This window comes from Sturnira hondurensis, unplaced genomic scaffold (genome assembly GCF_014824575.4).
Source record: "Sturnira hondurensis isolate 20B ecotype Veracruz unplaced genomic scaffold, ASM1482457v3 Scaffold0006655, whole genome shotgun sequence".
Lineage (NCBI taxonomy): Eukaryota > Metazoa > Chordata > Mammalia > Chiroptera > Phyllostomidae > Sturnira > Sturnira hondurensis.
Window position 1 is genome coordinate 1 of NW_028079286.1, and position 72089 is coordinate 72089.

The 72089-nt window shown below is 41.9% G+C and overlaps 1 protein-coding gene and 1 pseudogene across 2 annotated transcripts; one reads left to right on the forward strand and one right to left on the reverse strand.

Moving 5' to 3' along the window:
* Positions 1 to 2199: 2199 nt before the first annotated feature.
* EAPP (E2F associated phosphoprotein) lies at positions 2200 to 28669 on the forward strand. 2 transcript variants are annotated; one of them, XM_037050249.1, is made up of 6 exons: positions 2204 to 2385; positions 8703 to 8884; positions 10580 to 10675; positions 11976 to 12093; positions 17867 to 17977; positions 28104 to 28669. In XM_037050249.1, exons 1-6 carry the CDS (start codon positions 2312 to 2314, stop codon positions 28378 to 28380), a joined length of 858 nt encoding a protein of 285 aa, XP_036906144.1. In that variant the 5' UTR covers positions 2204 to 2311; the 3' UTR covers positions 28381 to 28669. The 2 variants fall into 2 exon arrangements, with proteins under 2 accessions (XP_036906145.1, XP_036906144.1); XM_037050250.1 differs by lacking the exons at positions 11976 to 12093; positions 28104 to 28669 and having other exon boundaries at positions 2200 to 2385; positions 17867 to 17934.
* Positions 28670 to 60547: 31878 nt separating this feature from the next.
* Positions 60548 to 65086, reverse strand: LOC118989928 (poly(rC)-binding protein 2-like; annotated as a pseudogene).
* Between the last annotated feature and the right edge of the window lie 7003 nt (positions 65087 to 72089).

Below are 72089 nucleotides of genomic sequence, written 5' to 3' on the forward strand. Positions count from 1 at the left end.
CACTCTGTTCTGGTTGAATGTTTATTTCTTCCTTCTCCTCCAAGTCATTGATATGAGTCCCTGTGTCCTTCCCTTCACTGTTGGTCCCTTGTATATTTTTCAGCAAGATGTTCAGCTTAGTTCTCAGTGGTTTCCGACCCAAACTTAGATCCCAGACATTTGGAGTAGAGCAATCCTTGTCTAAATTGGAGATTTGTGATCAAAAGAGATCATTGTTTTTGTTTCAAAGTTCTTAATGTTGGGGGTAGTTGTTGTGCAGCAATACAGGAATGGAACAGCGAGACAGAAGTAAGCGATGAAGCACGGATTAAGGGATAGAGGAGATGGGATGGAGACAAGGGGTTGGAGTTGAAGAGTTCAACTTTTGACCATGTCAGGGAAAGCGTCTCAATGTCTCCCTATCTGACAGATAGTCCTGCTTTTCTTTGCTTGCCCACCATCAGGACGTAGAGCCCTCCGACAGCCACCCCAAATGGCAGCTTCAGACTTTGAATTTGCGTGTCCTGTTACAAGTCCTGAACCACAGCTACTCCTTGGAATCTCTCTTCATTTTAATTTTAGGAAAGTAAGTAATGTTCTATTCCACTCCACTTTTGTGGAATAGAATGAACATGTATGTAAGGGCATATCCCTGAGCATGGCCATGATTCCCTGAAAAGGAAAAACGGGTTCCCCAACACGGGTTTCCTTCACTTCATTGTGACTCATGGGAGAGTATTGTACTTCTCAAAAGAGCTGGGTGGAACAATAGTTGAAAACCAGAGAAAGACATGACATGTGAGTGGCACATTACCTCCCACGAGAGTTCAAAGAGAAAGATTCCATGTAGAGGGAGAAGCTGAAAAGGCATCATAGAAAAGGTACGATGTGAATTCCCGTAACTACAGTATCTCATGGCTGAAGGGTGTCCTAAAGGGTTATTCTGTCTAGGTAACAACCATTACTTGCAGATAGATTTTGAGTTAAAAGTGGGAGAAAGTGCTCCAGGGAACAACATAAGCAAATACTAGTGGTGGACAGCATAATACATATTTTTGAATCAGCAAATTATGCTGGATATGTGAAGTGAAATCAGTTTGGCATGATGGGTTGAACCATATTGTAGAGGGGTAAGAACACTGCAGGGTAATGCGAACAGATGAGCAGGTAAACATGAAATATTAGGACATTTCAGGAAGAAAACCATCCAGAGCAAAGCTGTGTTGGAGGAGGGTCACTGTGCCAGTAGAGAGAAACATGGATTAGAGAAGGAGCAAAACCAAAACAAGGCTGTCAATAGGAGCCTGTGTCAATGGTCAAAGTGAGGGGTAGGAAGATGAGATGTGGATGAGAGAGGCATTGCTAAGAGATCTACAGGACTTGGGAAGAGAGGGCTCAGAGAGGCACAAAGGAGTCAACGAAGAGTCCAAGACTTTCAGCCTATTGCAGTTGTAAGGATGGAGGAAGTGACAGAAATCAAGAATAAAAAGTAGCTATTGGCTGAAGTATAGGAATGAGGTGGAAGATGCTCACTGGATCTGTTATATTGACTTTGAACTGCCAGGGGTGCGGCAGCCGAAGCTATCTAGCCCAGGCTACTGGGCTAGAGGACAAGGGCCAAATAAGATAGGGTATTTGAGTGGGGTCATGAAGAGGGGAGAGTTGTCCGCAAGGAGGAATTTGAGAATAGGCTGGTACAGAGACAGGGGAGAGATGGTGTCACAAACATGAGGCTGTCATCTGCCTCAGCTCAAGTATCGAGTGGAATTGGTTAAGGGCTGAGCAAAGGTTGAGACTCAGAAGAAAGAGGTCAAAACAGGTAATTCGGAAATAATTGGTCGAGCAACTTTCTGGCAAAAAGTCAGGGCCGCTGTTAAGACTGAGGAGTGAACACTGTGAAGGCGAGGCAGCCTCGCGGTGAAAAGAAGCTACAACGGCTTGAGGCGAGGAGGTTGGAGCGAAGGTCGGGTGCCCGTGTTTGAGAACCCACAGGCTGCATGTCCCTCACCATCTAGATTTCTGCTTTTTACGTCTCAAAATGAGACACTGCACGTGGATTGTTCAGCTCACAGGTCCCACTTAAGGAGGTTTCGATTATTATTCCGAGTGTGAAAGTAGCCGTTTTCAGCGAAGCGGAAGTATGGGCGGCGCGTGATTAAATACAACCCGACTCCCCGCCCCCCCCCGCAGGGACAATCTGCGCAGGCGCGCAGGGGCGGGGCGCAGAAGTGCGAGCGGAAGAGGAGGTCTTAACGCTTTAGGGGAGGGACCAGCGGTGGAAATAGATACTGTGGGGGACTCCTGTGGACGGCGTCTGAGGTTCCAGGCCACCATGAACCGGCTCCAGGATGACTATGACCCCTACACAGTTGAAGAGCCTAGCGATGAGGAGCCGGCTTTGAGCAGGTGGGCCCCTGCGCGCCCCCGCCCCCGAGGCTTCCGGCCGCGGCCTGGCCTCAGGCTTCTCCCTTCGCTGAGCTTACCCGGTCTGGCGGACCCTAGGCCCAGCGGTTGTGGCCTCCGTCGCGCCCCGCTGTCGCCTATGGGACGCCAAGGGGAGTCTCGGTGAGGTCTTGCAGCGACGGGGGAGGCGGGGCCCACACCGGCGCGGGGAAGGGGGCTGTTCTGGAATCGCACGCGAGTCTTCCAAAGCCGTGTGACCGAATCCTGCCTCTGCAGCTTACTAAGAGTGTGACCCAAGGCAAGTCGCTTATCCTCGGTTTCTCATCTCTCAAGAGGAGACACAGTAACTAACTGTATCATAAATGTGTTGTAAGACTCACGGGACTTGGTGTGAAGTGACGATCTAGAAGACTAATTTGCCATAAACAGAAATAAGGGGATATTTAACAGACATTTAAAAAAATCTTTTCTTTCTTTTTTTTATTTAATTGTTGTTCAAGTACAGTTTTCTGTCTTTTACTCCCATCCCAGCCCACCCACCCAGCCCTCCCCACCTCCCTCCTATTTTCCCCCTCCCTAGTTTTTGTCCATGTGTCCTTTATACTTTTTCCTGTAAATCCTTCCCCTTTCCCCCTGAAATTCCCTCCCCTCTCCCCTCTGGTCAGCCTTTAAACAGACTTTTTTTGAGCATCTTTTCATGCTTGCTCTGGCCACAGAAGTCAGTCATAAAGTTTTTGCCTTCTTGAGGCTTACAGAATAGTTGGGGAAATAAGATACACACCTAGGAAGGTGTATATCTTGGAAATAAGTATGCATCTCTGAAGCATGGTAGAAAACGGTGATCTGAGATACGCACAGGTGAAGTTCCGTGGGAATTTCCAAAAGGAAGGGCTTAATCTTACCTGAGAGAAACTTGCAGTTATGTTGACAAGAGGTTTGTAGTCTCACATTTAGCCATTTTTAAAGCCATCAGATCCTACTTGTAAACGTTAAAAACATTCTGTCCGATTGAGCTTTCTGTGAAACTGTTCTACCTTCAATCACAGTATTTCCTTGCATTATCCTGGGGAGAGTTCTACGCATAGGAGATCAGGTTGCAGAGAGTTCTGTTGTGGGGAGTGAAGATGGCTTCCAAGAGTCCCTGTGAGAGTGTCAGTTAATGAGTCGGGTTTGTGAAAGGTATATGCAGGTTTAGATTAGTAATTTGGTTTGATTAGAATATAGGAGTGTATCTGGGCCTGATTTATATTCTGCCATTACTATCACCATATTCATCTGTGTTATTTAATCTTTTTCTTTAAGTCAGTTTGCATTTTTATAGTTAAGTATCTTTTTTTAAAGGCTTTGTTTATTTACTTATTTTTAGAGCAAGGAGAAGGTAGGGGGAAAAAGGAGAGAAACATCAATATGTAAGAGCCTCATCCATCCATTGCCTGTTGCATGTGCCTCAACTGGGGACCAGGCTTGCAACCCAGGCATGGGAATCAAACTGGTGACGCTTGGCTTTGCTGGCTGATGCCCAACCAGCTCAGTGGTACTAGTCAGAGTTGTAGTTAAATTTCTTAAAGAAAGCTTTATAATCCTTTGAAGGATTATAAAGTTGTCAGTGGTAACGTAATAAAGAATAAATACTGTAAAAACAAAACAATGCTTTAGAACAGTTTGCCTGGCCAAGGCTCTGAATCCAATGCTTGTTTTAAGAAGGGGGATTGATGTTAGAGAGGTAAGGGATGTCGGTTAGGATTTGATTTTACCTCACTTAATATGCTAATACTTTATAGCCTGTTACTGTTTTATGGAAGGTGGTAGAAGATCTGAGACTCCCAGATTACAGAAAACTCACAGCACAGAAGGTAGCAGGAGCATTATTGATCCCTCTTCTCAGCTTCTGTAGTTGGTTATACAGAGAGAGACCCAGATGGATGCTACACATTCAGTGGGTTAACATGGTGTCAGAGCACCACTTGAGCTTGGAGAATCCACCTCTGTTGCAGCAGGCAGTAGATAAGCCTGGTCTTTGTTCTGGAGAGGGACATTACCTCATCCATCAAGGTTTTTTGCTGCAAACACAATCCTGAGACATGGCCTAGGTAAAGAGTGTTGAGAACCTTGCATCCTTGGCGAACTCAACAAGAATATGTGGGCCCTGTGATATATTTTCCTACCCAGCAATGCTAAGTGCTGAAATTCTTTAGAAATAATCACAAGGACTGAAGAAAATTTGAGAAATGAATAACTCTTTTGCTTTGTGATTTAATTTTTTTTAAATTTATTTAACTTTTGTTCAAGTACAGTTTTCTTTCTTGTATTCCCAGCCCTGCACCCCCCCAGTGCTCCCCACCCCCCTCCCATCTCCGCCCCCCGTCTTAGTTATTGTCCTTGTGTCCTTCATACTTATTCATGTGAGTCCATCCCCTTTTACTCTGTGCTTCCCTCCCCTCTACCCTCTGGACCCTGTCAGCACGTTCTGTATTTCAGTGTCTGTGATTTAATTTTTTAAAATTATTTTTAAAAATTTTGACATTGATTCACATGCAGTTGTAAGAAATAGTAATTCACATGCAGTTGTAAGAAACCACACCCTGGCTGGTGTGGCTCAGTGGATTGAGTGCTAGCCTGTGAACTGAAAGATTGCTGGTTCAGTTTCCAATCAGGGCACATGCCTGGGTTGCTGGCCAGGTTCCTAACTGGGGACGAGTAAGAGACAACTGATCGGTGTATCTCTCACCTGTCAGTGTTTCTCCCCCTCTCCCTCTCTTCCTCTTCTTCCCTCTCTCTAAAAATATATAAATAAAATCTTTAAATAAAAGAAAATAGATTGTGTCCCTTTTACTCAGTTTCCTCCAGTGTTAACATATTGAAAAACTAGTATGATATCACAACTGGGATATTGACATTAATACAGTCAAGTTACAGAACATTTCATCAGCACAAGGATCTATCATATTCCCCACTTCCTGCCCGCATGCTCTACTTAACCTCTGATAACCACTAGTCTGTTCTCCATTTCTATAATTTTGTCATATTCAAAAATAGGTAGCTGGAATCCTGTGCTTTATAACCTTTTGGGATTGGCTTTTTAAAATTTTTTAAATTTATTTTTAGTTTGCAGAACGATACCCAGTTCCCTGAGCCATACCAGTCAGGGCTTATTTATTTATTTTTAGTGAGGAAGGGAGGGAGAAAAAGAGGGAGAGAAACATCACTTTGTGGTTCCCTCTCATGTGCCTCCTACTGGGGACCTGGCTTGCAACCCAGGCATGTGCCCTAACTAGGGATTGAACCCACGATCCTTTAGTTCATAGGCCAGCAGTCAGTTCATTGAGCCACACCAGCTAGGGAAAGGGATTGGCTTTTTTCGCTCAGCATAGGTCTCTGGAGATACATCCCCATTGTCATAGGTATCAGTAGTTCATTTCTTTCTTTATTGCTGAGTGTATTTTGCATTTAACCACTCATTGAAGGACATCTGGTTGTTTCCATTTTTTTAAAAGATTTTATTTGCTTATCTTTAGAGGGGAAAGGAAGGAGAGAGGGAGAGAAATATCAATATATGGTTGCCTCTCGTGCTTCCCCTTCTGGGAACTGGTTTGCAACCCAGGCATGTGCCCTGACTGGGAATTGAACCACAATCCTTTGATTTGCAGGCCCACGCTCAATCCACTGAGCTATGCCAGCCAGGGCTTGGTTGTTTCCATTTTTGACTATTGTGAATGCTGTAAACATTCATGCATAGTTGTGTACGTACAGATTTTTATTTCTCTGGGATAAATGCCCAGGAGTTCAGTTGCTGGGTTGTATGGTAATTGCATGTTAGTTAGTTTGGTTTTTTTTAGATTATTTATTTATTTATTTATTTATTTATCTTTAGAGGGGGAGAGAAGGAGAGAAATGTCAATGTATGGTTGCCTCTCGTGGGTCCCCTGGGAACTGGCCTGTGACCCAGGCATGTGCCCTGACTGGGAATCAAACCGCGATCCTTTGGTTCGCAGCCCTGCGCTCAATCCACTGAGCTACACCAGTCAGAGCTGCCTGTTAGATTTATTTTAAGGAACTGCCAAGCTGTTTTCCATAGTACCAATTTACATTTCCAGTATCAATAGCTTCACTGTTATTTAATGGGCTGTCATCTATTTTGCTAGTCCTTAAAATAATCTCCTATATCCCACACTTCAGAAACACTGGAATGTAGAATAGATCAGAGTTTCTCAACCTCTGTAGCATTGGCATCTTACATCAGATATTTCTCTGTTGAGGGAGGCTGTCCTGTGCATTGTAGGCTGTAGATGCCAGTAGCTCCTTCTTCAGACTTCAGTTATGGCAGTCATAAATGTCTCTAGGTATGCTAAATGATTCCTGGGGGGCAAAATTGCCCTATGTTGAAGACCACTGAGGTAGTTCAAGGTTGAAAGGATAGCTGAAACCAGACTGTAGAAAGCTCTTTTGAATGTTGTGCTCAGAGGTTTGACCATGGACAGTTTGTTTCAGAACTGGGTAGTGGTGAGATGAGAGTTTTTTAGGAATAATGTTCCAGCAGCAGGGTTAAGGGTGGAATGAAAAAGAAAGTTTGGAGGCCTGGAGATTCTTAGAATATGGTGTAAATTTAAAAGGACCTGAGTAAATATAGTGATGATGAAGAAAGAGGAAGTGTGCTGGTCAGGATGTCGTATGGGAAATTTCTTGGGAGTAGAAGCCTCTGTCATTAGCAAAATTGATTGTTGTGAATTGGGTTTTTCTGATTTCTCTTCTGCTGGAGGTTATAGAAGACAAAAATAGGGAAACTAAAACCAGGAGTAGTCTGTAACCAGTCATCAGACCATGAGTAATTGAGCATTACTTATGTACTATTGATTGTATTAGAAATGTCTTAGGCATTTCAGATATTCCTGCTGATATTTGGTGTAATTTTGTCATACTGCTATTGATGAGGAAACCCAGGCACAGCAGGCCAAGTAAATTGGCAGAAATTGCTCTGGAGAATTGGGAATATAATTTAGCTTTCTCTCTCTTTATAGTTCTCTGTAGCACTGTGCCTTTTAAATCGCAATGTTTAATTACTACCTGTTAACATTTTATGTGGATATGTTAGCGATATATTAGTTATATATTGATGGGGAGTGCTCTGCCAGCAGAGCTCTTCCAGGTTGTTGTGGATGAGAATGAAAATTCCCAACGTGTGATCTGCTTGGGGAGTAAAGGTGACCAGTCCCTCAAAGGAGAAAGGTCCTGAACATCATTTTCCCTGTGTTTTTATTGAGTTCAGCTCACACAGAGATACTAGTATGCACATACAGCTCATCAACCAGTGCTCAAAATGCTACTGACATCATTTATAGATAATAGTTGAAGAAACACAGGGATTGTCTCAGGTCAGGATTGGCTTTAGCTCAAGTGTCTGTTTCATAGCAACAAGGCAGAGTAAACCTCAAAGGAAACAATGTATATTCTTTGGCAGATTTGCCCATGGAGCCATCTGTTTCAGTATAAGGTCGCAGCTGCCTCTGGCACTGTTCCCAGGTTGAATCAGGTGGGGAAAGCAAAGCAACCAAGAGACTAGGAGACTTTTAAAAAAAGACTGAGGACCCAGATTATGGCAAAGCCAAGGGGTGAGAGTCTTTCTGCCCCTTCACTGAAGACCCCTAAGTCCTTCCCTGATGGCCCATTGCGACTGCCTGTCTTAGGTCACCCCCCTTGGAGTCTTACTGGTCATTGGCTAACCTGTGCTCCTGCCAGGAGGAAATGTTCTGTCTCCTTAGTGGCTCATGTTCCCAAGGCCCTTTTACTCAGCTCTAGCTGTGGGACCCTTATTGTCCATTAATGAGGCTACAGTCCCTGAAACCAGGTAGGATGGCTCCCAACAATATATTTTTAGGTTTTATTTAAGTGTCCAGAGTTTTAAAAAACTCCTAGTTCTGTGGAGTAAACTTTTCATTGCTGATGGAATTATGAATTGGTGCAATACTTCTGGAAAGAAGGGTAGTAATTCAAGAAGTCAGAGGTTTGTATCTAATTTTAGACATTTAGTCTGAGGAAGTAAACAAAAAAAGTTACATGTACAGAGATGTTCATTGTAGTGTTTAATATCAAAGCTAGAAACAAATGTACAGCATTTACAAGAAGAAATGTTTATACAGATATTAAAAAGTATATTTGGAAATATGCAGAAATGGTTCATCTAAGTGAGAATAGCTCTCTAATACACCAGATAAATTTAATACCGCCTTATAAAACTTAAAACTGTTGGGCAGTGAGATGAAAGGGGCTGTAAGTTATTTTAATTATTTAATGTTCATATTCTTTATGCTTCAAATATATATTAGTTCTGAAGATGAAGTGGATGTGCTTTTACATGGAACTCCTGACCAAAAACGAAAACTCATCAGAGAATGTCTTACTGGAGAAAGTGAATCGTCTAGCGAAGATGAATTTGAAAAAGAAATGGAAGCTGAATTAAATTCCACTATGAAAACAATGGAGGACAAATTATCCTCCCTGGATACAGGTAAACTAAGCTCCATGTGGGCAAGAACCATATTTGTGCTCTTTGGGTCCCCAGCACCTTCAGTGGGTATTCAACAAATACTTACCGAGTGAATGAATAAATGTATTGGGCAACCTGAGCATAGTTTCCTTTGATGACTAGTGAAGAAATTTCCTCTGCCGTTGGAGATTATTTAGTACTGATTTCCTTTTGTAATTTTTTACCCCAGGATTAACAATAACAACAAAAAGAGACAGTCTTATAGAAGTATTTTTAGGGTTATATAGCACTGATATGGCAGGTTGAATGATGTGTCTGCATAAATTCCTGCCTTGTTTTAGTAAGTAATGAAACATACTTCATTTTGATACTTGGTCTTTATGTAAAATATACCTGACTTGGAAACTGGTTCATGATAGTAGGACTCCTTAGCATTGGTTTCTTTGTTGATATGCTGTGTATGAATTGTTAAGAATCAAACCATATATGATAATAATAATATAAGCAAAAGTGGATTTTTTAAAAAAGGTTTTATTTATTTTTTATTTTTTAGAGAGAGCGAGAGGGAGGGAGAGAGAGGGAGATAAACATCAATGTTGTACCATTGCCGGTGTGGCTCAGTGGGTTGTGTGCTGGCCGGTGGACCAAGGGGTTGCCAGTTCATTTCCAGGTCAGGGTACATGCCTGGGTTGTGGTCCAGGTCCCCAGCTGGGGGTGTGCGAGAGGCAATCACGCTTTGATGTTTCTCTCCCTCTCTTTCTCCCTCCCTTTCTCTAAAAATAAATAAATATTTAAACAAACAAACAAATCATCAATGTTATGAGAGAAACATTGATCAGTTGCCTTTCCCATGCCTCTGAGTGGGGTCCTGGACTCACCTTGACATGTACCCTGACTGGGAATCTAACTGGTGATCTTTTAGTTTGGAGTCTGTGCTCAACCCACTGAGCCACACCAGCCAGGGTGCAAAAGTGGGTTTTAATTAAGGGGAAAAATTAGGGATGCAGGCATATGACATAAGTATAGGTAATGTCATGGCATTGGGCACAAATGAGTTCTTGAGTCATTCTGCCTCTCTGTGGAGCTCTTACCCGCTTTCCCCTAAAGTCCTTTTAAAACAAGATGTTTATTCCACATTCTCCACAGTATATGGCATGTCTCAAAGAGAGATGTATAATGGCAACCTGAAAATATGGCTATTTTATTTAATTAGATTTGTGGGAAGGGAGAGAAAAATAATGTTGTATTTTGGAATATTGTTTTTTTAAATCCTCACTTGAGTACATTTTTTCATTGCTTTTTTTAGAGAGAGAGGAAGGGAAAGAGAGAAACATTGATGCAAGAGAGAAGCATCAGTCATTGCCTCTTATATGTGCCTGTACCAGAGATCATACGCTCCCTTACTGGGGATTGAGCTCACAACCTAGGCATGTGCTCTGACTGGGAATTGAACCCGCAACTTTTTGGGTTCAATGCTCCAGACAATTGACCCATATTAGCCAGGGCATGACTTGGGACATTTAAACAAGTAGGGGCAGTTCTCTGTTATTGCACAGGGTACCAATCCAGTAAGTTATTGATATGAAAGTATTTTCCCATCTGAATATGATTGGGAATCAATCAAAATTATTTTGAGGTGATGGAAGAATATATCGAGATTTTTCCTTATCAGTGATATATGGTTTAGTGTATAAAATTCCCTTGTGGTTTGAACAGGGTCTTCCTCAGGAAATGGGAAAGCTGGAGTAGCTCTGAGAAAGTATTATGATGATATATATTTTGATTCTGATTCTGAGGATGAAGACAAACCAGGTAAGTAAAATGTTTACCAGGCTTAGCAGTTATGTTTTATGAAAAAAAGTTTACCTAAGAGTTACTTGGTGTTAGGTTTTTCCTCTGTGTTTGATTTTTTAGAAAAGAAATTGTAGTCTGTTGATGTGAAAACAAAAGCAGGATCAATGAATAAGAACAGGTGTTTGTGCAAATATTGAGTTATAATGTTGTATACCTGAAATATGTATCACCTTGTATACCAGTTTTACTACAAGAGAAGTAGAAGAACGGATGGGAATGCAAACATGTGAGGACATGGGGCCCAACAGTGGCACTGCATAGGCACAACTGGAGACAGGGAGAGTGTGTCCTAATTCACTACCTCCCTCCTCTGGGCACTTGGCCCGCCTCTTCCTTCAGGTTCCTTTGTGCAGCAACATTTGCTTTCACACCTACAGATAGTTTCTATAGTTTTACCCCTTGCATAATTTTCCCTTACTTCTTGCTTTTTTAAAAAAAGAAGCCCCTCTATTCTTCAGCATTGATTTAATACAAAATTTGAGCAAAGTTGAACATGTTGACAAAACCTAACACTAATTTAATTATATCAGTAATTACACTGGAATATACAAATAACAAGTTTATATGGTAAAGAAATAATTTTATATTTTATTTATTATTAAATATTGACCTGTTCAAGTATATGGGGATGATCATAGGTTTTTTTTCTTTTAAAAAAATTGTATTTATTTATTTTTAGAGGGAGGGGAAGGGAGGAAGAAAGAGAGGGAGTAAAACATCAATGTGCCAAAGAAACATCAGTTGGTTGCCTCTCACACTCCCCCAAGTGGGGACCTGGCCTAGGCATGTGCCCTGTCCTGGAATTGATCCTGTGACCTTTCAGTTTGCTGGATAACACAACCCACTGAGCCAAGCTAGTCAGGGCGGTGACCATAGTTATTTTTTTTTCATTCATTTTGAAATATTTTCTTTGGATTTCAGTAGCATTTCATATATGGGAACTTAGGGAGACTTTAGATATCAAAAATAGTTTCTGTTCTTAGCTTGCTTTCAGTAGCCTTTTTTGGACTCTGAACTTTCATTATTTAAACTCTTTCGATACCAGTTTTTGGTGAAAAAGCTTTGCCACTTTGGTCATCTTCATTTTAATGCATTTTTTAATTGGACAAGAACTATACTTGGAGAAATAGTTAAAATTTTTTAAAGGAATATAGAAAAAGTATGTAGCTTAGGAAATTGGATTCTTCATTCTGTATTTTAAAAAAGTGTGAACTTTAGACACGATACTTAGCCATATCCTTAACATTTTCAAAATTAGCACAGGTGACTAAGAAAAAAAAGAAGAAACAACACAGGATTCCAACAAATGATGAATTACTATACGATCCTGAAAAAGATAACAGAGATCAGGCCTGGGTTGATGCACGGAGAAGAGGGTAAGAATTTAAATTTAATATTGAGAATCTTTAGAGAAAATGATTAAAATATAATTTTCACCACATTAACATTTCGAATGCATGTGTATATGTTTGTACAGACATAAACAAATTTGAGGAAAAACTGCTGAGTACTTTATTTTGAAAATAAAGCAAATTTCATTCAGACCGTTGATCCTTTAAAACCTTTTGAGTTCCAACTGTTGTAGTCTCTTCATTCAAGAACCAAAGCTGAATTAAAAAAAATAGACATGATTAAAACTAGTTGGAGATTAAGAGTTCATGTGGAGAAGAGTGGATGTTGTGTTTTACATCTGCATTGTTCTTTTTAACTGAGTACAAATGGGATTTTTAAAAATTGAGGTGAAATTCACATATAAAACTAACCATTTAAATGTGAACAATTGGGACTTCCGGCCAAGATGGAGGCATAGGTGGAAACACTGTGCCCCCTCCCACAACTAAATTTAAAGACAGTGAAGTTTTAGAAACAAAAACAGCCAAAACAGTGAAAATTGAACTGTACGGAAGTCCGACAACAACGAACCACTCAGCCAGACTGGTAACGGATGGAGTCATCAGCGGAGTGGGGTTGGGCTGGAAAGATTGTTGGGTCCCACCGACCCAGGAGCAGAGGTAGAGGTGGTCGATGGATCCCAGGCCTGGGGTGGCAACGGGCGGACCCATTGAGGGCACAGGGCGGCTGGCTGATGGCGGTCACACATTTGCGCACAGATAAACCAAGCTAAGGAGCGAACACTGTCAGACCGCTCAGGCTAGGGCCCCAGCGATGGGAATAGAGCTTGAAAGCACCAACTGGAAAGACTTTCTCAGGGTTGAGGGGCCAGGAGAGGCTCCCAGGCTCACAGAGAATTTGTTGGAGAGACCCACAGGGTCCTGGAGAGTACATGGAACCACACACCAGCATCAGAGGGGTCCAGTTTGCCCGTGGGAAGCTGCAGAGGAGACAGAAATCTGAGAGAGAGCAGAGCGGAGCAAAGTACCATTTTTTTCCCCCTCTCTGACCCTGCCCCCCCCCCCCCACAGCGTCACAACCCAGCGATTGGGTCGCCTGGCCCTGGTGAACACCTAAGGCTCTGCCCCTCATACATAACAGGTGCCAACAGACCAAACATGACTCAAGAACAGCTCAAAGCCCCAGAGCCTATAATTCTAAGTGACCAAGAAATAGCCAGCCTTTCAGATGCATAGTTCAAAACACTGGTGATCAGGATGCTCGCAGAATCGGTTGATTTTAGCCACAAATTACAGGAACATGTGAAGGCTAAACTGATTGAAATGAAGGGAAATGCACAGGAAACCCATAGTGATGGAAAGGAAACTGGGACTCAAATCAAGGGAATGGACCAGAAGGAAGAAAGAACCAACCAAACAGAAAAGAAGGAAGAAACAAGATTTCAAAAAAATGAGGAGAGGCTTAGGAACCTCCAGGACATCTTTAAACGTTCCAACATCCGAGTTATAGGGGTACCAGAAAGGGCAGAAGAACAGCCATGTGTGGAAAACTTATTTGAACAAATAATAAAGGAGAATTTCCCCAGTCTGGCGAAGGAAACAGACTTCCAGGAAATCCAGGCAGCTCAGAGAGTCCCAAAGAAGTTGGACCCAAGAAGGAACACACCAAGACACATCACAATTACATTAGCCAAGACTAAAATGAAGGAGAGAACCCTAAAATCAGCAAGAGATAAGGGGACAGTCACCTACAAAGGAGTTCCCATCAGACTGTCAGCGGATTTCTCAAAAAAGACCTTACAGGCAAGAAGGGGCTAGAAAGAAGTATTCTAAGTCATGAAATCCAAAGACCTACAGCCGAGATTGCTCTATCCAGCAAAGCTTTCATTTAGAATGGAAGGGCAGATAAAGTGCTTCTCAGGTAAGATCAAATTCAAGGAGTTCATCATCACTTAGCCCTTATTCTATGAAATGTTAAAGGGACTTATCTAAGAAAAAGAAGATGAAAAATATGAACAGTGAAAGGACAGCAAACTCAACAGTTATTAACAACCACACCTAAAACAAAAGCAAACTAAGAGGACAGCTAGATCAGGAGCAGAACCTTAGAAATGGAGATCACACGGAAGGTTAGCAACAGGGGAGTGGGAGGAAGAGAAGGGGGGAAAAGGTACAGAGAATAAGTAGCATAGATGGTAGGTAGAAAACACACAGGGGGAGGGCAGGAATACTATGGGAAATACAGAATCTAAAGAACTTGTAACACACGGACATGAACGAAAGGGGGGGAATGGTGTGGGAGGGGTGTGCAGGGTGGAGGGGAGTGAAGGGGGGGAATGGGGCAACTGTAATGGCATAATCAATAAAATATATTAAAAAAATATATCCTTTAGCCCTGGCTGATGTGGCTCAGTAGATTGAGTGCTGGACCGGTTCGATTTCCAGTCAGGGCACATGCCTGGGTTGTGGGTGATGTCCCCAGTTGGGGCAGGGTCAGAGTAACAGATTGATGTTTCTGTCACACATTGATGTTTCTATCCCTCTCTTTCTCCCCCTTTTCCCCTCTCTCTAAAGTAAATAAAAGAAAATAAAANATGGTGTGGGAGGGGTGTGCAGGGTGGAGGGGAGTGAAGGGGGGGAATGGTGTGGGAGGGGTGTGCAGGGTGGAGGGGAGTGAAGGGGGGGAGTGGGGCAACTGTAATGGCATAATCAATAAAATATATTAAAAAATATATCCTTTAGCCCTGGCTGATGTGGCTCAGTAGATTGAGTGCTGGCCCGGTTGGATTTCCAGTCAGGGCACATGCCTGGGTTGTGGGTGATGTCCCCAGTTGGGGGAGGGTCAGAGTAACAGATTGATGTTTCTGTCACACATTGATGTTTCTATCCCTCTCTTTCTCCCCCTTTTCCCCTCTCTCTAAAGTAAATAAAAGAAAATAAAACAGACTTTAATACTTTAGTGCCTTTATAAGTAAATTTATGCTTTATTCTTTCAATCAGCAAATATTTATTGAGTACTTACTGTTAGCCAGACAGTGTTCTTGACTCTCAAAATACAACAGGGAACAAAACAGATAGAAATCCTTAGGCACTTAGACTTACTTGTTTCTTTTTAAGTGTAGCTTTATTGTGTTTTTTAAAATGAATAGACTATACTTTTTAGAATAGTTTTAGATTTACAGAAAAATTGAACTAATAATACAGAGAATTTATTTTTTTTAAAATTTTATTTATTTATTTTTAGAGGGGAAGGGAAGGAGAGAGGGAGAGAAATATCAATGTATGGTTGCCTCTCATATGTCCCCTGCTGGGAACTAGCCTGCAACCCAGGCATGTGCCCTGACTGGGAATTGAACCAGCGACCCTTTGGTTCGCAGGTCCACGCTCAATCCGCTGAGCTATACCAGCCAGGGCGAGAATTTCTTTTTTTAAGAGGTTTTATTTATTTATTTTTAGAGAGGGGGAAGTGAGGGAGAAAGAGAGGGAGAGAAACATCAGTGTGTGGTTGCATCATACGCACCCCCTACTGTGGACCTGGTCCATAACCCAGGCATGTGCCCTGACTAGGAATTGAGCCTGTGATCTTTTGCTTTGCAGGATGACATCCAAACAACTGAACCACACTGGTCAGGGCTGACTTCTGTTGGTTTTGATGACCTTAACAGTTTTGAGGAGCAATGGTCAAGTATAGTCATGTGCCACTTAATGACAGAGATACGTCTGTCATTAACAGTGCGTTGTTAGGTGATTTTGTCTTGTGTGAACATCATGAAGTGCACTTACACAAACCTAGATGGTATACAGCCTTCTGTACACTTAGGCTATATAGTCTAGCCTATTGCTTCTAGGTTACAAACCTGTAACCTAGAGAATACTGTAGACAGTTATAACACAATGTAAATATTTGTGTAGCTAAACATATGTAAACATAGAAAAGGTACAGTAAAAATATGGTATAAAAGATAAAATGGTACACTTGTATAGGCACTTACTACACATGAAAGGAGCTTGCAAGACTGGATGTTGCTCTGAGAGAGTCAGTGAGAGACTGGAGAGTGCATGTGAAGGCCTAGGACATTCCTGTGAACTGTATAAACACCGCACACTTAGGCCACACTAAATGTGCAAAACAACATGACATTAAATCAAGCACAAGAGAAAATGTTGCTATCAAGAGACTTGGTAAACATGAAACATGAACAAACAAGACAAACAAACAAAAACTCATAGGCATAGACAGGATGGTGATTACCAGAGGGATGGGTAAAGATGGTCAAATACATATATATTTTTAAAGACTTGATTTATTTTTAGAGGGGAAGGGAGAGAAACATCAATGTGCAGGAGAAGCAGTGATTGGTTGCCTGTTGCATGCCCCCAGCCAGGGACCAAACCCACAACCCAGGCACATACTCTGACTGGGAATAGAACTGGTGACCTTCTGTGACCTTTTGCTTTGCAGGATGACGCCCAACTCACTGAGCCAAACCAGTCAGGGCAGGGATCAAATGTATTGTGACAGAAGAAGATTTGACTTTGGGTGGTAGGCACACAATGTGATATACAGATGATGTATCATGGAATTGTAGATTTGAAACCTATACAATTTTATTAACCAATGTCACCCCAATAAATTTAATTAAAAAGAAAAGAGACTTAGTAAACAAAATGCATAAAGCTGCTGCCAGCATAACACAGTATACTGTTTAACAGCATTTTATTTTTATAAGTAGAAAGAATAACTTTAAAATACTGATACAAGTATATATAGTAAGTACATAACCCAGTAACATAGCTACTTATTATTATTATGAAGTATTATGTACTGTACATAGTTGCTTATATGAGTATATGTTTATATGACTGTCAACACAGTGGGTTTGTTTATAGCAGCATAACTACAAACTTGTAATACATTGTGCTGTGATGTAACCATGGCTACAGTGTCACTAGGTGATAGGAATTTGTCAGCTCCATTATAATCTATGGAACACATTGTATACATGTTCTGTCATTGACTGAAACATTGTTATGTGGTACATGACTGTGTATCACTAATTGAAATTTGTCTGACATTTCTGTCATAATTAGACAGGGATTATCAGTTTTGGCAGGAAGACCAAAGAGAGGCAAAGACATTTTTATCACATTGTATCAAGGGCACATACTATCAACATGATTTATGACTGTAAATGTTGGTTGACTTTGGTCACCTTGGTGAAATAGTATTTGTCAGGTTTCTCCTCTATAAAGTTACCCTTTCCCCTTCTTTTCATACTGTACTTTTTGGAAGGAAGTCACTATGTGCAGACTTAAGGAGTCTGTATATAGGGAGAATATATTCTCCCTCATAACTCCCAGATTTAAGGAGTGGAGAGTTATGAGGGAGAATATACTCATAAATTATTTCTAATTCTTTTGTACAGGATTTGTCTATTCTCCCCCATTTATTTGCTTAGTCACTTGTATCAGCGTGGACTCAGGAGTATTTATATTTTGGGTTATGGTACAGTCTTACTTTATTTTGTTCTAATTGTTTTAGCTTTAGCCATTGAGGACACATTTGTTTGTGCCTGTTTGACATACCTACTTCATTGTTTTTTTTTGTTTGTTTTTTTTTTCTCAGCACATCTTTACTTTCTGGCACCACAAATTGCTCCAGGTTCATCTTATATGCCCCATTTCTAGAATCAACCATTTTCTTAAGGATTACTGATTACTTTTATTGGAGAGTAGCATGAGAAATCAAGATTTGGCTTTAATGTGTCTCCCCCCACACTTTCTTTTTCTGTTCTAGCTACCATGGTTTTGGAAGACAGAGGGCACATCAGCAACAGCCTGTTCCAAATAGTGATGCTGTCTTGAATTGTCCTGCCTGCATGACCACATTGTGTCTAGATTGCCAAAGGTAACATAAAGGGTAACAATATACACATACACACAAAACAACAAAAAATAACCAATTTGGTGGGCTTTTTTCCCCCCAAATCCTCACCTAAGGACATTTTTTCCTTGCTTTGAGAGAGAGAGAGAGAGGAAACGGAAACACTGATGTGAGAAACATCGGTTGCCTTCTTGTACATACCCTGAATGGGGATACATGCCCTGACCTGGGACCAAACTCGCAACCTGGCTATCTGTGTCAGCCAGGAGTCAAACTCATGACCCTTTGGTCTACGAAATGATGCTCCAACCAACTGGTCAGGGCTTGGTGGGCCTATTCATTCATTCATTCATTTATTTAATAAACAGATTTCTCTCGCGTTTTAAAAAATTTATTGATTTTTTTTTTTTAGAGAGAAACATTGATTTGTTGTTCCACTTATTGATGCATTCATTGATTGATTCTTGTATGTGCCCTGACCAGAGATCGAACCCACAACCTTGGAGTATCAGAATGGCACTGTAACCAACCCAGCCAGGGCCTTGGTGGGCCTTTTTAAAAGTCAGCAGTAGATTTTTGGGGTACTTAGGAATTCTGATAAGGTTTTGTTCTCATATATTCTTGGTGCTACATGGCTGATCTTTATATAAATAATTTTTTTATATGTAGATTCTGTCATAAGTAGTTTAAAGTAAAGCACTTGCAAGTATTGACAAGGATTCAGTGAAACTCTGTATGTTGTGGAAAGATATCCCTCAAATATACTTTTTTTTTATTGTGGTAAAATACATGTAACAGAAAATTTTCTATTTTAACCATTATAAAAATTTGCTATTGAAAAATACTTCATCTGACTTCAATTTATTGTCAACTAAACCATTAAAATTTTTAAAAAATATATTTTATTTATTTATCTTTAGAGGGGAAGGGAAGGAGAGAGGGAGAGAAATATTAATGTATGGTTGCCTCTCGTGCGTCCCCAGCTGGGAACTGGCCTGCAACCCAGGCATGTGCCCTGACTGGGAATCGAACTGTGATCCTTTGGTTCACAGGCCCGTGCACAATCCACTGAGCTATGCTAGCCAGGGCTTAAAATTTTTTTTTAATTAAAATTTTTTTCTCAGCTTTTTCGACTTCTGAGATATGATTAACATTGTGTAAGTTTGATGTGTATAATGTGTTTGATATGTGGATATATTGCAAAATTATTACAGTAGGTTAGTTAACATATCCATTACCTCATATAATTACTTTTTGGGGGGGTGTTTTTTTTTCATTTTTAAATTTATTCAAGTACAGTTTTCTGTCTTTTATACTTTTCTTTTTTAAATAAGAACTTAAGATCTACCTCTTAGCTATTTAATACTTTCAAGTACGCAGTACAGTATTGTTAACTACAGTCATCATGCTGTATGTTACGTTTCTAGAACTTGCTCATCTTATACCTGGAAGTTTGTACCCTTTGATATTTTTACCCATCCACCCTTTCCCACCAATCTCTCGGTTTCTATGAGTTCAGTTTTTTTAGATTAGTGAAATCATACAGTATTTGTCTTTCTGTTTCTGATTTATTTCACTTTGCATATTGCCCTCAAGGTTCATCTATGTTGTCACAAATGGCAGGATTTTCTTTTGTTTTTAATGGCTGAATAATATTCCATTGTGTGTATTTACCAGATCATTTTATCCATTCATCTCCATTCATCTATTGATGGATATTTAGATTGTTTCCATGTCTTGGCTATTGCAAATAAATGTTGCAGTAGGTTTTTGGGGGGAAGACCACAGAAGTGTCATTTTTATCATATGATATCAAGAGCACAATTTATCAGCCTGATATATGACTTAATTTTGATCACGATCACCTGCCTGGCTGTGGTGGGGATGCAGATATCTCTTTGAGATAGTGATTTTATTTCTTTATTTTTTTAAAGACTTTATTTATTTACTTTTAGAGAGGGGGAAGGAGGAAGAGAGAGAGGGAGTGAAACATTGATCGGTTGCCTCTCATTCACTTCCCAACTGGGGACCAAACCTGCAACCCAGGCATGTGCCTTGATTGTTTCTTTGCTATATAGAAGCTTTTCAAAAAGTTTGATATAGTCTCATTTATTTATTTTTGCTTTTGTTTCTTATGCTTTTGGTATTATATTCAGAAAACATTTCCAAGACCAGTGTCAAGGAGCTTTTCTCCTGGTCTAGGAGTTTTACAATTTCAAGTTTTACATTTAAGTCTTTAATCCATTTAAAATTAATTTTTGTAAGTCGTGTATGATAGGGGTTCAGTTTCATTCATTTGCATGTGAACCTCCAGTTTTCCCAGGGCTGTTTATTGAAGAGACTATCTTTTCCACATAAAATATTCTTGGCTCCTTTGTCAAATATTAGTTACGTGTTGTGGGTTTATTTCTAGGCTCTTGCTCAATTATGTTCTTCTGTTGTATGAGTCTGTTTTTATTCCATTCCCATACTCTCTAGCTTTGTATTATAGTTTGAAATCAAGGAACTGTGATGCCTCCAGCTTTGTTCTTCTCAATATGTTTTGACTATTTGGGATGTTTTGGATTTCTAGGTAAATTTTAGGATTTTTTTCCATTACTGTGAAAAATGCCATTGGAATTTTGATAGAGATTGCATTGACCCTATAGATGGTGTTGGGTGGTATGGACATTTTAGCAGTATTCTTTTTTTTTTTTTTTAAGATTTTATTTATTTATTTATCTTTAGAGAGGAAGGAGAGAGGGAGAGAAACATCAATGTATGGTTGCCTTTTGTGCATCCCCTGCTGGTAGTTAGCCTGCAAGGAACAGGCCTGTAACCCAGGCATGTGCCCTGACTGGGAATCGAACCGCGATCGTCTGGTTTGCAGGCCCACGCTCAATCCACTGAGCTACGCCAGCCGGGGCCTTAGCAGTATTCTTCTGATTTATGAACACAGGGTGTAGTTCCATCTTCTGGTGGTTTTTTCCCCCCAATTTTTTTCCTCAATGTATTACAGTTTTCAGTGTACAGGTCTTTCACCTGTTCGGTTAAATTTATTCCTAAGTATTTTATTGTTGATGCTACTGTGAACAGAATTATTTTCTTAATTTCTTTTTCAGATAATTAGTATACTGAAACACAACAGATTTTTGTGTATTGTTTTATGTGTCCTGCAACTTTACTGAATTTATATTTATTTATTTATTTATTTTTAAAGAGAGTAAGTGAGTTAAGGAACAACTGTGTATACTCTTTTTTTTTAAAAGATTTTATTTATTTATCTTTAGAGAGGGAGGGAAGGAGAGAAGGAGAGAAACATCAATGTATGGTTGCCTCTTGTGAGTCCCCTGCTGGGAACTGGCCTGCAACCCAGGCACTGCCCTCACTGGGAATTGAACTGCGATCCTCTGGTTCGCAGGCCTGCGCTCAGTCCACTGAGCTACACCAGCCAGGGCTGAATTAATTTATTGTAACGTTTTTGGTGGAGTCTTCAGAGTTTTAGTATTTATTTAATTATTTATTTATAATATATTTTCTTGATTATGTCATTACAGTTGTCCCATTCCCCCCCTTCACTCCCCTCCACCCTGCACACCCCTCCCACACCATTCCCCCCTTTCATTCATGTCCATGTGTTACAAGGTCTTTAGATTCTATATTTCCCCTACTATTCCTGCCCTCCCCCTGTCTGTTTTTTACCTACTGTCTATGCTATGTCCTGTACCTTCTCCTCCCACTCCCCTGTTGCTAACCCTCCATGTGATCTCCATTTCAGGTTCTGCTCCTGATTTAGCTGTCCTCTTAGTTTGCTTTTGTTTTAGGTGTGGTTGTTAATAACTGTGAGTTTGCTGTCCTTTCACTGTTCATATTTTTCATCTTCTTTTTCTTAGATAAGTCCCTTTAACATTTCAAAGAATAAGAGCTTGGTGATGATGAACTCCTTGAATTTGATCTTACCTGAGAAGCACTTTATCTGCCCTTCCATTCTAAATGAAAGCTTTGCTGGATAGAGCAATCTTGGCTGCAGGTCTTTGGATTTCATGAGTTGGAATACTTCTGTCCAGCCCTTTCTTGCCTGTAAAGTCTCTTTTGAGAAATCCGCTGACAGTCTGATGGGAACTCCTTTGTAGGTGACTGTCCCCTTATCTCTTGCTGCTTTTAGGGTTCTCTCCTTCATTTTAGTCTTGGCTAATGTAATTGTGATGTGTCTTGGTGTGTTCCTTCTTGGGTCCAACTTCTTTGGGACTCTCTGAGCTGCCTGGATTTCCTGGAAGTCTGTTTCCTTCGCCAGACTGGGGAAATTCTCCTTTATTATTTGTTCAAATAAGTTTTCCACACATGGCTGTTCTTCTGCCCTTTCTGGTACCCCTATAACTCGGATGTTGGAACGTTTAAAGATGTCCTGGAGGTTCCTAAGCCTCTCCTCATTTTTTTGAAATCTTGTTTCTTCCTTCTTTTCTGTTTGGTTGGTTCTTTCTTCCTTCTGGTCCACTCCCTTGATTTGAGTCCCAGTTTCCTTTCCATCACTATGGGTTTCCTGTGCATTTCCCTTCATTTCAATTAGTTTAGCCTTCATATGTTCCTCTAATTTGTGACTAAAATCAACCAATTCTGTGAGCATCCTGATCACCAGTGTTTTGAACTATGCATCTGAAAGGCTGGCTATTTCTTGGTCACTTAGAATTATAGGCTCTGGGGCTTTGAGCTGTTCTTGAGTCATAATGTTTGGTCTGTTGGCACCTGTTATGTATGAGGGGCAGAGCCTTAGGTGTTCACCAGGGCCAGGCGACCCAATCGCTGGGTTGTGATGCTGTGTGTGGGGGCAGGGTCAGAGAGGGAAAAAAGATGGCACTTTGCTCCGCTCTGCTCTCTCTCAGATTTCTGTCTCCTCTGCAGCTTCCCACAAGCAAATTGGACCCTTCTCGTGCTGGTTCCCAGGTATGTGGGCTTGTGTACTCTCCAGGACCCTGTGGGTCTCTCTCTGTGAGCCTGGGAGCCTCTCCCTGCCCCTCAACCCTGAGAAAATCTTTCCATTTGGTGCTTTCAGGCTCTAATTCCCGTTGCTGGGGCCCTAGCCTGAGGGGTCTGACTCAGTGTTCGCTCCTTGCTTGGTTTATCTATGCTCGGCATCCGCCATCAGCCAGCTGCCCTGTGCCCTCAATGGGTCCGCCCGTTGCCACAGCAGGCCTGGGATCCAGCAACCGCCTCCATCCCTGGGTGGGTCAGACAGAACGGTCTTTCCTGCTGACCCCGCTCCACCGCTGACTCCGCCCCTCTCACCAGTCTGGCTGGCTGAGTGGTTCGTTGTTGTCGGACTTCCGTACAGTTCAATTTTCACTGTTTTGGCTGTGCCTTTGTTTCTAAAACTTCACTCTCTTTAAATTTAGTTGTGGGAGGGGGCATAGTGTTTCCACCTATGCTTCCATCTTGGCCGGACGTCTCCAGAGTTTATACATGATTATGTCATCTGCAAAAATAATTTTACTTTTTCCTTTTCAATTTGGATGACTTTTATTTCTTTTCTTGCCTGATTGCTCTGGCTTGGATCTCCAGTACCATATTGGTTAGGAGTGGTAACAGTGGACGCTCTTATCTTGTTGTCTATCATTTTAGGTGTACAATTTGGTGACATTCATGACATTCACAGTATTGTGCATTCATCACCACTGTCTTTTTCCAGAACTTTTTTTCCAGAATGTTTCCAAACAGAACCTCTGTATCCATTAGGCAATAAACCCTCCTTCTTTACCCCCACTGCCCCAGCTTCTGGTAATCTGTTATGCATTTTGGGGGGTTGTTCCTTGCCAGTATACAGAAATGCAGCAGATTTGTGTGTGTTCATTTTGTATCCCATAACTCTGCTGAATTAGTTTATTACTTCTAATAATTTTTCTATGTAAACATTAGAGTTATATGTTGGGTTGGGTAAAAAGTCTGTATGTTTTTTTCGTAAAATAAAAGATACATTTTTCATTTTTAACAGTTAATTCTTATTTATTTATTTACTTATTTATATATAGACAGAGAGGAAGTGGGGGAGAAAGAGGGAGAGAAACATCAGTGTGTGGTTGCCCCTTACACGCCCTGCACTGGGGAACCTGGCCTGCAACCCAAGTATATGCCCTGACTGGGAATCAAACCATTCACCCTTTGGTTGGCAGGCAGGTGCTCAATCCACTGAACCACACCAGCCAGGGCAGTTAATTTTATTGATTTGGATATTTTTAGTATGTCAGCTATCTCCCATATGGTATAACGTTGATTGTTCTTGATTAATGTCTTGATTTGATTGCTGTCAACTTCAACTGGTCTACCCAACCATGGAGCATTATGCAGAGAGAAGTCTCCAGTATGAAACTTTGTAAACCACTTTTTGTTTTGTTTTGTTTAGGTTTTATTTACTTATCTTTAGAAGGGAAGGGAAGGAGAGAAGGAGAGAAATACCAATGTATGGTTGCCTCTCATGCATCCCCTGCCGGGAACTGGCCCCTGCTGGGAACTGGCCCCTGCTGGGAACTGGCCCGCAACCCAGGCATGTGCCCTGACTGGGAATCGAACCACGATTGTGTGGTTCGCAGGCTCCTGTTCAATTCACTGAGCTACACCAGCCAGGGCACACTTTTGACACACTTGATTAGCTACAGAACCTTCTCCACACACTACATAAATCTTTTTTTGTGCGTTTCAGTTCATTTTTACCTTTCTTGAAATAATAAAGCATAATCTGAAAATGTTGCTTATTTTCTCTATTAAAATGGCTACCCAGAAATTCACCAATTTTTGTACTTTTAAAAAATGCACACTGATAAGATAGCTGTCACAATACAGTCTAACAAAATTGTTTCAAATGAAGTTAAAGACAACCAAGTTACTAGAGCCATCTTACAGAAAAAAACCAAATGAACTTTCTGGCCAACCCAATGTACATATAAGATCACATCATCTGTCAACAAAGATAACATGAAAAGATGCTCAATATCGCTAGCTATCAGAGAGACGCAAATTAAAACCACAATGAGATACCATTTTACACCGGCAGAATGGCTATCATAAACAAAGCAACAAACAACAAATGTTGGAGAGGTTGTGGGGGAAAACGGGACCCTAGTTCACTGTTAGTGGGATTGCAGAATGGTACAACCAGTATGGAAAACAGTATGGAATTTTCTAAGAAAACTGAAAATGAATATGCCTTTTGACCCAGCAATTCCACTGCTAGGATTATATCCTAAGAACCCTGAAACACCAATCCAAAAGAACCTATGCATCCCAATGTTCACAGCAGCACAATTTACAATAGCCAAGAGTTGGAAGCAACCTAGGTGCCCATCAGTAAATGAATGGATCAAAAAGCTATGGTACATTTACACAGTGGAATTATATGCAGCAGAGAGAAAGAAGTAGCTCCTACCCTTTGCAACAGCATAGATGGAACTGGAAAGCATTATGCTGAGTGAAATAAGCCAGGCGGTGAAAGACAAATACCATATGATCTCACCTTTAACAGGAACCTAAACCACAAAACAAACAAGCAAGCAAAATATAACCAAAGATACTGAAATAGGGAACAGGCAGACAGGGACCAGAAGGGAGAGGAGAGAGAATTTCAGGGGACAAGGGGAAGGATTCACAGGAACAAGTATAAGGGACACATGGACAACAACTAGGGGGGCTAGAAATGGGAGGGAGGTGGGGAGCACTGAGGGGGTGGGCTGGGATGGGAGTAAAAGACAGAAAACTGTACTTGAACAATAATTAAATAAAAAATATTGTTTAAAACAACAACCAAAGATAATTTTTCTTCCTTCTTTCCCTCCCCCGTCTTTTTCCCGTCCTTCCCTCATTCCTCCTCCTTCCCTTTCCTTCCTTCCTTCCTTCCTTCCTTCCTTCCTTCCTTCCTTCTCACCATGCTTATTGATTTGAGAGAGGGGAAGGGAAGGTGAGAGAGAGGTAGAGAAACATGATGTGAGAAACAAACATCACTGGTTGCCTCTATCAAGGGCCTGGCTGGGGGGTGGAATCCTGGTTGTGTGCCCTGACCCTGACAGGGAATTAAAAACCTGTGGCCTTTTGGTTTATGGGAAGATGGTCCAGCCAACTGAGCCACACCAGCTAGGGCTAATTTTACTTCCTTTCTGATTTGGATGGCTTTTGTTGCTTTTTCTTACCTTATTGTTTTGATTAGAACTTTCAATAGTTTGTTGAATAGAAGTGGCGAAAGTAGACATTTTTGTCTTTTTGCTAATCTTAGAGGAAAAGTTTTCAGTCTTTGATCAGTAAGTGTGGTGCTGGCTCTGGGCTTTTCATGTATGACATTTATTGTATTGAGGAATTTTTCTTTTTTTTTTTTTTAAGATTTTATTTATCTTAGAGGGAAAGGGAAGGAGAAAGAGAGAGAGAGAAATATCAATGTATGGTTGCTTCTCGTGTGTCCCCTGCCAGGAACCGGGAACTGGCCTGCAACCCAGGCATGTGCCTTGACTGGGAATCGAACCGCGATCGTGTGGTTCGCAGGCCCGCGCTCAATCCACTGAGCTACACCAGCCAGGGCTGAGGAATTTTTCTTATATTCCTAGTTTATTGGGTGTTTTTATCATGAAGGCATGTTGAATTTCGTCAAATGCTTTTTCTTCATCAGTGGAGATGATTATGTTTTATTTTTCTTCATTCTTTTAATCCAAATACAGTTATCCCTTCGTATCAGAGCAGGATTGGTTCCAGGATAGTCCCCCACCTCCCGCCCCACAGCAGATACTGAAATCCATGGATGCTCATGTCCCTTATACTACAAAATGGCAGAGAACACTGCATATATTTGGCCCTTGGCATTATGGATTTCCGAGGGCAGATTGAAAAATACCATTTTCTCTATGTGATTGATTGAATCTGTGGATCCAAAACTGGTAGATATGGAGAGTTGACTCTATCCTCTCTACCTTTTTCTTTTCCTTTTTCTTTTTTGGTGGCCTTATGAATGCATAGCTTAGTCCATGTTTTGAATCAACTTAGCTGGTACTAAATGATGTAGTGGTGGATATGTTAGTAGTTTGATGGAATTTATTCTTATTGGCTAGCTAGAGGTTTCTGATCTGCAACAATTAATTTATCTACTTCCAATATGAACACTTAAACTTTTTGTATCTAAATTGACACCTAGAATATGTTTATGAAATGAAGAAAAAGTAAAATGTAATTAAGTTGTTTCTTTCAAATTAAACCATGTTACAGGGTTCCTATACTCAAAAGAAATTGCTTCAGATCTAACAGTAGAAATTTTCCTTGGTAAAAATTGTGTTCTATATTAATACAGAATTCCAATACTGTGGAATATAAACAACATTTTATAGTCTTGCTTGGAGAAGTACCAGTTTGCACAGTCTTAAGTTATTGGTGGTGGTGGTGATGGTGGAGATCAACATTTGGGACTACTGAAGGCATAACTGGAGTTCACTGTTTTTAGTCAGAAAGACATTTCTGTTACATGAAGTTAAAAGGAAAATAAAACAACTCACTAACGAGAAAAAGAAGTAGGAAAATATTGAACATATGAGGAGAAAAAGGAAGCACTAACTATTTTTAAAAAATATTTTATTTATTTTTAGAGGGGAAGGGAGGGAAAAAGAGAGGGAAACACTGATGCAAGAGAGAAACACTGATTTGCTTTTTGCATTTGCCCTGACCAGGGACTGAACCTGCAACCCAGGTTTGTATCCTGACTGGGAATCAAACCAGTGACCTTTTGCTTTGTGGGACAACAACCATCTGAGCCACACTAGTCAGGGCAAAGTTCTTCCTATTCTTAAAATAACTCTTGCCCTGGCTGGTGTAGCTCAGTGGATTGAGCACTGGCTGGTGAACCAAAGGGTTGCCAGTTTGATTCCAGTTACATGTTTGGATTACAGGCCAGGTCCCCAGTAGGGGGTGCGTGAGAGTCAGCCATGCATTGATGTTTCTCTCCCTCTTTTTCTCCTTCCCTTACCCTCTCTCTAAAAATACATAAATAAGATCTTAAAAAAACACCTCTTGACATTTCTGTAAATTTTCCATTTTGTTTTCATATCTTTACTTTGGTTGGTATTTCAGTAAGTTTTTGGTGTTCTCAAATTTTATCTAAGTGGATAATTATTAAAATAGAACATAAACACACATTCTCCATTTTATTTTTTAGGCATGAATCATACAAAACTCAGTATAGAGCAATGTTTGTGATGAATTGTGCTGTCAACAAAGAGGAGGTTCTAAGATACAAAACCCCAGAGAATAAGAAGAAAAAGCGAGGCCGTAAGAAGATGAGGTCTAACCACGAGGATGCTACAGAGCAGGCAGAGACAGAAGTGGAAGAAATCTATCACCCGGTTATGTGCACCGAGTGTTCCACTGAAGTGGCAGTCTACGACAAGGATGAAGTCTTTCACTTTTTCAACGTTTTAGCAAGCCATTCCTAAATAGCTAAGTTGGCATTTAATTGCCCAATACTGTATATAAGGCAAATTTGGAGTGTTATTTTCCTCTTGCCTGTTCATATCAAGTGACATTCTGAGTGGTTGGAGAAGCAGTGTTTTATTTTTGTGAGAGAATGGTTACCAGTCTTCATCCCTCCCCCTTTTTTCAAAAAAAATTAGTCTCAGCTCTATTGGGACTAATTATTCATTCCCTTTTTGATGGACATTGGAAACTTGGGGCTTTTTATTTGTTAAAGCTCTTTAGAATTAAAATGTTCTGGAGTTATAAGTAGCCTCTGTTTCAGATTTTTGTTTTTATTTTTTATTTTAGATATACTTTTGGTTTGAATAAGCTAGAAACTGTTTCCTGACTTCTGTCTATTGGTTTTGCTATTGGAAATATCTTTATTTCTCTTCTACACCCCATAGGATAGAGTGACAGCATTTAGCAACTGTTACAATGACATGGAGTTTGTATTGTTGGGTGCCTTGAGTAATTAATGTAGGTCTTTCCTTAAAAGGATTGTGCTTACTAATATTCTAAATTTAATGGCCCTGGCTGGAGCCAGGGCCTGACGCTAGAGCATCATCTGGATACATTTAGGTTGTCGATTCAATCCACAGAGCACGTACTAGAATCAACCAATGAACACATAAATAAGTGGAACAACAAATGGATTCTCTTTCCCCTTCCTCTGTACTATAGAATCAATAAAAGAAATTAAACTTAATGAATTAACATAGTGAAATAGAAGTTTGTAATGAGGAGGAGCAATCTCGCCCTCCAGCCTTAGACTTTAAAGTCTTCTTGCTGCCCCTTGTGTCGACTGTAAATTTTTCTTTTATTGATTCCAGAGGAGAAGGGAGGGAGAAAAAGAGGGAGAAAAACATCAGTCAGCTGCTTCCCACACACACCCCAATCAAGGACTGAACCCACAAGCCACGCATGTGCCCTGACTGGGAATTGAACTGGTGACCCTTTGGTTCACAGGCTGGTACTCAGTCCACTGAGCCACACCAGCTGGGGTGTGATGTACTTTTCATTTAGATTGGTATTAGTTATCCAGGGGCTTGCATAGCAAAAGATCACAGATTGGGTAGCTAAAACAACAGAAATTTGCCCTGGTTGGTGTGGTTCACTGGATTGAGTGCAGGCCTGCAAACCAGGGTTGCTGATTTGATTCCCAGTCAGGGCACATGCCTGGGTTGCAGGCCAGGTCCCCAGTAGGGACATGTGAGAGGCAACCGCACATTGATGTTTCTCTTCCTTTCTTTTTTATTTTACTTTATTTTATTTTTTAAAAAATATTTTATTGATTATACCATTACAGTTGTTCTATTCTCCCCTTTATTCCCCTCCACCCTGCACCCCCCCATTTTCCCCCTTTAGTTTATGACCACATGTCTCAAGTTCTTTAGATTCTATATTTCCCCTACTATTCTTGCCCTCCCCCTGTCTATTTTCTACCTACTGTCTATGCTATTTTCTGTACCTTCTCCCCCCTTCTCCTCCCACTCCCCTGTTGCTAACCCTCCATGTGTTCTTCATTTCTATGGTTCCACTCCTGATCTAGCTGTCCTCTTGGTTTGCTTTTGTTTTAGGTGTGGTTGTTAATAACTGTGAGTTTGCTGTCCTTTCACTGTTCATATTTTTCATCTTCTTTTTCTTAGATAAGTCCCTTTAACATTTCATAGAATAAGGGCTTGGTGATGATGAACTCCTTGAATTTGATCTTACCTGAGAAGCACTTTATCTGTCCTTCCATTCTAAATGAAAACTTTGCTGGATAGAGCAATCTCGGCTGTAGGTGTTTGGATTTCATGACTTAGAATACTTCTTTCTAGCCCCTTCTTGCCTGTAAGGTCTCCTTTGAGAAATCCGCTGACAGTCTGATGGGAACTCCTTTGTAGGTGACTGTCCCCTTATCTCTTGCTGCTTTTAGGATTCTCTCCTTCATTTTAATCTTGGGCAATGTAATTATGATGTGCCTTGGTGTGTTCCTTCTTGGGTCCAACTTCTTTGGGACTCTCTGAGCTGCCTGGATTTCCTGGAAGTCTATTTCCTTCGCCAGACTGGGGAAGTTCTCCTTTATTATTTGTTCAAATAAGTTTTCCACACATGGCTGTTCTTCTGCCCTTTCTGGTACCCCTATAATTCGGATGTTGGAACATTTAAAGACGTCCTGGAGGTTCCTAAGCCTCTCCTCATTTTTTTGAAATCTTGTTTCTTCCTTCTTTTCTGCTTGGTTGGTTCTTTCTTCCTTCTGGTCCATTCCCTTGATTTGAGTCCCAGTTTCCTTTCCATCACTGTGGGTTTCCTGTACATTTCCCTTCATTTCAATCAGTTTAGCCTTCACATGTTCCTGTAATTTGTGGCTAAAATCAACCGATTCTGCGAGCATCGTGATCACCAGTGTTTTGAACTATGCATCTGAAAGGCTGGCTATTTCTCGGTCGCTTAGAGTTATTGGTTCTGGGGCTTTGAGTTCTTGAGCCATATTTTGGACTGTTCGTGCCTGTTACGTAAGAGGAGCGGAGCCCTAGGTGTTTACGAGGGTGGGGCAACCCAGTCGCTGGGTTGTGATGCTGTATGTGGGGGCGGGGTCAAAGGAAAGCAATGGCGGTTCAGTCTGCCGCCTCCCGCTGCTGGGGCTGCGCGTCCGTCTCACTGCTTGCGTAAGTGCGACCTCGGTCAACCCGCCGATTTGCGCCCTCACTGGGTCTGCTGCTGGGGCCTGCGCGGTCCATCTTGCTGCTCACTGCTCTGCTGGTTTATCTGTGCGTGAATGTGTGGCCGTGGCCAGCCTGCCCGGCACCCTCACTGGGTCTGCACTGCCCGCCCCCCCTCCCCCCTCTGCTGTGACTCTGGCTGCCTGTGTGCCTGGGGTTGGGGGATCTTTCCTGCCCGACCCTGCTCCACCCCTCTTACCAGTCCCGGTTGAATGGTTCGGTTCGTTGTTGTTGGACTTGCGAATAGTTCAATTTTCTGTTCTCTGGCTGCATCTTTGTTTACCAAATATTTGTTGTATTCAGACTTGGTTGTGAGAGAAGGCACAGTGTTTCCACCTACGCCTCCATCTTGGTGGAAGTCCCCGACTCCCTTTCTAAAAATAAGTAAATAAATAATATCTAAAAAGTAATGTCACTAATTTTTAGTATGGAAGGTTTTACTTAATAAATTTTGGTTTATGGGGCTTAGGGAAGCACAGGAAAATTTTGCTTCAGAATGAAGCAACTCTAGGCAAAGTACTTTTCATTTAGATTGGTGTATTAGTAATCCAAGGCTGCCGTAATATTATAGACTGGGTAGTTTAAACAATAGAAATTTGCCCTGGCTGGTGTGGCTCAGTGGATTAAGTGCCAGCCTGCAAACTAAAGCGTTGCCAGTTCGATTCCCAGGCAGGGCACATGCCTGGGTTGTGGTCCACATCCCCAGTAGTGGGGCATGTGAAGCAACCACACATTGATATTTCTCTCTCTATCTTCCTCCCTTCCCCTGTCTAAAAATAAATGAACTCTTAAAAAAAAACCCAAACAATAGAAATTTATTTTCTGACAGGTCTGGCCTTGGCTTGCAGAAGGTTGTATCCTTGCTGTGTTTTTACATGATCTTTTCTCTGTGTGCGTACATGTCTGTGCCCTAATCTCTTAATAAGGACACTAGTCACAGTGAATTAGGGCCTGTCTACATGACTTCATTTTACCCTGTTTACTTCCTTAAACATCCTGTCTCCAAGTACAGTCACACTCTGAGTCACTGGGGGGTGGGATGGTGAGGTTACGACTCCAACATGAATTTCGGTAGCATACAATTGAGCCCATAACAATTGTCATCCTGTATTTTATGGAAAAAGCAAAGTTGATGGTAAGACACATTTTAATTAAGGTGAATATTATTTTCCAGTGTCTTCCACTGTCTTCCAATGGGAATATCTTATTCCCTGCAGCCTCCCCCCCACCCCCGCCTCCAACTGATGAAGCCTATCAGTAGTGGGAGCAAGAGCTTAAGCTAGAAACACTTTATGTATTTTTATCTTCACCTGAGGGCACTTTTTTTTTCATTGCTTTAGAGAGAGGAAGGGAGAAGGGGAGAGAGAAAGAGGGAGGGAGAGGAGAGGTAGACATTGATTGGTTGTCTTGTACATGTCTCTACTGGGATTGAACCTGCAACCTGGGTATGCTACCTGACTGGGAATCAAACCCTGCGACATTTCCGTTCAGGGAATTACTCTCCAGCCAACTGAACCACACCAGCCAGGATGGGAGGGGAAACACTTTTACAGAATCTCAGTATCCTCCAGGTTTTCTCCCCAAATCTTTTCTTTTTGTTGTCTTTCTCCAGTCCTTCCTCAAACCATGACCATACCTTTCACATGTGGAGTTGCTCCATTCTGTGTGTGCAGGTTCTCTGACGTGGCTCCCTTTCATCTGAGAGCTCAGTGACCTCCTTCAACCACCTGGTCCTTCCCCCTCTTTTAATTTCTTTTTCTCCTTTTGATTTTCAGTGTTACTAGGTGCCAAGGCCTAGAGGTATGAGTAAGAGCCACGATGTTCTTTTCATGAAAATTACTGTCTGGAGGGGAGAAGATATACCTTGAAACAAGTGCATTGATTTCAGATAATAAGTGATTGCTGTGTCTTGATGTGAAAGAAGAGAATGACTGAGTGTGTGTATGTGTGTGTTTTAAATAGAGGTTGCAGAAGGCCTAAGGAAGTGACATTTGAACTGAAACCTGCCCATTGAGAAGTTATTTTCCTGCCGATGGGTGTTTGGTTATTTTTCTTACTATGTTTATTTTGCTGCTATACACATTGATGCTCTGATCATTCTTATACATGTTTCTTGATGTATGTTCACAGGAATTCTTAGGGTATAAATTCTTCCCTTCCCCTCTCCTCTCTCTAAAAATAAATAAAATATTTAAAATAAAAAAAATAAATGCAACTGCTGTTTTTACTTCTGCCTTTTTTCTCTTTGTTTTAAAAAATAAAAGATTTTATTTATTTGCTTTTAGAGAAAGGGGAAGGGAGGGAAAGACAGGGAGAGAAATATCGATGTGTGAGAAAAACATCAATCGGTTGCTTCTTTCACGTGCCTCAACTAGGGACCATCCCGCAACTCAGACATGTGCTCTGACTGGGAATCAAAGTAGCAGCCTTTTGTTTTGTGGGACAATGCCCGAACAATTGACCCACACTGGTCAGGGCTTAACTTTGTATTTCAAAATAATTATAGTCACAGGAAATTGCAAAAATAATACACAGAGTTCCATGTACTCTTCACCCAGTTTTCCATGGTCCTACCTTATATAGAACTATAATATCAAAAACAGAAAATTGACATTGATAGAATGTATGTATATAGTTCTATGCCATTTTATCAAATGTGTAGATTTATGTAACTAACACTGAAATGAAGATACAGAACTATTCCTTTACCACAAAAGTCTTTTTCATGCTACTCCTTGCTAGTCGTATCTACCCAACATTCCACCACCATTTCTAAATGCTGGTACTTGGTCATCTGTTCTCCATATCTGCCACTTCATCATTTTGTGGATTTTATCTAGATAGACTCATATTGAGTTGGCCAAAAAATTCATTCCTTTTTTTTCTGTAATATGGCTCTAGTAGCGCTTGGTTGGATAGACCAATTGAAGTTGATAGTGATCAAATCAAGACATTAATTGAGAACAATCAACATTGTACAGTCAACACAGGAGATAGCTGACATATTCAAAATATCCAAATCAATAAAGTTATTGGTGATAATGAAAAATGTGTCTTTTATTTTACAGAAAAAATTAAATTGAATTTTTGGCCAACCCAATACAATATGTAGCCTTTTGAGACTGGCTTTTTTTACTCAGCATAATGTCCATAAGATTAATCCAAATTGTTGCATGTTTCAATAATTCATTTGTTTTTTTATTACTGTGTAGTATTCCATTTTCTATGTGTATTACACTTTGTTTAACCATTCAGTTACTGAAGGTGCAATTACTTTTCAATGGAAAGCAATTTTAATTGTAATTCTGAACTGCTTAGTTTTGTGTTATCCATGTTTTTTTATCATCCATGTTTTTATAAAGCACAATAAGCTAGGTATTATTAGTTTTTAATGGTAAATAAAACTTGAAATATATATGCTATATACAAGTATATATATTTATAATTAGCAGGAGATTAAAGTTAACACCTTTACATGCATATTTATAACTCTACTTATGATCAGTTTAGATCTAAGCTTCCTCAAAAATTGGTATTACCTGACATAATAATAGGGCTAACTAAGTACTTGAGAACTACTTCCTATATCATTGATTTAATACAATGATTTTTCAACCTTTTTCATCTGATGGCACATATAGGCTAATTCTGAAAATTCTGTGGCACACCAAAAAATATATTTTTTTGCCTATCTGACAAAAAATATAATTTTGATTCATTTACACAGGACAGCTATTGTGTTGGCTGTTGTCATCTTTTCATATGACAGTCTAAGGAAAAAGAGGTCGGTGCACCTTACTAGTCAGGTATTGCATGTTGTAAACATTCTGTGGCCCACTGGTTGAAAATCGCTGCTCTATACTCTTAACATTTTTGAGGACTCCCGACAGCTAGTTGTCTATGTGGGGTATCTGTTGAAAATATAGAAATTGAAACTTATAATTTAAAAGGTATTAATTCACTTAATAAACCTGTTATATGTTACATATTTAATATAAAAACATTTTCCAAAACAAAATTAGTGGCATTTTCCTCCATTTTTGACATTCTAATAACTGCCTGACTTAATAGAAAATGGCTGGATTCTCATATCTGTTTCTGCAACCAATCTGTTTTTTGGTTGAAGTATATAAAGAAAATTTCACATGGATATCAGGTTGTAAAAAAGTATATTAATAGCTTTTCAGATAATTGTTGATATTCTTCTTTGATATAAATAAAAACTTGACCAGTATCAGTCACTTTAAGATTAGATGCAATGTATAATCTAAAACAGTATCAATGAATGTTTCATATTCTTGCCCTTTGAATGGATCTTTTCCCTTTGCATATTTTCTGCATAACAAATTCCCCCCAAACTCAGGAGACTAAATACATTTTATCTTGTGGTTTCTGCAGGTCAGGAATTTGGAGATAAGGCTTAGTTGGCCAGTTTTGCCATAGGTCTCAGCGGTTGTAGTTAGGGTGTTGGCCGAGGCTGCAGTCATTTGAAGGCTTGGCTAGAGCTGATTTATCTGCTTCAGAGATGGCTCAGCCAACTGGCTGGGGAGTTAGTGTTGGCCATTGGGAAGAGGCCTTAGTTCTTTGCCACGTGGACCACCTATAGGAATGCTTGACTATCCTTACTGCTGGCTTCCTCTGAAGTGAGTAATTGAAGACTAAGACGAAGTGTACACTGCAGTGTCTTTTACAACCTAGCCTTGGCAGCACACACTGTTACTTCTGCCTTATTCTATTGACATACAGCCCATCCATGACTCAGAGTGGGAAGGCATTGTACATACAAATAAATATGTGAACACCAGGAAGCAAGGATCACTGGGGCCATCTTGGAGACAGGCTACCTGAATCTTTTAGTTTATCTGAATGGAAAGTTGTAATGGCTCTTGTAAACCTTATCTAAAAGTATAAATTATCCCCTGCCTTGGAAATGCGATATGCTGATGCTTATTCACTGTAAGAGGAGTCTTCCATTTGTGATAGGTTTGAAGTCAATGTGAAAGCCGAGTATTTAAAAATGAGTTGAAATTTAATGGAGCCATCCTTTGTTTGGCTCTGTGACACAGAACTAGTCCTCGACAGGATGTTACTTTAATGTTACACACGTCAATGTGTAAGGAGTCAAGAAACAGATCTGATGGCACTGTGTGCCTCTTTAAAGAGGGCCCAGTTTATAATCACCATGGAAGAATTTCAGGCATGTATGCTGCCTTGGGAAGCTCTCTAGAAAATCTAACATATAAAACAGAGAAACTAGGAATGTTGTTTGACATTCAGGACAGTTTTAATTCTTTTAAATTTGAGAGTAATCTTTTGCACTTATATATTTCTTTACAGATTAAGAATTTCTAATTCTAGTGTTTAGAATCAGAACAAATTAAGAATTAATGTTGTAGGTAAAAACATTGGGGACTCAGTGCCTAGAGAAGATAAATCCAAATTAAGGTAAGGCGTCAGGAGATGGGAACATCCTGACCTTGGAGAGAGAGTCTAGTAAATTTATCCTGGGTTCTGCTTGGGGCAGCTGGAAATATTTCCCCAGCTCAGTGTACTTCTGGCATTACTGCCTCATGCTTTTGTTTCTACCTCCTGGTTTGACTCTATGCAGTTCTACACCCACACAAGCACACACACGCAAAGCCTTGACTCAAATGAAGCATTTAATGAATTTATCAAAGTTCTGAATTTAGTAACTTTGCTAAGGTTTAGCATACAGCATTTACAAGAAAGGAATTCTGTTGCAGGGACCCTGCCAGTCTTGCCCACCCACTATGTAGTCTAGGTCTCCAGCTGCTTCTCTCGAAGGATTTCTTTGTTAAAAGTAGAGTCAACAGCTTTCTTTTTGCCTTTCTGTCAGGTCCACACTCACTCTCACAAAAGCGCAGAGAAGTGGTTCCCACACCAACGGAATCATCGTGATCTGGAAACTTGTTCGAGGTGCAAATCTTCAGGTCCCACTCTCGGCCAATTAAATTAGAAACTCGGTGGGGGCAGGACTCAGCAATCTTTAACAATCTCTCCGGCTAATGCATGCCAACATTTGAGAACCAATGGAAGCTATCTAAGCAAACAAACAAACAAACAAAAATATGTCAAGGCAAAGTCAAGCGAGAGAACATTTAAACATTCACCCAAATAGAGACACTTGCTATTATTACCTTTGCCCTGCTCTTGTCGGGTGCATTTTTGCTCCTACCTCCAGGGCCAGAACAACCCCAGCCCCAAACACGCTCATGGTGTGGAATTTTGGTTTTTGACTGATCGGCACCAGCTATGGCCGGGTTATCCTTTTCTCTTCATCCCATTTCTCAGCCAGGGATGAGGACTAGCTGTATACATTATTGGGCTGGCCAAAAAGTCCATTTAGGTTTTTTTCATAAAATAAAATACATTTTTTTCACTTTCACCAATAACCTTATTGATTTGGATATTTTGAGTATGTAGGCTACCTCCCACTATTGGCTTCTAGTGGGTAGAGGCCAGGGGGTGCTGCTAAGCATCTTCTAATGCATAGGACAGCCCCACAGCAGAGAATGATTTGGCCAAAATGTCAGTGGTACCAAGAACCTTCACTTCACAAACCAATTTTGACACATTCAATTAGTCATAGAACTTTCTCCATACATTGCACAAATCTCTTTTTTTTTTTGCATTTCAGTTGTGTTTTTACCTTCCTTGAAATGATAACAAATAATATGCCGAAATGTTGAGTATTTTCTTCTATGTTTACTGTTAAAATGGCTTCACAAAAAATCACCAATTTTGATAATCTTTTAAAAATGCACTGTGATATGACAGCTGTCACAATACAATCTAACAGAATTGTCTAAAATGAAGTTAAAGAAAACTAAGCACTACAAGATCCATTGTACTAGAAAACTGAACAAACTTTTTGGCCAACCCAATACAAGGCTTTGAGAGAGCTTGTGGAATATGAGAATCTGTGGTGTAGATTTCCCCACAGTGAGATTGTGGAGATGGCTGATGAATATTTACAATGATTTGTTTGAATGGGAGATGGGAATACCTTGAGCTAAAAGGGAGGGAATTGCATTGGCCTTATCTCAGATCCGGGACTGAGGAGGACATTTTAAAGGACTGAGCTGTGCCATAAGAATCAGTCTAGTTCAGAATCATACCTATTGATCATTTTCTTTATTTTCCTGTTTTTCGGATTGTGCCTAAAAAACTATCTCCTTTCTTTTCTATACCTGTTTTATGTGTCCCCACCATTAATCTCATTGGTCAGCTTGGAATTTATTTTGACTTGAAGTTTTTAAAAAATTGTATTCATATAGATGCCCAATAGACATATGAAAAGATGCTAATGTTATTAATCATCAGAGAAATGCAAATTAAAACCACAATGAGATATTATCTCACACCTGTCAGAATGGCTGCCATTGATAAATCAACAAACAAGTGCTGGTGAGGATGGTGAGAAAAGGGAGCCCTTTTGCACTGTTGGTGGGAATGCAGACTGGTATAGCCATGGTGGAAATCAGTTATGGAGTTACCTAAAAAAATTAAAAATGGATCTGCCTTTCGACCCAGCTATCCCACTTCTGGGAATATATACAAAGGAGCCCAAAACAATAATTCAAAAGAACATAAGCACCTCTTTGTTCACTGCAGCATTACTTACAATTGCCAAGATGTGGAAGCAGTCTAACTGTCCAATAGATGAGTGGATAAAACAACTATGGGACCCAGTTACACAATGGAATACTACTTGGCCATAAGAAAGAAGAAAATTTTACCCTTTGCAACAGTATGGATGGACCTGGGGAACATTATGCTAAGTGAAATAAGTGAGTTGGAGAAAGATAAATACCATATGATTTCACTCATATGTGGAATGTAATAAACAAACTGAACTCACAAAGAAAATGGCAACAGACTCACAGATGAAGAGTAGGATGACAGCTAGCAGTGGTGGGGGGGTTAGTGGGTGGGGGGATTGAGCAAAAAGGAAAAAGAACACATGGACATGGACAACAACAGTGTGGTGACTGCTGGGGATAGGGGGAATAAGGGGAATAAATGGTAATGGAAAAAATACAATAAATAAAAAATTTATTGATTTATTTTAATTTTTATTGTTTTAAAGATTTTATTTATTTTTAGAGAGAAGAGAATGGAAGGAAGAAAGAGAGGGTGAGAAACAGAGATACTCTCATATGCATCCCAACTAGGGACTTGAACCTACAACCCAGGCAAATGGTCTGACCGGGAATTGAACCAGTGACCTTTCTCTTGGTAGGACAGTGTTCAATCAACTGAGCCGCACTGGTCAGGGCTGGCTTGAAATTTTATTAACTGTATAAAATTGAAGGACACTGACACATATCATATTTCATATATCTGTCTCCAATGATTAAAATCTTTCAGTTTTTGTAAATTTGTAAATGTACCACACATTTTCAAAGTTTGACCCTAGATACTTATTTTTGCCATTGCAAATGGCACCTTTTGTCCATTATTTTTTCTAAAAGGGTAGAGTTGGAGCAAAGCCAATGGTTATTTCAAGCAATTGCTGTTATTTTGAAGCCCACCACCCTGACCAACTTTGAGTTCTAGGAGTTTTCAGGTGACTCTCCTGAGTTTTCCTTCACTCAGCCGCAGGCAGTGCTGCGTCACTCCTGCCCAGGATTCGGCACACCCTTGTTCCTGCGTGAACACACTCTTCTTTCTTCTTCTTTTCCTCCAGACCTTTGCTCTCTCCAAGTTTCAGTCCTCCAACCACTCATTGTATAGTCTCCTCCTCAGAGAGTTCATCCCCTTTTTATTTTTTTAAATATTTTATTTTTTAGAGAGAGGAGAAAAGAGGGAGAAGGAGACAGAGAGAAACACTTATGTGTGAGAGAAACATTGGTTGCCTCTTGCACGCACCCCATCGGGGGATGGGCTGGCAACCCATGCCCTGATCAGGAATGGAACTGGTATCGCTTCTCGACCTTTTGGCTAAGATCAAGTGTAGGAATGGAACTGGTGACTCTTTGCTTTGTGAGACGACGCTCAACCCACTGAGCCATACCAGTCAGGGCTTGTCCCCTTTAAAAAGTTTCAGTACAGCCAAGATGGAGGCGTAGGTAGAAACCCTTTGCTTCCTCGCACAACCAAAAAGGAGGAAAACAACCAATCGATAATCAATAAACAAGCAGAAGTTCCAGAAAATCAAACTGCATGGAACTCCGACACCACGAAATTAAAGAAACAGTCAAACAGAACAATCAGACCAGTAAGGTAGCAGGTGGAGAGAGACTGTGGTGAGACAGTGGACGGTGGGGGTGGGTCTGGCTGTGGTGAGGAGGCAGGATGCAGGGAGGGGCTGACTTAAGGAGAAACTGAGACTCAGAGCTGACAGTGGACTACTGCAGAGGTTGCTGTGGTGGGAGAAACTCCCAGTCTTACACAAGAGTCTGTTGGAAAGTACGCTAGAGACAAGCAGGCAAGCTGCACTGTTCCCTCTCTGGCCCCTCCCACACAGGTAGCACTGAAGTGCACCATGGAGGGTTGCCCTGCCTGGTGAATACCTAAGGCCCCGCCCCCTTATAACTTAACAGGGGCCCCAAAGAAATAGGGCCAAAATGAAAGAAGAGAGCAAAACCTCAGAAAGAGAGCAAAGCGATGAGGATATAGCCAGCCTATCTGATGAAGAATTTAAAGCCCTGGTAATAAAAATGCTCACAGAACTGACTGAGCTTGGTCAAAAAATGCAAGAACAAATGAAAGATACTCAAAATGAAATAAAGCAAATATTTAGGGAACCAACAGTGACAGGAAGGAAACCAGGCCTCAAAGCAATGATTTGGAACAAAAGGAAGAAATAAATATCCAACTGGAACAGAATGAAGAAACAAGAATTCAAAAAAATGAATAGAGGCTGAGGAACCTCTGGGACAACTGAAACATTCCAATATCCAGATCATAAAGGTACCAGAAGAAGAAGAAAAACAGCAAGAAATTAAAAATTTATTTGAACAAATAATGAAGGAAAACTTCCCCAATCTGGTGAAGGAAATAGACTTTCAGGAAGTCCAGGAAGCTCAGAGAGTCCCACAGAAGTTGGACCCAAAGAGAAACACACCAAGGCACATCATCATTAAGTTACCCAAGATTAAAGACAAAGAGAGAATCTTAAAAGCAGCAAGAGGAAAGGAAAGAGTTACCTACAAAGGAGTTCCCATTAGACCATCAGCTGGTTTCTCAAAAAAAATCTTACTGACAAGAAGGGGCTGGAAAGAAGTATTCAAAGTCATGAAAGGCAAGGACCTACTTCCAAGATTGTTCTATCCAGCAAAGCTTTCATTTAGAATGGAAGGGCAGATAAAGTGCTTCTCAGATAAGGTGAAGTTAAAGGAGTTCATCATCACCAAGCCCTTATTATATAAAATGTTAAAGGGACTTATCTAGCTCTGGCTTGTGTAGCTCAGTGGATTGAGTGCAGGCTACGAACCACATGATCACGGTTCGATTCCCAGTCAGGGCACATGCCTGGGTTGCAGTCCAGTTCCCAGTGGAGGACTCACAAGAAGCAACCATACATTGATATTTCTCTTCTTCCCTTCCTCTCTAAAGATAAATAAATAAAATTTAAAAAAGAGACTTATCTAAAAAATAGAAGAAGATCAAAACTATGAATAGTAAAATGACAACAAACTCACAATCATCAATAAATGAACCTAAAAGAAAAGAAAAACAATGAAAACAAAAACTAAGCAAACAATAGAACAGGAACAGAATCAGAGAAATGGAGATCACATGGAGTGTTTTCAGTGGGGAGAGGGAAGGGAAGAATAAGGGGGAAAGGTACAGGGAAGAAGCGGCATAATTAGTAGGCATAAAATAGATGGGGAGAGATAATAAATGGTATAGGAAAGAGAGGACTCAAATAACTTATATGTACAACTCATGGGCATGAACTAAGGGGGATGCTTGAGAGTTGAGGGGTGCAGGGTGGAGGGGGGATAAAGGAGGAAAATTGGGAAAACTGTAGTAACATAATCAATAAAATATAATTAAAAAATAAAAAATAAATAAATTCAGCCTCAGTGTAGTGGCTCCCAAGTCTGTTTAGGGCCTTGACTCTAATTCTTTAAAAAATTATTTAAATTGATTTTAGAGAGAGAGAAACATCAGTTTGTTGTTCCACTTATGTATGCATTATTTGGTTGATTCTTGTAGGTGCCCTGGCCAGGGATCAAATCTGCGGTCTTGGTGTATGGGGACAACACTGTAACCAGCTGAATTACCTGGCCAGGGTTTGACTTTAATTTTGATTAATATTCAAAAGCATATTGGGGTTTCCTGGGACCTCACAAAATCTGCTTACCTAAAATAGAACAAGTTGGCTACATCAGGATTCCTGTATGCCAGTTGTGGTATATGTACACTTCGTCAATTTTCTGTTTGGGCTCAAAATTTAAATTTTTTCTTTGATTGCTTTTTCTTTGTTTCCCATTTCCATTAGTTATTAAGTCTTTTTTTCTTCCTCTCATGTGTCCTATACTCATCTATCTTTTCCTTCTAATCATACTCCAGGTCATTTTCATCTCTCATGGACCACTGCAACCGCCTTCCAACTGGGTTACTGGCGCCAAATCTCCCCTTCATTGATTGGTTCATCTTTTCAACATTAATCAAGCTTCTCCTGTGTGCCAGGTGCTAGAAATTTACAGACGAATGATGGGTCTCTGCTCTCAACAAACAGAGCTGAATACACAGGGCAAACAGGTAACCCAATGACCACAGCATTGTGTGGTGTGTGCTATGGCACCCCTGCAACACCAGGTGCCGCCAGTGTGTAGAAAGGGAAGGGTTAGGGACAATTTGGGAGAAGAGGTGTTGTTTGAGCTGGGTCTTACAGGAATTCAGCCCTCTGAGTTTAACTCTCTCTTTTTTTAAAACAAAGTCTTCATTGGGAAAACTTTTTCTCTAAATGCAAATTTTCCACATATTCTTTTTTATAGTAGACTTTAAAGCTCTTTAAAGCTCTTAAAATGCTATTTTCACATTTCAATCATTGTGATTCAAACATAGAATGAAATTTCAATCTACCAAGTAACTATATTTACTGAGAAACTAAACCTCAGGAATAAATTTGCTAATCCTTTGCCCTGCCACAGCTGTATAGTCATGTCCCCAGTACTACAGTATCTAGTTCGTTAGGTAGCATTTTGGAGATCATGGTGTTCATAGATTTGATGACATCCCAGCCCATCTATAGACCTGTAATTCGATCAAGTCCAGTTTATTAACTTATTACAGTGAGGGAGGCTACACACCATAGGATCAAACAAAGGATAGAATTAGTATAAGATTTGGGGGAAGGCGGGGATAAAATTTAAACGAAGCTGTATTTTAACAGGCTAAAGACCAAATAGGGTTTGTGTAAAGGAGCCAATATCAGGTCTAAACTGTAAAGTGGCCCCAGAGTGTTGTTTCCTCAGAAATGACAAAGTTTATTGATTTATTCATTTTTAGAGAGAGGGGAAGGGAAGGAGAAAGAAAGGGAGAGAAATATCAATGTGTGGTTGCCTCTCATGAGCTTCCCACTGGGGGCCTGGCCTGCAACCCAGGCATGTGCCCTGACTGGGAATTGAACCAGCGACCCTTTGGTTCGCAGGCCTGTGCTCAATCCACTGAGCCACACCAGCCAGGGCAGAAATGACAAAGTTTAGATGTAGAACGCTGCTTTTCTGAAGCCTTGCACCTGGATAGTACATCAAGACTGCTTCTCTTTGTCAAAGTGACTTGGATTCTTTAGTTAGAAATGGAATGTTTCATTTTTACTGATATAATTTCAAACAGCAAAATTTCTGATAGTCTATGAATTTAGAGAATAAAAGCTTTCGGTGAGTTAAAAAATAGTCATACAGAGAAGGGGGTTGATTTTGATACTGTATAGCTATAGTGTGTTATTGGAGAGGCTTTAAAAAAAAATTTAGCACCTGCTTTTATCTGTGCCAGTTATCCTAGCCTGGGAAATGGCAAGGCAGATTTTTAATGTTCTCAGTCCTACCACATTTTGACCTTTTCAGTGCTTACATTACAATAAAGCAGGATCTGTAGACCAAAAGCAGAGGGTTCTGATGAAGGCGAGTGCTCCTTAGGGAAGCCTGTGGTCGGTGCCTCCGTGCTCCCAGCATCCACTGCTTATGCTGCAGCGCTAATGGAATTGTGTGGATCCTGTTAGGCGTCTGGGAGCTTCTTGGGAGCTTCTTGAGAGCTGCTGAGCCTTTCACAGATTCCCTTTGTACTGCCAGTTCCTGTCACACAATGTTGAGCAAACTCACAGAGGAGTCATCTGGATTGCTCACTCCCACGTTTTTATAATCTGCCAATCTTCCAACACATCAGAAGAAGAGGGAGCAAGTAGCACCTTTCCCCAGGATCCCAAGGTCTGTAAAAGTGCTGGGGACTCCTGATGTTGCTTGATCAGTGAAGAATGAACGTGGAGCGGGAATGGTGGAGATGGTGGGAATTTGCATATGTGTCCAAATCAGCTAACTCAGACTTCATTCAGAGCCTTACGTCATGTTCTGAGCTTCTTGCAGAATCTCTGGCCCAGCCTGTAAAAGCCAGGCCCCTCCTTTAGCTGTGGAGGCGTGGAAGCAATGCCCCTCCCGGCACAGCTGCCATGGGAGAGTGCGATGATGCTCTTCTGGAACATCCTTAAGTCAAACGCAAACAGCTGAGCATCAGTCACAGCGTTTTCAACTCACAGAGTTTAAAAGAAGCAGCATCATATTTAAATGAACTCTTAGCCTCTTAACTACCTTCATTGGTGTACAGGCCGTCTGCGTTGTCATAAAAGTAGCCAACATGAGTCATTTTAAAGGCCCTGAAGTTGAGTCACTTTTTCTTGGGTTTTCAAACCGCCAGATTGGGTTTGATTAATAAGGATTCTTAGGCTCATGTAGAGATGCCAGCTTTTGCAGGACTGTGGGTAGCAGAGCCAGAGTGATCGCATTTTTCCTTTTACTGTAGTAAAGCTGCTTCCTACGGTAACTTTGGCTTTTAAGAGTTCAGCTTCTGGTTCGGAATTATTTTATTGAATCATATAGTGGTTCCTGCATCCACAATGTAACCATAATATACCAGTTGTCAAGGCAGTTTTCTGTTGCATAATGACATTATGGATAAGTCAGAGGCAGGATCATAGTCTGTCAGAATATACCTTATGTCAGTAGCTTTTACCTGAAGATCTCAAGAGGGATCACAGGTGGTCCAGACTTACATGGAAAGTGCCCTTTGCCAATGTGTCTTGAATAAAAGAATGATTTTCATCTTTAGGTAATGAGTAAAATTTTGCCCTTTGTCACTGAAAATATCTCAGAATTTTTTAATTTTAATTTTATGAAGTTAATATATAAACTGTTTTAAGAATAAAATAGGCCCTGGCTGGTGTAGCTTAGTGGATTGAGTGCGGGCTGCAAACCAAAGGGTCACGGTTCGATTCCCAGTCAGGGCACATGCCTGGGTTGTGGGCCCAGTCCCCAGAGGGGGCCATGTGAGAGGGAACCACATATTGATATTTCTCTCCCTCTCTTTCTCCTTCCCTTCCCCTCTCTCTAAAAATAAAAAAGGAGTAAAATATTAAAAAAAGAATAAAATAGTATTAAAATGTAACAAAACAGCCATGTTGCTGCTACCCAGAGGCATCTCTTTCCAGTTTAGTTATTTTTTTCTGGTATTCACTTCCTCTTATCTAAATAGTGTGCTTAATGCTATGGATTTTTGATTCATGAACTTTAGATAATCATGTTTATCTACATGGTCAAGAAGGACCTAGAAGCTTTCTTAAACTTTGCATCCTCTCAGTATGAATATAGCACAAACTTTCTTTTCAAAATCATTGTTAAGTAGTTACATTATTTAATCATTTAATAATGTTGCCCTGGCTGATATAGCTCAGTGGATTGAGCATGCAAGCCTGCAAACCAAAGTGTCGCCGGTTTGATTCCCAGTCAGGGCACTTACCTGGGTTTTGGGTTTAGTCCCAGGTTGAGGCATGTATGGGAGACAACTGATCGATGTTTCTCTCTTGTATTGAGCTTCTCTCCTTCTCTTTCTCCCTCCCTTCCCTTCTCTCTAAAAATAAATAAAATCTCTAAAAAAAGAAAAAGAAAAAGAAGTAATTTTTAAAATGAGATATAACTGTCACTAAGAAAATTAAAGGTATCGCTCACTGCATTCTAGTATCCTGGGTTGCTATCAGAAATCCGTTGCCATTGGATGCCTTTTCTTTGTACGTGACAGAAGCAGAGATGGTCCGTGCCCATTCACAGCCCCTCCACAACCTTCCATGCCCTGCCTGCCAAAGTCTTCTTGCTTTAAATGCTCAGGAAACTTGGCCCAAGGGCTTTCTCTAGCCCAAGGAGCCTTCAGGGTCATGCGCACTAAACAATGAGGTTCTAGGCAGCTTCGCAGTGGTCCTCAAATAAAGATGAAAGGAGATGGTGGTCCATATCCCAGGGCAACTGTGAAGTGTGGTCTACACTGCCTCCCAAAGGTCCCTTGTGGGACTGAGCCCCAGCTGCGGACACTAAAGCTTCTTTTCTTTCTCTGTCTCATTTAACCCCCTTCCTACTAAGGTTTTTTGGACTCATCTCCCAAATAAGTCACTTACATTCACATCTTAGACTCAAGGTGCACTTCTGGGGACGTCTACCGCAAAAGAGCCTGCATTCATTCCTCTTCTCTTTTTCCTTTATGTTCTGAAATTTCACAATGATGTGTCTTTAATTTTGTTTTTTAAATTCATACAGTGGGTCACTCATATGGCCCATTCAATCTGGATCCTCAATTGCAGAATTTTTTAAAATTTCTTTTTAAAAGTAGCCCTCTTACTAGGCTCTGTTCTCTTTTAGGATCTCTTGTCAGATGTAGGAACTTCTGGATTTATTCTCATTCTCTGAGGTTCTCTTAAGAAAATGAAAGGATAAGATTTTGCTCATGTGTTTGTCTTTATTCCAGCCAGAGTAACTATTGCCCAACTCTTTGTCATTTTGTTCTTTCTGGGAGATTTCTTCAAGTTTATCTTCTGGGACACTTATATTGGTTTTTTATTTGTGCTTTTTTGTTCATTTATTACATAGATATTGCCCCCCCCATTGTTACTTTTATGATATCCTCTTCTTGTTTTGTGAATGTTATTTCTTTTATGACCGAAGGTTTAAAGTTTTCTTCTGCTTTGAGTTTCTTCTATTTGTTTGCTTTGGTGTCTGGCTTTCGTGTAAGAAGCTTTCAATGTACGTCTAACTGTTCGCACTGAAGTGAGAGGCACTGCGCCGACTGCACATTCTGTGTGTCTGGGTGAGGCTTGTGGACTGGGGAGTTTTACTATGGTCCAGGGGCAGAAGGGTCCACTATTTAGAATTATAAGTTTTGTTTAATACATTTGTTTTGAGTGGTACTTGTCTGCACTGTGCCTAGTGTCCTAAACCTTATAGCTTCATTATCTCCAGAGGGTTAACTTATTTTCTGGAGAGTGAGGGAAAGTGAGGGAAAGGGGGAGTCACATGGTTTTCCAGGGTGGTGATAAGATCTAGTCTCAAAGAGCTCCTTATGCAGCCTTTCAACCAGTTCTCTTGTTCAACCTCACTAGTCATCAGAAAAACAAAAATTAAAACTGCAATAACTCTGTAGGGATTGCCTGAGGGAGAGGGAGGGTGGGTGGGGCAGGGGAGAGAAACAAGGAGAACAATGGGAGGACTATAACTGAACAACAATAATAAAATAACCAAACGAACACACAATAAGATAGTACCTCACACCTGTCAGAATGGTTATCATCAGTAAATCAATAAACAACAATGCTGGTGAGGATGTAGAGAAAAGGGAACCCTAGTGCACTGTTGGTGGGAATGCAGACTGCTGCAGCCACTGTGGGAAACAGTATGGTGTTTCCTCAAAAAAATTAAAGTACAGCTGTTTTATGACTCAGTGATTCCACTTCTGGGAATATACCCGAAGAAACCTGAAACACGAATTCAAAAGAACATAAGCACCCCTATGTTCATTGCAGTGTTATTTATAATTTCCAAGATACAGAAGTAATCTAAGCATCCAGTAATAGGTGAATGAATAAAAAAGCGGTTATGTGTATATTGGCCATAAAAAAGAATAGAATTTTACCATTAGTAGCAACATGGATGGACCTAGTAGGTATTAGGCTAAGTGAAATAAGCTAGTAAGAGAAGCACAAATACAATGTGACATCACTCATATATGGAATCTAAAGAACAAAATAAACAAACAAACAAAACAGAAACAGACTCACAGATACAGAGAACAACCCAATGACTGCCAGAGGGGAGGGGGGTTGGAGGCTGGGTGACAAAGGTGAAGGGATTAAGAAGCACCAATTGGTAGTTACAAAATAGTCACGGGGATGTAAAGGACAGCATAGGGAATACAGTCAATCATATTGTAATTACTATGTATGGTGCTGTGTGCGCACTTGAAATATCAGGGAATCACCTTGTAAAGTATACAATTGCCTAATCACTATGCTATGCACCTGAAACGAATACAAAATAATGTGGAATATAAAGTCTAACTGAAAAATAAAATTTAAAAAAGACAAACAAGAACAAAAAAGGTGTTATGGTTAAATAAGTTTGGGATACATAGGGTTGAGCAAAGTCTCATTTTTACTGCGGGCCTTCGAAGAGCAGCAACTGTGCGACTCTCTGAGAAGACCCCTCCCCTTTCCTTTGGAAGGTGTTGGGCCGTCCTTAAGTGGGTCATTTCAATAACTTCCTAATGGGGGTGTTCTTGTCTCCAGTCTCTCTTGTCTTAAACCCAAACTACACTTCTATGTCTAACTCACAAAGCCAGTCTTGGAACTTTAGTTCTAAGTTTCTTCATTTTCATAAAAAACAATCCACGCTCAAGGTCCTCAAGAGCTCCCATTTTTAAAAAAGACCTTGCACGTTTGATCCTAGCAGATTTCCTACCCACTCTTCCAACACTGGCCTCCTGCCGCCAGAATGTTTCCGACAAATCAGTCACAAGTCGTACTGCAGCTTGCAGAGTAACCGAATGGTCCTGCTCCTGCTCGTCCTTCACCCGAAATGCTCTTCCCTCGCCTCCCATCAGCCTCCATGCCTTTCCCAGCCCATTGCCTTCCCTGCGCAAGTTAGAATGACCTACTCTCTCCTCTGTGCTGCCATTTTGTTCATTTTTGTTCATTTTTTCGCGACTTAACTGCATTCAGACTTTTATTTTTGTTTATTTATTTTTTAAATCCTCACCCAAGGACATGCTCATTGATTTTAGAGAGAGAGGAGGAAGGAGGCAGAGAGTGAGAGAAACATCCATGTGACAGAGAAACATCGATTGGTTGCCTCTTTCACATGCTCAGACTGGGGACTGAACCCGCACCTTTGGTTTATGGGAGGGTGCGTCAACCAACTGAGCACACTGACCAGGGTGTAGTCAGCCTTTTAGCTTGTTGTCTCGCTGGGAGAGTATAAGACCACTCAGGGCAAGACAGTATATTTTGCATCTCATAATTTTAGCATGTGTCTTGTATTGAAATGTAATGAGAACTTACTCTACAAGAATTAGAAATTGAAGCAGTGGTTGGGGATCTTATCTGAAACAATGAGAGGCAGCTGTAGATAACATTATTGAAGAGTTAATTTATCAACTTCTAGGTTATCTGGGCACCTTATTAATTTCCCCCCATTTAGATTGCTTTTTAGCACCTTCGCCTCTTCCAGATCAGGGTGAAAGGAAACGGTAGGTGAGATTAATGTAAGATTTGTTGCTGTTTAGTAAATATTTTTAGTATTTAACTCTAAAAAAAAATGTAGCTCAGTGGATTGAGCGCGGGCCTGCGAACCACATGATCATGGTTTGATTCCCAGTTAGGGCACATGCCTGGGTTGCAGGCCAGTTCCGAAAAAGGGACTCACGAGAGGCAACCATACATTGATATTTCTCTCCTTCTCTCCTTCCCTTCCCCTCTATAGATAAATAAATAAAATCTTTAAAAAATTTTTTAAAAATTGAACTTGGGTTTTAGATTCCATTAATTTTATCCATGTATTGCTACTTTTCACTGGTGCAAATAATCACAATCTAAGTGCTTGTAGCCAGGTGCATCTCTTGTTCATGAAGCCACTGAGAGGCTGGCTCCAAACTCTTCCTCGCTGGCACCCTGAACAGGTAGGGCACAGTGACACTAAGACCTAAAAGGAACCTAGAATTAGGTAGAATTTATCTCTTAAAACAAACATGATACATTTGAGTGTCATAAATGGAAACACAAAATCTTACTTTGATATTCAGTTCAATGTGCTTAACTTCGAAGTAGAAAGTTCATCACAAAGGAAGATTTTATGCTAATTTGAAATGCAAAAACAGTAGTTTGTCCATTCGTTAGGGTGCCTGTATAATCTGTCCACAGTGCTCACTTCCCCGCACAGAGGAGATGTGGGTGGCTGGCTGGCTGCACTCTTCCTGAAAAGCTTTCTCCTATGACCCACCTTTCCTGGTTTTCTGCCTCTGTGCTGGCCTTTCCTCATCAGTCTCTGGTTGGTTCTTCTTCCTCTCGCAAACTGACACGTTGCTGTTGGATTTCCTGGGTGTGGTCCTGACCTCTGTCTCTGGGCTCCAGCCCTGTGCATCCAATGGCCAGCAGGTTTTCTCTACCTTGATGTCTCATGGGCACCTCCAACTCATCGTCCTCACTTGGCTCCCTGCTGTACCCCTCCCACCTCTGAACACTTTACTTAGATAATGTCTCTTTATTCTTCGGGCTTCCCCTTTATACTGACTGAATGCCTAATATGTGCTTAAATGTCCCATCCTCAGGGAAGATGTGGCTGATGTTCCAGACCAGGTTTAGGCCCCCCTGGGTAAACCATGCTCTTCCCATTCGAGCAGTAACCACAGCAGAAGTTACGTGAGTTTCTAGTACGTCTGTTCCATTAAGCTTCATTCATAAGAGCAGAAATAATGGCTATCACTGTAACCCGGTGCCTAAGATAGTGCTTTGCACATAGTTGGCGCTCAATAAATGTTTGCGGAATACATAAACATGAAAGGATTTAATGGAATTGCTTATAATCCAGTTGAGGAAAGACAGCTTTTCCACATGCATCTGATGTTTACAAAGCAATATTGACAAGAAAGTGGTTAGACTACACGACTTTTAAAGTCTTATCTGCTCCTGACAGTCTGATCTTTCACATCTAAGGTAACATAGAACACTCTGTACATTCTGAGGAAATACAAAGCAAAGGCATGATCAGAGCTGGGTGTGGTTAATTCAGAAATATTTCCTAATACAAACAGATGAACTTAAAGCTCAATTGCACTTAAAGCACATTTCCCAACCTGGGTGCTATTGACATTTGGGGGCCAGACAACTTTGTTGTGGGGGCCGTCCCGCGCATCGTCGGGTGTTTGGCTGCATCCCTGACCTCTACCCTCTAGATGCCTATAGCAGCCCCCGCCCGCCCCCGCACCCCGTTCTGACACCTACAGTGTCTCCAGACATTGCCAACCCCTCCCCAGCAGGGGGCCAAAATCACCCCTGGATGAGAACCACTGACTTTCAGGAGGAGAACAAATTGCACTACCTGAGGGAGAAACTTCCTAGAGGATGGCATTTAGGATGGCACGAAGCTGGGAATGAGAAAATCACGCTGAGGAAAAGGCAAGATTCTCTTGGTTGGAATGGGAAGGACTGGGGTAAAAAGCACAGGGAGGGAGCTGAGTTCTGTTCATAAAGAGTGGTTTGGGGGCATCATTATATGTTTTAAAATGCCTGTTCCGTGGAAGTACAAAGTGTGAAAAGTCAAGGGCAGCCTATCGATGAAATGAAGTGACCAAATGTGCTCCTTGGGGAAAGGGTGTGTTCCTGGCTGGGCTGGACGCCTCCTGCCCGGCTCCCGCGGCCCCGCGGGCACTTCGTCAGAGCAGCTGCATCCGGGAAACGCGCTCTGACCTGGCCGAGTGTGGTTTTCAGGGGCCTGCAGGGGCCGACCCAGCGGAGCACCTGCCCAGCGCACTGACGGAGCCGTCAAACCAAATGAGCTCTTAGCTGGGCTGACCTGAGAAGGATGAAGGAAAAAGTGTACAGGAGAGGCAAAAACCTTCTCGTTTGTTGGTGTGATGTCTATCCTATTAAGTACTTAGAATGATATCAGTAAATCAGACACTTGCTTTTTTTTTTTTTAATTAACAACTCCTTGTTAGTCATCAGATTTTCGTACCTTCTGATTTTTATCTTTATCCCAGGCTGAAACAGGAAAAAGAAGGTGATAATTTCTGGCTTAATTAGTCATGACTCTTAGGTGTGTATCTATCACTTGTTTTAAATCATTTTTAAAATCAGAGGATGATATCACTAAAGCTTTCATATCTTCACATGATTTCCCCCCTACAGCAACGAGATAAGTATAACATGGCACTAATTTTTAAAATTAATTTTATTCCTCATAGTAGAGGCTTTGGGAAACTGTGTGCTTATTTTTCTGATGCTCTTGCTACCAAAGTGTTCTAAGAGGTCTTCTTTCTCTAATTTATTCCTTCAACAAACATTTGCTTAGAATCCGATGTGTTCCAGGTGCTGCTGGGACGTAAAGATGACAAGGCCTAGGGCTTGTGGCCCAGGAGCTGTCTGCGTGGTGGGGTGACAGTGGCAATGCAGGTAGCAGGTACCCTGGGGGGCGTGGACAAGGTGCTGTGTCCTCGTGAGGGGGCAGAGGATTGCTTGGGGTCTGAAGGAGGGAGTGAAGGCAACATGGAGGGGGCCGTGGGCTAATCCTTAGAAAGCCAGCGGAGGTTCCCCAGGGGGAGCAGGAGTGGGACTCGGGTGCTTCCCAGGAGAAGGGATAGTAGGTCCTTCACGCAGCAGTGAGAGAGAGGGTGGGCTCCACAGGATGGGAGTAAGTGTTCATAGTGCTGGGGCGGGGGGCGGGGAGGGCAGAGCGGAAGTGTGGAGAGGTGGCAAACAATCCCGGTAAGGTTCTTAGAAAGTGCATGTTGGCAGTAGTGAGGGGGGGGTGTGTGGGGGTGGGTGGTGGGGGTGGGTGGGTGTGGGGATGAAAGAGAAAGACGAGATATGAGGCTGATGCTGCTCATCTGCACGACAACCGTGGGCAGTGCCTGGGAGATTATGTAACCCCTTCCTGCCCCACCAACCCGCCCCCCCTTCCTACAGGGCATGGAAAAGCTTTTAGAAGTCTCAACCTGGTGGAACTAACCAACATACGAACCATGTATGTACTTGGTGAAATGCAGCCCACATTTCCACGTGGCCTGCAAGAACGTAACAGCTGGATATTTTTCATCAGGATATAAAATGACGGCCTGGTTTTTTCCACCCTCCCCCTAACCAACAAATGTGTTAGTCATGCTGCACCTTGAATTCACCCAGGTGAGAATCAGTGGTTAACCTAAGGTAGGGACTGGGAAGGAAAGGACTGGGGTGGCCAGGACAATGAAGTCATTCAATGGCTAGGGAAATGATTATAGAGCTTGGCCAGTAATTTAAGGTGAGGGCAGGAGCTGAGGGAGTTAGTCTAAGATAATTTTTTTATTTCCAGTTTGATCAGTAACTTTATTTATTTTAAAATATGTTTATGTTTTTTTTTAGAGAGAGAGAGAGGAGAAGTGGAGGAGAGAGAGAGAGAGAGAAAGACAGAGAGAGAAACACTGATGTGAGAGAGAAACATCCATTGGTTGCCTCCCATATACACCCCCATTGGGATTGAACCTGCATCCTAGGGATGTGCCCTGACTGGGAATTGATCAGATGACCTTTTGGTGTATGGGATGATGCACCAACCAACTGAGCCACACCAGCCAGGGTGGGTCATTAACTTTTAAAATCACCTTCTGAATCCCTTTATGGCTAAGAAGATCAACTTCATTGCTTTCTTACTCACTCCAAGGAGTGTGAACCAGTTTGGTAACCTACATGAATCACTAGAGTCGCCTCTATCTGCCTTTGGGGTATTTACAAAGTAGAAAGAGGATCTACTTTCAAAGGATAAGGTTTATCTCCAGTAAGGAGAACATACACGCCCAAGCTCTGTCCTAGTATTCAAAATGTTTCTTCTTTTATCTTGAACTGGGAAAGCATTTCATAATTGGGAAAATGTAGTGACAGCTCAGTCATTAACTGCACCAGTGTGCTTGCTATGCTGAGATGCCAGGGACTTCCATGTGCTCAGTGTCTCTGGCTCAGGCGGTCTCCGATGTCTGGCATGTGTCCACATGGCTCCCTCCACCCCCTTTCCAATTTCAAGTTGGAGAACCACACACAGCCTTTGAGGTCCCGGTCAAAGCTCACCTCTTTCGCTTTCCTGATGCCCTCACATCCCAGGGAAGGAAAATCTGCCTCTTCTCGACTGTTTTCTCCAGTGGACTGTGCACTGTGTTCATGGAGGCCGTGCATGCTCATCTTGGAGTCACCTGTATGCTCATTATTCGCACCCTTGGATACAGCATGAGTGTGATTCATTTGGTTGGGTTGTAGAGAATTCAGAAATGTAGTAGCCAATGCTCCATCTGCCTAGGAAGGTTGGTGCCCAGTCAGGGGGCAGGATCCCCGTGCACCTGGCAGCAGCAATAGTGAGCACCAGGGAGGACTGACATGAAAGCAGGCTGGTCCAGGGGTTCAGGGCCAGGATTACTGCCTTGGGAAGGCCTGGAGGGATGAGCTGGACAGGGGCCAGGATAGAGATGAGGCATGGGGCTGGGGAAGCCTAGGAGGGAAAGGGGCTATCAGGTTGGTTTAGGAGCAGACTTTTGGATAACACCACAGCTAAGGTGTTATCCAAAAATGTGAGAAAACAATTAAGCAACAAGCAAAATTGTTGGCACCAACAGGCTGTCATTGTATTTGGAAGAGAGGGAATTATTAAATTTGAGAAGAAAAAACTTTTTTATTTTATTTATTTAAAAAATATATTTTATTGATTATGCTATTACAGTTGTCCCATTTTCCCCTTTATTCCCTTCTGCCCTGCATACCTCCCCACATCCCCCCCTTTAGTTCATGTCCATGGGTCATACATATAAGTTCTTTGGCTTCTATATTTCCTATACTATTCTTAACCTCTCCCCTGTCTATTTTCTCCCTACCATTTGTACTACTTATTCCCTGTACCTTTTCCCCCTCTTTCCCCCTCCCACTCCCCCACTGATAACCCTCCATGTGATCTCCATTTCTGTGATTCTTGTTCTGTTCTAGTTGTTTGCTTAGTTTTTTTTTTTTTAAGGTTTGGTTGTTAATAGCTGTGAGTTTGTTGTCATTTTACTGTTCATCGTTTTTTATCTTCTTTTTCTTAGGTAAATCCCTTTAACATTTCATATAATAAGGGCTTGGTGATGATGAACTCCTTGAACTTGACTTTATCTGAGAAGCATTTTATCTGCCCTTTCATTCTAAATGAAAGCTTTGCTGGATAGAGTCATCTTGGATGTAGGTCCTTGCCTTTCAGGACTTAGAATACCTTTTTCCAGCCTCTTCTTGCCTGCAAGGTTTCTTTTGAGAAATCAGCTGATAGCCTGATGGGAACTCCTTTGTAGGTAACTGTCTTTTTTTCTCTTGCTGCTTTTAACATTCTTTCCTTATCTTTGATAATTGTAATGTGCCTTGGTGTGTGCTTCCTTGGGTCCAATTTCTCTGGGACTCTCTAAGCTCACTAGACTTTCTGGAAGTCTATTTCCCTTGCCAGATTAAAGAAGTTCTCCCTCATTTTTTTTTCAAATAAGTTTTCAAATAAATTTCTTGCTCTTCCTCTTGAGAAGGAAAACTTGAGCTGGGTCTGGGAGAACATGATTTACGCATTAAGAGGCAAGTGGGGAATAAATTCCAGGCATAAAGGTGGGAGCAAGCATGCAGCATTTAGGAACAGAGAGGCCCTTTGTGAGTGTGGGGCCACCAGCAGGGGTGGCGACCACAGTAACCAGGAGGCTGCAGTCCAGCTGTGGAGATTCTAGCCTAGATATAGAAGCAACCCGAGCTCACCACAAAACAGTGGTGGTGTATATCTATATAACAGAAAGTTGCTCAGCTATAAAAAGAATGAAATCTTACCATTTGCTACAGCATGGATGAACCTAGAGCAGAGATTTTCAACCTTTTTTATCTCATGGCTCACATATACTAATTACTAAAATTCTGTGGCACACTAACAATATATTTTTCTGATCTGACAAAAAAAGATATATTGATTCATTCACATCAGATGGATATTGTCATGTTGTCTGTTGTCATTTTTTAAATTTGATCATCTAAACTCATTTTCATCAGGGCCACATCAGCCTTGCAGTTGCCTTCAAAGGGCTGAATGTAATTTTAGGACTGTATAAATGTAACTAACTGCTTAACTAGAGTCAAGGAGCTCGGCGCTGCCACTGGATAGAAACAAGGTGCTGGTCCAGACAAAACAAGTTGGAGGGACAGATTCAGCCTGTGGGCCTTGTGTTTGCCACCTGTGTTCTAAGGGAAAAGAGGTCAATACCCTTGGCTAAATAGTCAGGTGTTGGATGTTATAAAAATTCTTGCAGCACACCAGGGTGCCATGGAACACCTAGAGGGTATTATGCTAGGTGAAATAACTCAGTCAGAGGAAGGCAAATACCATGTGATTTCACTTATATGTGGAATCTACTGAACAAAATAAATGAACAAACAAAATGGAAACAGGCACATAACAGAGAACAGACTGACAGCTGTCAGAGAGGAGGAGGTTTGGGGGACTGGGTGAGAGAGGTGAAAGGATTTGATAGTTACAAAATCGTGCTGGGATGCAAAGTACAGCACAGGAAATACAGTCAATAGTATTGTAACAACTATGTGAGGTGCCAGGTGGCACTGAAAATGTCGGAAGGACTACTTTATAAAGTATATGATTGCCTAACCACTATGCTGTATGCTTGAAACTAATATAAAACAATGTTGAATGTAAACTGTAATTGAAAAATAAAGTTAAAAAATGTTCAATAAACCCACCCCTTCCATTTTGTACAGCTCATGGGAGCTCCCCTCTAGTTTCTATGTGAAATGCTAGAAGGAAGAAATGCTAGCATGGAAGGGCAGATCAAGTGTTTCCCAGATGAGGTCAAGTTAAAGGAGTTCATCATCGCCAAGCCCTTATTATATGAAATGTTAAAGGGACTTATCTAAGAAAAGGAAAATCAAAATTATAAACAGTAAAATGGCAACAAACTCACAACTTTTAATAACTGAACCTAAAAAAGCAAAAAACAAACGCAAACGCCTGGAATAGGAACAGAATCACAGAAATAGAGACATGGAGGGATATCAGTGGGGGAGGGGAGAGGAAAGAATCAGTGGGGGGGAAAGATACAGGGAATAAGAAGCATAAATGGTAGGTACAAAACAGAGAGGGGGAGGTTAAGAATAGTATAGAAAATGCAGAAGCCAAAGAACTTAAATGTATGACCCATGGACATGAACCAAGGGAGGGTAATGACTGGGGGGAGGGAGGTGCAGGGCGGAGGGAGATAAAAGGGAAAAAAATATTGGGACAAGTGTAATAGCATAATTAATAAAATATGTTTAAAAAGAAAGTCCTTTTTCTATCCCCAGCCCCACCTGTGACACCCATGACTACTTATCTGTCTTTTTCCTCTTTGCCAGTCTAATATGGTGAAAATTCCCTAATCATTGCTTTAATTTGGATGTCTTGAATTACTGCTGATGTCAAGCATCTCATATTTATAGGTTGTATTTCTTTTCTTTAAAATATCTTATTTATTCATCTATTTACCTATCTACCTATTTATTTATTTTTAGAGAGAGGGGAAGGGAGGGAGAAAGAGAGGGAAACATCAATGTGTGGTTGCCTCTTGTGCACCCCCTTTTGGGGGCCTGTTCCCCAACTCAGTCATGTGCCCTGACTGGGACTCAAACTGGCCATCCTTTGGTTCTCAGGCTGGCACTCAATCCACTGAGCCACACCAGCCATGACCACTTGTTCATTCTTTTGCCCATTAAAAAATGCAGTTTACCTTCTTTCTTTTTTTAGGAGTATGGTGTATTTTACTAAAGATTCTGTAGAGAGACAGGGAGATTTATGTCACTAGCTTCTTTTTTGTTATTGACTATTAGAAGTTTTTTGGATATTATTAGGCATATTGGCTCTTTGTCATATATGCTGCAAATTGATGAAGGCAAATTATATATGGCTAAATCAGATTATTTTAATGGGTAGTCTCTATTTTCTTTTCCTTTTGTGTAAAATTCTCAAGTTGTTATGTAAAAATAAAGGCTACACTTTGTCAGGCTCTGTCTTGGATTAGTATTTTAAATTACATAAGGTCTTTAGGAATGGGGAGAGGCTTAGGAACCTCCAGGACATCTTTAAATGTTCCAACATCTGAATTATAGGGCTACCAGAAGGGGAAGAGGAACAGCCACAAGGGGAAAACTTATTTGAACAAATAATAAAGGAGAACTTTCCTAGTCTGGCAAAGGAAATAGACTTCCAGGAAATCCAGGAAGCTCAGAGAGTGCCAAAGAAGTTGGACCCAAGAAGGAACACACCAAGGCACATCATAATTACATTAGCCAAGATTAAAATGAAGGAGAGAACCCTAAAAGCAGCAAGAGATAAGGGGACAGTCACCTACAAAGGAGTTCCCATCAGACTGTCAGCAGATTTCTCAAAGGAGACCTTACAGGCAAGAAGGGGCTAGAAAGAAATATTCCAAGTCATGAAATCCAAAGACCTACAGCCAAGATTGCTCTATCCAGCAAAGCTTTCATTTAGAATGGAAGGGCAGATAAAGTGCTTCTCAGATAAGGTCAAGTTCAAGGAGTTCATCATCACCAAGCCCTTATTCTATGAAATGTTAAAGGGACTTATCTAAGAAAAAGAAGATAAAAAAATATGAACAGTGAAAGGACAGCAAACTCACAGTTATTAACAACCACACCTAAAACAAAAGCAAACTAAGAGGACCGCTAGATTGGGAGCGGAACCATAGAAATGGAGATCACATGGAGGGTTAGCAACAGGGGAGTGGGAGGAGGAGAAGGGGGGAGAAGGTACAGAAAATAGCATAGACAGTAGGTAGAAAATAGACGGGGGGAGGGTAAGAATGGTATGGGAAATACAGAATCTAAAGAACTTGTGACACATGGACATGAATGAAAGGGGGGCAATGATGGGGGAGGGGTGTGCAGGGTGGCGGGGAGTGAAGGGGGGGAATGGGACAACTGTACTGGCATAATCAATAAAATATATTAAGAAAAAAATAAATAAAATAAATTATATAAGGTCTTTAGGAATGCAATATTTACATAGAATGCAACACCCAGTATCCTACATCATTTTTTTTTTAAAAGAACTTCTTCTAAATCTCTGAAGTTTTCTCATTTTTAATTTTAGGAGAATGATTTACTTATTTAAAATATTTCATTTTTAGCCCTGGCTGATGTGGCTCAGTGGATTGAGTGCCAGCTTGAGAACCAAAGGATGGCCAGTTTGAGTCCCAGTCAGGGCACATGACTGAGTTGGGGAACAGGTCCCCATAGGGCGGTGCACAAGAGGCAACCACACATTGATGTTTCTCTCCCTCTCTTTCTTCCTCCTTTCCCCTCTCTGTAAAAAATAAATAAGATCTTTAAAAAATATTTTAAATCTCATTTTAGTGGGTGGTGAAGAGAGGGAGAAAGAGAGGGTGGGAAACATTGATATGAAGAGAAACATCAACTAGCTGCCTCTGTACATGCCCTGGGGGACTGAACCTGAAACCCTGGCATGTTCCCCAAGCAGCAATGGAATCCGTGATGCTTGGGTTCGAAGGACGATGCCCAAGCAACTGAGCCACAAACGCCAGGGCAGATTCATTTACCTTCTTATCTTGTGCTGACACTGGTTGAATGTCAATGTTAGTAGTTGACTGGCATAATGATCTGTTTTGGGGGAGTATTAGAGGCACCAATCCTAGAACTTGTTAGGTCAGTGTCAGATGGTCCAGCTTTTACTGTGTATAGGATTCATGAAATTCCCTGCGATGATACATTGTGTGACTTACTGACGCAGGGAGTGGCTCCTAAACCCCTGGACGGCGTCCCACGTGCTTCAGGTGGGCTTGAAATTCAGCGACAGAAAGTGTGGCATTCGGTCATGAACGACAGAAAACACTAACTAGCTTTAAAAAGCAGAAGTACAATTAAAGTAGAGTTGGAAACCACGTTTATCTTAAGTTTTGAGCAAGTCCTTCCAAGACCTCAAGTCAATTTAATTTTGTCTATATTTAATTAGCACAGTCCAGACCTATTTGATATAATTTTCAGAGTCATAGGAAAGTTATTTTACTTTACCAAATGATTATTTTGTAGAGTTCTGTTTCATAGGTGAACTGATAATCAGTTCGAATATCTTCTTAAAGTAGCCAAATCTCCCGCATATGAATTTTATTTGCTTAGTTATTCAATGTGGCATCCAGTTTCTATTCACAAAGAAAAAGCTCTAGTACATCTTTTAATTTTTCTGAAAAACTTCTGACATTATAGAGCTAAACTGAAATGTATTAATATTCCACTTTTAAATTTCCATCACAAACAGAAAAAAGACTTAGGAGCCAAATCCCCATCCTCCAAAACATAAAACCAACAGGGAGAAGCTTATAAAACTAAATATGGATCTCAGCATTAACAGCTGAACAGAGAAAGGAGTTAAAATGTTTTAATTTTTAAAAAGATTTTATTTAGTTTATTTTTAGAGAGAGAGGAAGGGAGGGAGAAAGAGAGGAAGAGAAACATCAAAGTGTGTTTGCCTCTTGCACACTCCCTACTGAGGACCTGGCCCGAAACCCAGGCAGGGAGGCCCAGGCAGGTACCCTGACTGGGAATTGAACTGGCGACCCCTTGGTTCTCAGGCTGCCATTCAATCCACTGAGCCACACCAGCCAGGGCAAAATGTTTTACTTTTTTATTTTATTTTATTTTTATTAATGATTTTTATTGTTGACACAATTACAGAAGTCCCCCATTCCTCCCACCCCCCCTCCATAAAACGCTTTAATTAAAAAATCACGAGTAGATGATAAGTGGACAGAAATTGAAACTTTAGAAACTGTTTAAAACCTGCCAACTGTTCAGAAACTACACAGATGGATTGTGGATGGTGGTGACCAGCAGAAAAGGATTGTGGATGAATCTGCATTGTTCTAGCTGTTCCCCATGCCCCCCGTCTGGAAGAAAGCCTGGCATTGACCAGATATGGAGCCCGGCTAATGCTGACAGCAGATCCAGGGATGGCAACCTGCCTGTCAGCAGATCCTTCCACTGGGTTCGCAATTTTGATCTGTGCCCAGACATCTGATGGATCTCTCTGATTTTGGTGACCTGACACCTGATTATGCAGCCAATCAAATCATTTGGAATGGTGAGCTCATGAGAAGTAGTCTGAGCAGATGCAGCCAAACTGATGCGACTCAAGAGTTGGAAAATTTTAGTCTGGGTAATAGCTAATAAGCTTAGTCATCAATGCATGTAAAAGCTATTGTTCCGGGAACTGAAGGTGTGACCCGCCCTGACTCCAGGACACCATGAGCAGTTTCACCTTTGTACGTCGGGAAGACTGCAAGCGATTAAGATGGTACCTGCGCTCCAGGGGGATTTGAGATGGTCTGTTAGGGTACATAACCTGCTCTCTTCTCAGATCACTGCCCATCTGAATAAAGTGCCTGTAAAGATTCAATCCCTGTCTCTGCTCATCGATTCTGCTAGTGACAGGCAGCATGAGTGCCAGCTTTTCTGCCTTCGTATTTTGGTGACTCCTTTCCAGGACAGACTTTGGGACTCTCCAGTAAGATTTGGCTGGGAGTCCCACTGGCTGCCCCGGACTAGGGGACCCTGGGGTGTGGATTTGGAGACTCCCTGGCAGCTGCCAAGTGATTTCACTCGGGGACTCCTCCGACTCTAGGTACCTCCCATCGTCTTCATTTTTTTGAATCACTATGCTTTCTGGCCCATGTTACAATCCCGGGTCATGACTTACTTACATCATCAGAAATTAAGGTGCCTTGTGGTTTACAGAGCTCTCTCTGGTAAAAAGTCATCTCCTGGTTTAATTAAGGTGTCATCTGGTTTTTGTGACATGACAGAGCTCTGTCTGATAGAAGGGGGCAAAAGCATCTACGTAGAGAAATGGCCCTTTGGGGTAAATTTTGGCTGATTGGTTGACCTATCCTGATAAGCCTACAACTGAAAAGAAAGTGGATTTTATTATAACACTGTTTGGCTTATGTACTATATAATCTAGACTCAGGAGAGCACTGGCTGCTGAATGGGTCTTTCGATTACTGTGTTACACTGCAATTAGAGTTGTTTTGTCAAAGATCAGGAAAGTGGGACAAAATGCCTTAACTAGAAATGTTCATGACTTTATATAATCAGGATGCAGGATTAAAAGGAAATAGATTAATGGTCCAGAGAAAAGGGACTTCGCCTGGGAAAGAAAGCAGAAGCTCAGAATAGAGAAACCAGGAAGATCTGGATATCATGGCTACTGTGAACATGGTCAGGGTTCCCACGGCCCCTCCAGCCCTGGGGGATCTACTAGGCTCAGGGAACTGGGAAAAGTGCTCCTGAACTGGTATTGCCATCTCAAACCATCAGGGAACAGAATTTGGTGAAGGACAAGCCCCTACCAGGGAGGGCAATGCCCTTTGTGAAGACTTCCAGTGGGAGTCGGGCCAGAGGGCTAGCCCACTGGATCTTATTGGGTGCACACTCTGTTTTCTACATCAGATCTATTAAACTGGAAAAACTCTGCAAGGACCAGAGTCTATCACTTTATAATGAATGAAGGAGTGCACTCAGGCTTTTGAGTCCCTGGAGGTGCACCTGGCTTCAGCACAGGCTTTGGGGCTTCCAAACCTACTAAAGCCCCTCAGTTATACAAGAAGGACATTGCCCTAGGAGTCCTTTTCTGCCTTCATATTTTGGTGACTCCTTTCTGGGACAGACTCACCCAGTGCTTAATGACATTCCGCAACCCATCTCATACTTGTTAAATAAATTAGATCACACTGTCCAGGGGTGACCAGCCTGCTTGAGAGCCGTGGCAGCCACCTGCAAGCTCTTACAGGATGCTGAAGATTTTCCCTGGGACAGCCTATCACCATTTATGCATCCCACCAAGTGTTAAGTCTGCAGGAGCAAAAGGGAAGTTTGTAGCTCACTGCTGGAAGAATGGGCAGGTGCCAAGTAATCCCAGTGTGTCCCCAGAATTATAAGTTAAAGCCTGCCTCCCTTCTCCAGGAGTCTGACTTGGCTGCACTAATACATGACTGTGCTGAAATAACTGATGAAGTGTATTCTAGCAGAATTGATTTATAGGACCATCCTTTAGAAGAAGCAGACTGGACTGTCTATGCAGATGGAAGCAGTTCTATGGACAAAGGAAGCAGAAAGGCTGGGTATGCAGTGCGACTTTTGAAGAAACAGTGGAGTCCAAGGCCTTGCTCCAGGAACCTCTGCTCAGAAAGCTGAACCGATCGCACTGACAATGGCACTGGAACTGCCCTAAGAAAGGGGGGAAATATGCACATCGACCCAAGGTAAGCTTTCCTGATTTCGCAGTCACATGGTTCCATCTGGAAGGGAAAAAGAAACCTGTTAACCTCCAATACGAAGGAGATTAAGCACATGCCTGGGTTGAGGGCCAGGTCCCCGGTGAGGGGCATGGGAGAGGCAACTGCGCATTGATGTTTCTCTCCCTCTTTCTCCCTCCCTTCCCCTCTCTCTAAAAATAAATAAAATGTTTTAAAGAAAAGAGATTAAACATACAGCAGAAATTTTAGAATTGTTAGAAAATGTTCAGGTACCTTTATAGGCGGCAGTTACACACTGCCCAGGGCCTGCGAAAGAGGACACTGAAGTGGCTAGAGGGAGCAGTCTGGCTGATCCAGCAGTGACAGAGGCTGCTAAAGGAGGGTTTATAATGCCTTCGGTACCTGTTCTGGACTTGTCACAATCTGACCCTGAGCATTTGACTGCAGACTTAGAGGAAGCTGGGAGCTGGGGTTTTGGTGAAGAAGGTGCTAATAGTGGATGGAGAAAGAATCGGAAAGGAGTTATATTGCTTCCTGAACACGTAGTAAGGCACGGGAGTGAAGCGCCCATACAGATTCAACCCCTGTCTCTGCTTACTGCTTCTGGTAGTGACAGGCTACACGAACGCTGGCTTACCCAGTTTCAAAATCCCACAGGCCTGAGTTGCCGGGCATCATGGGAAAATGAGATTGTTGCATTGCCAAGTGGTGCAGCTCGGTCAAACCTGGCTGTGGAGTGGCGTACTGTCCTTGAATGGTATAAGCTGACCCCTTGCAAAGATGACCGGAGAACTGGACAGTGTGGGCCAGTATGGGATGGTCATATCCTTTGGGGGGAAATTGGGAGAGAGTGTCCAGTGTGATCACTCAGACCTGTGCCACACACTCAGTGGGGGCTTGCGGAATGTCTTCAATAGACGGCCTGCTCAGCTGAGTTGGGGGGCATATCCCCCGCCACCTGGACCTGGGCCCCTGTGCTGCCTCGTATTTCCTTCATCATGCAACCCCCCTTCCCAATGAGAGAACCACGTGGACTAGCAGGGGACACCAGCTTCAGGGTGCCTGGGGGTCTCTTGGCAGCTGTGCTGTTGGTAATAGGACTATTGACGTCCTCTTCCATTTTGTCAATGACCATAGCAAAGGCTTTGAAAATGGCATTAGTGGGTCCAGCCAAAGTGACAGTTCCCTCAGGACAGTTCCCTTCTGAGATGCTGATACGTGAACCACTCTCCTCACACATCTTCTTAATGGATTTTCATTCTTTCTGATGGCACTGCCAAATTCCTTTCCATGCATAAGTAGCCAGATGGTGAGAGTGACGTTTATTTCACCTTCAATCACACCAGTGTCCATGTTGAGCAGTGTTCTGGGGAGCTGGACTTTGAGTGGTCAAGTCTTTGGTCACTGAGGAGGGCAGTGAAAGCCAAAAAACTGCAGGGGAAAAGGTGGGGTGGGGGAGAGGAACAATAGAGGTGGTAGAAAGATTAGGGCTCCCTGTTCCCCCCACCCTCTCCACTGCCATCTTCCCTAAGGTGGGGGGATGGGTGGGAGGGAGGGGAGGGGAGGAATAAAGCGGGGAGAGAAACAGGTGAGGGAGGGTGCGGGCTCCTGCCTCTGCTGGTCTGGGGTGCATATGAATTTTAGACTTTAAAAGTTCAGCACCCACAACTGATGATCACCTGTCAAAATGTTTCACTTTTCACAGTAAAGTTTTAAGATAAATTGTAGTCAATATTTGCTCCCTCAGAGGTTATCATAAAAGCTACAAAGAGGCCTGGCTGGTGTAGTTCAGTGGATTGAGTGCGGGCCTGCGAACCACACGATCGCGGTTTGATTCCCAGTCAGGGCACATGCCTGGGTTGCAGGCCAGTTCCCAGCAGGGGACTCATAAGAAGCAACCATACATTGATATTTCTCTCCTTCTCTCCTTCCCTTCCTCTCTAAAGACAAATAAATAAAATCTAAAAAAAAAAAGCTACAAAGAATGGCACAAGTGCTCATGACCTGTTATTTATTTGCAAAATAAAGGAGACTAAACATGAAGTCATTATTGTATTTGTACTTGGAAATTAGACATAATAAGTTAGAGAAAGCATGAGCTGTTAATGTGAGGTGTGTTCAAATAGGGCCTCTTGTTTATATTCCTCTGCTAAAGAGACAGGCAGGTTTGCAACTGATGACGTCTGCAAGGGGATATTTATCTGGTCCTTGCTCTTAGATCTACCTGCAGGACCCACCTTTACCTTTACAGCCAGACACCGCTCTCCACCTTCAGTTCTCATCAGAGCCTCTGCCTCCTCTGCCTCCTGGCCTCCTGGTCTCTGTACATCTTCAGAGTCAGGCTCCTCAAGCCTCAGGATCCCCACTTGTCATCTCCTTTCACAATCTGGGATCTCCCTCCCTCAGGCCCCACATTGGTTGGTCTGGGTATTTGGATGAACTCATCTCTGGCAGGAGGAAGGCAAGATCATGAGCCCTTCTAATCAGTCCCACAGGTCTGTGGACTGCATGCAGGGGGGCGTGCCTTTTGCAAAAGGGAGCAGGTTTTTTTTTTTAAAAATATATTTTATTGATTATACCATTACAGTTGTTCCATTCCCCCCCTTCTTTCCCCTCCACCCGCACACTCCCTCCCCCACCCTTCTCCCCCCCTTAGTTTATAACCACGTGTCTCAAGTTCTTTAGGTTCTATATTTCCCCCACTATTCTCACCCTCCCCCCTATCTATTTTCTACCTACCGTCTATGCTATTTTCTGTGCCTTCTCCCCCCTTCTCCTCCTCCCACCCCCCTGTTTCTAACCCTCCATGTGTTCTTCATTTCTATGGTTCCACTCCTGATCTAGCTGTCCTCTTGGTTTGCTTTTGTTTTAGGTGTGGTTGTTAATAACTGTGAGTTTGCTGCCCTTTCACTGTTCATATTTTTCATCATCTCTTTCTTAGATAAGTCCCTTTAGCATTTCATATAATAAGGGCTTGGTGATGATGAACTCCTTGAACTTGACCTTATCTGAGAAGCACTTTATCTGTCCTTCCATTCTAAATGAAAGTTTTGCTGGATAAAGCAATCTTGGCTGTAGGTCTTTGGATTTCATGACTTGGAATACTTCTTTCCAGCCCCTTCTTGCCTGTAAGGTCTCTTTTGAGAAATCCGCTGACAGTCTGATGGGTACTCCTTTGTAGGTGACTGTCCCCTTATCCCTTGCTGCTTCTAGGATTCTCTCCTTCATTTTAGTCTTGGCTAATGTAATTATGATGTGCCTTGGTGTGTTCCTTCTTGGGTCCAACTTCTTTGGCACTCTCTGAGCTTCCTGGATTTCCTGGAAGTCTATTTCCTTTGCCAGACTGGGGAAGTTCTCCTTTATTATTTGTTCAAATACGTTTTCCACTCGTGGCTGTTTCTTTCCCCCTTCTGGTACCCCTATAATCCGGATGTTGGAACGTTTAAAGATGTCCTGGAGGTTCCTAAGCCTCTCCTCATTTTTTTGAATTCTCATTTCTTCATTCCTTTCTGGTGGGATGTTTTGTTCTTCCTTCTGGTCCATTCCATTGATTTGAGTCCCAGTTTCCTTTCCATCACTATTGGTTTCCTGGGCATCTCTCTTCATTTCAATTAGTTTAGCCTTCATATGTTTCTCTAATTTGTGACTGTACTCTACCAATTCTGTGAGCATCCTAATAAATAGAGTTTTAAATTGGGCTTCTGAGAGCCTGGCAATCTGTTGGTCGCTTAGAGTTATTGGCTCTGGGACTTTGAGTTCTTTTTGAGCCATCCTTTGGGCTATTTGTGCCTGTTAAGTAGCAGGAACGGAGCCCTAGGTTTTCACCAGAGCAGGGCAACTCAGTCGCTGGGTTGTGACGTCGTATGTGGGGGCGGGGTCAAAGAGGGACAATGGCTTCTCTCGGGCGCCCGCCGCCGCAGCCGCCGCCGCGACCCCCCCACCAGCACCGCAGCCACCACCGTCACCAGGGCCACGCGCCCCGCTCCTCGTCACGCGGGTGTGCCACTGCTGTCAGCCCTCCACCACTGGGTTTGCCCCCTGGGGCCTGTGTGGTCCATCTCACTGCGCGAGAGTGTGCGACCTTGGTCAGTCTGTTCCGCACCCCGACTAGTTCTGGGCTGCCTGCGCTCCTAGATCTGCCCTGGCTGACCCAGCTCTGCTGCTGGCTCTGCCTCTTACCGTCCTCGTTGAACGGTTCGTAGCTGTCGGACTTCCGTATAATTTGGTTTTCTGGCTTCTGGATGTGTGGTAGTTCACCAAAACTTTTGTTGTATCCAAACTTGGTTGTGGGAGAAGGCACAGTGTTTCCACCTATGCCTCCATCTTGGCGGAAGTCCTCAGGAGCAGGTTTTTATTCCTTGTAGCCTGAGATCAAAGTGGGGACTGAAGGTGCTGACAGCAGGCCAGCCTGTGGTGGGGAAAAGCTCCTCGCTTGCAGCAGCTCGTTTCCTAGGAAACCACAGAAAGCATCTGCACCTGGACTATATGTTGTGACATCGGGGTTCCTGATTTACCAGTGCCACGTTGTCCACTCCTTGGCATTCTCAGAAGTTGCTAGTAGTAACCAGGTGCCAAACTCAACAGGAGTATTAGAAATCAGGCCTCAGTGCCTAGCACGCAGTAAGGATTCAATAAGGATTTTCTGCTTATATGAATGAATGAACACAGCGGTTAAATTAGCTTTCTTGTAGGTTCTTTATTTTGACTCAAATGACTCGCCAGACGTAGCCTTATTTTTACCCATTGTTAGGGTGTATTTACTTTTAACATTGCTGAGGGAAACTCCAAAGTTGACCCCACCCCATTGTGAAGCACTTGCATTTGCTGCGCTTCGACAATCTGCTATAGAACAGATGGGGGCGGGGTGGTGGTGTGTGAACCATATACTACTGCCGAATGGACCCACCCTTGTGCTCCTGGGACCCCCACCCCGGACTAGGTTTGCCTTGCCCACTGCCAGGGAAAGATGTCTCTCAATGCCAGAGACTCGTGAAAAGGAAAAGGATTATTTATTTAAAGAGCTATACAAACTTAAGAGTAATGACGTAATGTCTTCATTGAGATCCCAAAGTCCCTTAGAATACCCATGAACACACAGTCCTTCCTTCCCCCTCTGCCCAGTCCTGGGTACCGTATCTCAGAAAAAAAAAATAGAAGTCCATGGTTCTTCTCTGGCCAAACTGCGTGGTCCCCAAAAGATGTGTGGTCCCAAAAAGACTCCATATAGCTGCTGCACCTGGGTTTAAATCCCAGCACCAAATCTTCCTCTGCCTCACCATTCCTGACTCCTTCCACAATTGGCCACAGCTGCCAGCATTCCTGTATTTTTTCCAGCTTTACTTGGCTGCCATACTAAGTCCGGGCAGGTGTGGCCCTGTGGTGTGGAGTCAATCATCTTCAAGCTCTTATGCAGGCTTTGTAACCAGGGGGAGTTGCCTCCCAGTTACATCATGGGTTGAAGTCACTCCCATTCCCCTGGCTCAAACAAGGCCACAGCTATTTAACATAGCTATGAAACCAGTTATAAAGGCTATAGATATGTTAAATGACCATTCTAGAGGTTATCTGCAAAACTCTTGCTATTCAAAACAACTCTCAATGACCCCACTCCATGTGTCCCATCCCCCAGCTCAGACTTGTGGGAGTGAGGAAATCTTATATATATTTTTTCTAATATTTCCTGGACACTGAATTCTGGACCCCATTACAAATCCCCATTTGGCCCCCCACCTGGCTGCACCCTGTTACAAATCCCATTGAATAGATAACACAAAAATGTTGATGGTCATTCTATTATGAATGTTTATGCTCTTCTTTGTGCTCTTCTCTATTTGTTATATTTTTAAAAAGCACTTTTTTTTTAAACCAAGAATTTACTGTGCAATATGTTTGGAGGGTTTTCCTTATTTATACTCAAATTGCCTAGCCTTGCTTGACCGATTTCCTTTCCACACTGAGACCAGCAGTTTCTCTACTCTGGGAACGAGCTCTCACCCCTATTCTCCACAGAGCCTCTGCTTGCTACCTTCTTTTTTTTTTTCTCCTTTAACTCACAAATGGTCCCCTCATTGTTCCTGGAACAACTTGGCCACCAGGGGCTCTGGGCTGGGCCTTGAACCTGGCAATTACTGTGGCTACTGGTCCAGGAATATCTCCTGAAAATCAAGTGGGTAGGACGAACTTCATGTTTAGTTGCAGATACGCAGTTTACAGCTCTGCTGGGCCATTAAGCCCTTGAAGGCCAGCTCTGTGTGACTGGCCTTATCATTTTCACAGCAAAGGGAGGCACTCATTAAAGTTTTAAACCAATTATAACATTATAATATGCATGTTGCATTGGTCTTTCTGAAATCAGCCACTAGCACAGCCAGCATATTGTGAGCACACAGTAGTGGGAGGTGAGTGAGTGCATTGGTGAACTAATTACGGGGTCATTTTAAATGAAAAGATGATTTAAGTGAAACATTTCAGGAGGCAAACAACATGGGATAGTTGAAAAACCTGTCATTTTTTTTTTCAACTGCTAAAAGTATTTCCATGAGAAAGTTTTCAGGGTTAACAAGCAGGAATAGCTAGTGGTAACAGGTAAGCCAAGTTTGAGTGATAACTGCCAGCTCATTATCTTGATAAGAGCGAGGTCGTGTGCAACGTGTGAACTGGCAGAGCTTACCAAAGGAGGCAGACCCGAGAGACTGGGCCGAGTGCTCCACAGCCCTCGGAGACAGAAACCAGGGCTGGGAAGGAGAGAAGGGAATTAAACTGGTATGAGGTTTCTGGCCTGGAGAGCAAAGTACTTTTTGCCATGAACAGAGATAAGAAAAGTAAGTTTTGGATGCAAGATGAGTTTGGACCCAAATATGCCTCTGAACTCTGATGTCCCTAGTTATTAAATAGAGGTTATACTAACTCTTTCTGAAGAAATGAGATACTAGGCAGAAAGCACTTTGAAATTTGAAAACGGGAAAGAACTAGATAATTATTGGACGATAATGATAACCTTTATTACTATTTTGATTATGTTTCAATACATTCGGCCAGCAGTTAGGAGAAACACTTGAAGTGACTTTTGGGATCCAAGGGGAGGAATGAGACAGCTGAGGAAGGAGGCACAGATGGAGCAATAGAGGGACCAGCCAGTCTTTAGAGACGGGGAAAAATAGGGTCTATCAAGGGAGAGATGAGAACTCTGAGAGAAGGTTAGATAGTACAGAGTGGTGAAAACCAAGACTATGCAGAACTTTTAGAAGCTGGCAATGTGTAGTGGTGTCAAATGCTGCAGAAGCTGAGTAAGAAGAATGATTAAACTCCGTGGAAGTTGGGAAACTTTAGTAAATGGTTTCAATAGGGGGTAGAGGCAGAATTCAGACTTTGTATATTTTGGAGGGGTGTTTATTTTTAAAAAGATTTTATTTATTTATTTTTAGAGGGGAAAGGAGGGAGAAGGAGAGGGAAAGAAACATTAATGTGTGGCTGCCTCTCTGAGGCCCCCCGCTGAGGATGTAGCCCACAACCCAGGCAGGTGCCCTAGACTGAGAATTGAACCAACAACCTCCTGATTCACAGGCTGGCACCTAACCACTGAGCCACACCAGCCAGGGCAAGGAGGGGTGTTTATTAAGGATTTGGAACTGATCCTGCATCCTACCACCTTCATCCTTATCTTACTCTAAGCCCATAAACTTGCTCACATCTTTCTCATCTGAAAAACTGTAGGGGAGACTTTTCCCAAAAGTCCCCCGTCCACCACGAATGAAAGTAAACAAGACATGATCTGCTTGGGGAGGAGAGGTGGCCAATCCCTCAAAAGGGAAGGGCCTCAAGCCCCTTCCTCCAGGGGCTTTTACTGGGTAGTAATACACAGGAATACAGGGCAGCAAGGATCAAACAGTAGATAACATTTCAAAGAAATCTGAGGGCTTAGTCTGAGTCAGAGTCTGTCAGGAAGGGAGTTCTGAAGAAACTTTTAGGGTTTCCTGCTCGGACCCGTAACATATGAATGAAAGCACCTTTAGCAGAGCAAGTTTCACAGGTTTTTCAGGAATTCTTTGTGATGCCAGATTCCTCCCTCTCCCCCCCCCCCCCATCCACTCTGGCAAGGCAAGGAGCTGCACCCCTCCGCATCAGGTATTCAGGCTTCAGGGGATTAGAGCCAGGAAGCACTTCTCCCAGAGAACATGGGAACTCAGGCTACGTCACATAGCTCGGGGGGCACGGGTATATTGCTTGCTCTTTGTTGCAGCCCCCCCCTGGAGTCCTTCCACGATGGCCTCCCAAGTGATCATATCTGGCTTAGGTTGCCCCTCGCTGTGAGGAGACCTATCCGTCAACAACAAAGACCATGCTTTGGGGGCAGGGAGGAAACTGAGGCAGCATTTGCTACCAGAGACAAGCTTTGTTTCCTGTGGCTCACA

Bases quoted from the DNA above. Each gene is read 5' to 3' on its own strand.
- EAPP (XM_037050249.1), top strand. From the start codon at position 2,312: ATGAACCGGCTCCAGGATGACTATGACCCCTACACAGTTGAAGAGCCT. The intron at 8,885-10,579 runs GTAAACTAAGCT...TGGTTTGAACAG, and splicing joins ATTATCCTCCCTGGATACAG to GGTCTTCCTCAGGAAATGGG. The intron at 12,094-17,866 runs GTAAGAATTTAA...TTTCTGTTCTAG, and splicing joins GTTGATGCACGGAGAAGAGG to CTACCATGGTTTTGGAAGAC.